The sequence below is a fragment of the Pelophylax lessonae genome (assembly GCF_965119305.1).
Source record: "Pelophylax lessonae genome assembly, chromosome: 2".
NCBI classification, from domain to species: domain Eukaryota; kingdom Metazoa; phylum Chordata; class Amphibia; order Anura; family Ranidae; genus Pelophylax; species Pelophylax lessonae.
This window is the reverse complement of record NC_138769.1, coordinates 701,284,883-701,356,971: the sequence shown is the minus strand read 5'-3', so window position 1 is coordinate 701,356,971 and position 72,089 is coordinate 701,284,883. Positions and strand designations below refer to the sequence as shown.

The window sequence follows — 72,089 nt, the reverse complement described above, 5'->3', positions numbered from 1 at the left end:
ATGTTTAATCTGGTTCAAGTCTGGGCTCTGGCTGGGCCACTCAGGGACATTCACAGAGTTGTCCCGTAGCCACTCCTTTGTTATCTTGGCTGTGTGCTTAGGGTTGTTGTCCTGTTGGACGATGAACCTTCGCCGCAGTCTGAGTTCTAGAGCGTTCTGGAGCAGGTTTTCATCAAGGATATCTCTGTACATTGCTGCATTCATCTTTTCCTCGATCCTGACTAGTCTCCCAGTTCCTGCCACTAAAAAACATCCCCACACCATGATGCTGCCACCACCATGCTTCACTGTAGGGATGGTATTGGCCAGATGATGAGTGGAGCCTGGTTTCTTCCAGACATGACGCTTGCTATTCAGGCCAAAGAGTTCAATATTTATTTCATCAGACCAGGGAATTTTGTTTCTCCTGGTCTGAGAGTCATTCAGGTGCCTTTTGGCAAACTCCAGGCGAGCTGTCGTGTGCCTTTTACTGAGGAGTGACTTCTATCTGGTCACTCTACCATACAGGCCTGATTGGTGGAGTGCTGCAGAGATGGTTGTTCTTCTGGAAGGTTCTCCTCTCTCCATAGAGAAATTGTGGAGCTCTGTCAGAGTGACCATTGGGTTCTTGGTCACCTCCCTGACTAAGGACCTTCTCCCCCGATCACTTAGTTTGGCTGGACAGCCCGCTCTAGGAAGAGTCCTGGTGGTTCCAAACTTCTTCCATTTATGGATGATGGAGGCCACTGTGCTCATTGGGAACTTCAATGATGCAGACATTTTTCTGTACCCTTCTCCAGATCTGTGCCTCAATACAATCCTGACTCAGAGGTCTACAGACAATTCCTTGGACTTCATGGCTTGGCCTGTGCTCTGACAAGCACTATTAACTGTGGGACCTTATATAGACAGGTGTGTCCCTTTCAAAATCACATTTAATCAACTGAATTTACCACAGGTGGACTCCAATCATGTTGTATAAATATCTCAAGGATGATCAGTGGAAACAGGATGCACCTGAGCTCAATTTTGAGTGTCATGACAAAGGCTGTAAATACTTATGTACGTGTGATTTTTTTCCTTTTTAATTTTTAATAAATTTGCAAAGATTTCAAACACACTTCTTTCACGTTGTCATTATGGAGTATTTTTTGTAGGAGTTTGAGGAAAATAATGAATTTAATCTATTTTGGAATAAGGCTGTAACATAACAAAATGTGGAAAAAGTGAAGCGCTGTGAATACTTTGCGGATGCACTGGTAAAATGAAATCTTTCTGAAAATAAGCACTAGTTGCCCTTTTAATAAAGAAGAAGTAATTTTTTAACAATGATACATCACTGACAGGTGGACTGTAATTTAATGATAAGTTTGCTGGCTGCCATAGATAATAGACAGAATCTAATAGCATTATACATTAGGCTGGTTTCCGATCTTAATTTAATTTATGTGATGAGTCATTGTAATCTGACAGTTTCCTGCTCTATTCTGGATACTGTCTGCCTTATGAATGTGATCTATCTATCTATCTATCTATCTATCTATCTATCTATCTATCTATCTATCTATCTATCTATCTATCTATCTACTATCTATCTATCTATCTATCTATCTATCTATCTATCTATCTATCTATCTATCTATCTATCTATCTATCTATCTATCTATTATAGTTTTTCTTTGAGCTCCTCTGTAATCAGTAGAGCAGTTGCTTGTTACTTTGGACTGATCAGGGTCCCACAGGCTGTAGGCTTGATTGCTTCTCTCTGCTTTCTGGAAAGCTCCAGAACATAGGATTGGAGCAGGTCAATGAGCCGCTCGAATATTTATGGAGTTCTCAGTCAATCCCTGGGGAGACATGCCTAGTAGATGGTTGCAGAGCACATAAGTCATCTGGGACTGAAACAGTCTGTATTCTTGTCCAGTGGGAGAAGCATCGAGCCTGAAGGAATGCCACCCTCTCAGGCATCCCAGCACCTCTAATAAGAGCTCAGCAAGGTCCTAGCTAAGCTAAGAGAAGCTACTGATTCTGCACTTGAGAAGTTGCTGTGCGGCTGATTGAAAATATATGTCTCCACTGATTCAGCCGCCACATTGGCTGTGCTGCCACTCCCAACAGGTCAGGGAAAACCCAAGTTAAACACTAAAACGAAAAAAACACAGAGGGCGCAGCAGCCTAGCACATTACCTTTACGAATATTTATTGTTAAAACGGTGTACACATTGTACTCACAAATGAGATGAAATATCAAGCGAGGTATATGTAAGAAGTCCACCAGATTCTCCACTCAGCATGGACTGCTGACTAGTGACAGTTGTGGAATAAGACATCCAAATAAACCTTACGTGTTTCGAGGGATGTCCCCTCTTCTTCAGAGCTGGATTTGGAGTGCGAGTAGCTGGTCTTGACAAAAATCCCATGTACATACAGTAAGTATTCACAGCCTTTGCTCAATACTTTGTTGAAGCACCTTTGGCACCAATTACAGCCTCAAGTCTTTTTGAGTATGATGCTACAAGTTTGGCACACCTATTTTGGGCAGTTTCTCCCATTCTTCTTTGCAGGACCTCTCAAGCTGCAACAGGTTGGATGGGGAGTGTTGATGCACAGCCATTTTCAGATCTCTCCAGAGATGTTCAATCGGGTTCAAGTTTGGGCTCTGGCTGGGCCACTCAGGGACATTCACAGAATAGTCCTGTAGCCACTCCTTTGTTATCTTGGCTGTATGCTTAGGGTTGTTGTCCTGTTGGAAGATGAACCTTTGCCTCAGTCTGAGTTCTAGAGCGTTCTGGAGCAGGTTTTCATCAAAGATATCTCCGTACATTGCTGCATTCATCTTTTCCTCGATCCCAGCTATTCTCCTTGACGCCAGCCGACGCTAGCCAACGCTTCCTGACGCTTGAACACTGTATATCACTGAAAACTGTGCTGGATCCTCGACTTTAGTCCAGAAGATCCAGGACTGTAGAACTGCTTGACTTGTAACACTGCTATAGTTCAAAGTCACTGAATGGTCCCCTCCAGCACTGCACTGGCTGAGAAAGCTCCTTGTAAGTTCCTGTACTGCCGCAACTCTCAACTGGCACACTTCACACTGTGCACTGACACTTTAGGGCCCAAACCGCAGGCGCCCCCTTTACACTTTAAGCTCTTCAGGGTCCACTGACTATGTACCCCCTCTGTCACTTCAGGGTCCTCAACCTAGGTACCCCCTTTCACCACTAGCTGGCACTGGATCCCCGAACCTCTTCCGGAGTGGTCCCCTCTAACTTCAGGCAGCCCCCCAGGGGCAATCCTCAGTACTCACGACCTGTGTAGGCTTTCCTGGGACTGGAGCCCTCTGACTCTCCGCAGGTTCTCGGCACACCGGATCCCCTCAGCTTAACTCAGCACTCTCTGGGCCTGCAGGCGACACCCTGAGATCCTCCTCCTCAGACAGGAGGAGAGACAGCCGTTCTCTGCCTCCTGGGACTCTGCTCCCACCAAAGACATTGTGTCATGCGCCACCAAAAACCTATACCCACTTCCAGAATCCTTTGCAGCACAATCTGCCTTCTGGGGTAGTTACAAGCCTGGGTGTGTCCCCTGATTGGGTTTCCTCCACCGCCCTATAAGAAGCCTCTCACTGGAGCCAGTGGGGAGACTCCCCCTTCAGCAGGCACACCTGGAAACCATGACACCCTGACTAATAAATCCCAGCCCCACTGTTAGGCAAATAAGGCCCACTATACCTTTACCTATCACCCACCTGTAGGGTGCTACATTCAGCTAGGCTGTCATGTGTTCCCAGGTGTGCCTGTTGAGCTTGGGGAGTCACCCCACTGTGTCCAATGGGGGCTCTCATTGGACAGTGGAGGAAACCTGACCAATAGCACACCAGGGCTTGTATCTATCCCAGAGGGCAGAATATGTCGCAATGCATCCTGGGATGGGGTATAAGTCTGAGGGGAGCACATGACAGAGTGTCTTTGGCGGGAAGCAGAGTCCCAGGAGGAGGTTGACGCCTGTCTCTCCTCCTGTCAGCGCCAGGAAAGGTGTCCTTGGCAGTCGGCCTAGAGGACAGAAGGTTGAGCTGAGGTGCAGAGAGGGATCCAGTGTGCTGTGGACCGAGTCAAGCTTCTGGGGCAGAAGTTTCCAGGAAAGCAGTGTCGTGAGTACTGTAAACTGCCCAGGTGTCTGCCTAGGAGCGGGCAGGGCCAGATTAACGTAGGGGCTATTGGAGCTGCAGCTCCAGGCCCCTACCTTTATATAGGCCCCGGGTTGGCCATATTCACTGTTACCGCTCTTCTGTCACTTGTAAACACAGAAGTCTGGCTTCTATGCTCGCTTCCCCAGGCAGCTCCCTCAGAACCTCCCCACACAGCACGAAGGCCGGACAAGGAGGGACAGTTGCCGATGCATGGATGTGTTTATGGGCTTCAGAGACAGCATCCCATGTGGAATTAGGCATGCATGGCTGCACCCTTCCTCCTCTGGGTGCATGCCAAGGCACGGCCCTTAAGGCCCTTCAAAATCCTCAGCACCAAGCCCATGATGCTCTTAATCCGGCCCTGGGAGTGGGGACCACTCTGGAAGGTCAGAGGGATCCAGGAGCCAGCTAACCAAGAGGAGGCTTAGAAAGGGGGTGCCAGAGTCTAAGCCCTGAAGAGAAGTGTGTGTGTGTAAAGAGGGTGCCAGTGCGGGCCCTGAAGTGTTAAGCATTGCAGCAGATGTACAAGTAGCTACCGCACAGGAAAGTGTTAAGGGAGCTTCTATAAGGATTTGTGCCACAAGAAAGGGTCAGAAGTCAGTTCAGTGTTAACGGACTGCAAGTCAGCGTTCATTAGCGCCAACCGACGTTGACCGGCATTCAGCCAGCGTCAAGTCAGCGTCAGCAAGCATTTTTTCAGTTGTCCCCCTAGAATTGTGCATAGTTGAGCCAGAAGAGTATCCCACTCATCCCTTCTCCCATCCAAGTTCTCAATAAACCTAAAAACCCAAAGATACTGGACTGATTCTTGTCTCAGTGCTCACACTTGGAGAGTATGCCTAATTGTGCTACTGTTGCTAGCGGTAACCCTGGCGGACCCATATCCAGCAAAACGGCTGGGAATCCTGCTACACTATACAATAGTGCCAATAGAATTTCTAGTAGAACATGCAACCTTTTATTGTATTTCTTTATATATTTTTTATACATTCATATATTTTTATGCTCTTTTATGTTCTTTTTATGGTGTGATATAGTAGTCTACTGTGTACTTTTAATATTCAACAGGTAGTTGGTCTTCTCCAGCAAGTATCAAGCACTGTATGTGGTATATAACAAGTATATATAATTTTTTTAGTACTGCCAGCCATCATGATTATTAAATATAAACAACTTTTCCTTTTTTTTTTTTTTGTCACAGCACAATAGGCATATAGTGGATTTGGGAAAGGCACTTTTTTCCCATCTACTGTACAATATATAGTTGGTGCTAATAAAATGAGACAGCCTATTGTGATGCCCTATGCATACTTTTCTGTCTCCAGCTTACATGGCTTCTCTTGTGGGTCTTGTACCCTTGGCTCTTGCAGGGATTGGATCCGTGCAGGGGGCGTAACTACAGGGGTTGCAGGGGTTGCGATTGCTACCGGGCCCCATGCTCCAGGGGGCCCAGTAGCAAACCAGTGGGTGAACTTCCAGGATTGCAAAAGTCACACTTACGACCGGGCCCTGGCATTGCACCACTGTGGGGAGGCCCCAAGATTGCAGGAAGGGAGCCCACTGCAGAACTTGTGAAAGGATCCTGATGCGGGACCGTAATAAAAGGCCATGCAACGAGAGTAAAGAGCCCCAGGATTAGTGGGAAGAGCCCTGGGCTTGAAGGGAAGGGCCCCGGCCAGGGATCTGGGGGGGGCCCTTCATGGTTTCTTGCATCGGGGCCCTGAAGGCTCTAGTTACGCCTCTGGATCCGTGCCTTGCTGACCCTCATATATATGTGGGGCTTGGCACCACAGTTCTTTGTTTGGGCTCTGACCGTTCAGTCAACATATGGTGAAAACTTCTTTATGACAGGTATGGGGTCCATACACCTGAGGGGTAGGAATAAGGACATTTTGAGATGGGAGTTCTGTTTTTTTTCCCTCCCTCTCTCCCCTGAAGGTTATATGGTAGATCTATATCCTCTTTTATATTTTTGTTTTTTCTAGATGGGCAAGATACAGTTAAAGCATTTGTAGATGCTCAAGCAATGTTGTGTATGCCTTTCCTTCTTTCATTCCTTCCTTCTCCTCTGGGGAGCTATATGGCCTCTATGTCTGCCTATAAAACACTAGGACAGTCAGCCATGGACTCAGCTGATATTATCGTAAGTCTTTTTTTTTCCTTTTTGGGATTTACCAAGTGAATACAATGAAAAAGAAATACATGCTTGGATAAAGAAAATTTGTTAGAGTCTATGTATATATTTAATATGTGTTTATTACAGTATATTCAGCAGAATAGGAATCCCTCTCACAAGTGGTCTTGTGGAAGTTACGCTTGTTAGCGAAACGCGTCGACCTGTGACCAGTGGAGTTGTCATGGTACAATACATGTACCCCCACATTTGGGGAATATTCCATCCCGGATGGGATTTAGGGATATATGTACTAGGACCCTATCCTATGTCCTACTGTTTTTACAGTGATTTTAAAATATCTATGTGTCGTTGTACTGTGTTGATGTGATATCAATCATGTGTTTTTCATTACATGTATCAATTAAAATTTTGATATTGTCATTTACTATTGTATCTGGTCTCATGCTTATGCCAAGAAAGTCCGCCTTTGGCAGAGCAGGCGTTCTGCATATTTTGGTTGTTTTCTACAATATACGGTAGTTGTTTATATCCCTGCATTATACAGATGCCCAGGCTGGATGTGCTGTGGGGCCACGGTGGTTTCGTTCGCAGTGTCACTTCCGGATGCTTCAGGGTCTGCAGAAGGCCGAGGGTGACATCTGCACTCCACCGCAGCCGATGTTCTGGCTCCCTGTTTCCTTGTGGAGCAGGGATGACGTGATTTGGGCGTCACCGGAAGAGAAATTTGCACATCATGGGGCTGGTGCTTGGAACACACAATGCGGACATAACCCCACTTTCTGGCCAGCGGGCATTCCTAAGGCTGCCTGTCAGACTTCCATCACTATTTCCATTAGTAGTTATTTTTTTAACTCTTTTTTGAACTCTTACATTCTGAAATAAACAGTCTGGCCCCATCTGTACCCAAGTTTATTGAACATCCTGGATGGGGAGTACACGTTAATCATTTGATGTTAATAAGTATTCCTTTTCACAGATTCATTCAATGTATACATGGTATGCCATACATTATATTGATACTTGAAGTCTAGAGCCAAAATATTTGCCTCTATTTTAGATTATGCTTTTTATCTTAGGAATAGACATATAAATGTAAATTTTTTATATATATAATGCCCTTTTGTGTGATGTAAGGACTGGTGCAGGAGATATACATATGTGCATTTGTTTATATACTGTATGTAGCACAATTCCCAGCCATTTTGCTGGATATGGGTCCCCCTGGGTTACTGCTAGCAACCAGAGACCAGGAACAGTCCAGTATCTCTGGGTTTTTGTATTTATTTTTGTAACTTGGATGGGAGAAGGGAATGAGTGGGATACTCCTTTGGCTTAACTATGCACAACTTGCTAGGGACAATTGAAAAATGCCGATTGACGCTGATTTGATGCTGGCTGGATGCCGGTCAACGCCGATTACCGCTGGTTAAAGCTGGCCTGCTGCCTGTTAACGCTGAACTGACTTCTGACTGCTTTCCTGAATATAGAAGTCCTCTTTAAGCTCCCTTAGGCACTCCTTGCTGAGGTAGCTACTTGTATACACTGCTGCACTGCTGAACACTTCAGGGCCCACACCGGCGCCCCCTTTCACTCTCTTTGGGCAGTTTCATGTACTCACAACACTGTTTTTCCTGGAAACTTCTGCCCAGCAGCTCCACTCGCTCCACAGCACTCCCTCTCTGCAGCCCAGCTCAACCTTCATCCTCAGGACACCTTCACTAGCACTGACAGGAGGAGAGACAGTCGTCACCCTCCTCCTGGGACTCTGCTTCTCGCCAAAGATGCTCTGTCATGTGCTCCCCTCAGACTTATACCCCATCCTAGGATGCATTGCGGCAGACTCTGTCCACTGAGATAGATATAAGCCCCATGGTGCTATTGGCCAGGTTTCCTCCACTGCCCAACAAGAGCCCTCATTGGACACAGTGGGGAGACTCCCCATACTCAACAAACACCCCTGGAAACACATGACAACCTAGCTAAATGATCAGGCCCCCCCCCCCCCTGTTAAGCAGACAGGGCCATATAAACGCTTTTTCCTAGCACCTACCTAGGAGGATGCTATATCTATATATCTTTATTTACCTACCCATATGACTTGATTCTATCAGGCTGCCCATTACAGGAGGGGTTTTCACTAGAGATCACATGGTTTTTGATTATATAAAGACCAGCTACCTGCACTGCAAATCCAGCTCTGAAGAAGAAGGGTGATCCCTCGAAACGTGTAAGCTTTATTTGGACATCTTATTCTACAACTGTCACTAGTTAGCAGTTCATGCTGCGTGGAGAATCTGGTGAACTTCTTACATATACCTCACTTGATATTTCATCTCATTTGTGAGTACAATGTGTACACAGTTTTAACAATAAATTGTCGCAAAGGTAATGTGCTAGGCTGGTGCGCCCTCTGTGTTTGTTTCCTGGCTAAGCTAAGGCTGGGGGCCCTACTTTCTGAGAAACTTCAAGCTAAAGAAGTGGGAATTTCACCTAGGATCCAGAGTCCACTAAGTGTGTAACTGTCTACCCGATTCTGAGGGAGGCATCCAAGTACCCAAGGGCTTGTGTATATAAACCCGAGGGCAGAATCTAGGTGATATCTGTTGATGTTAAACCCCTGTTGCACAAAGACTGAGGCTTGCCTGGCCTGGAACATTGTTTATGGTGAGGACGATGTCCCACATCACTCTTCCCAACAGGGACTTGTAAGCCTTTCTCAGCAGATGGCTCAGAAATATCAGGTCTGACAGAAGGCTGTTCAACTTATCCAGTGTCACAATCAGGATATGCACCTTCCTGCATACCAGGAGCATCCAAAACAAATGTAGCACATCCTTCTGGATCTCTATTGGAGATAGGAACCACTCCTATGGGGCTGATGGGAGGTAGGTCCATCAGTCCTCCTTGCCCATTTTTGCTTACAGAAGGTAAAGTCACAGAATCTGGACAAAAAGCACAAGGCCTCAGTAAATTCTGATGCAGACACCTCCTTGTATTTTCAGAATTTTCTGCAATGACATTGTAGCCCCTGGTCCTAAACTGGGGCTATTATGTAATTTTAGTTTTTGGCTGGGCTATAGGTAGCTCAGACTGAGTGTATAGTTTTTTATTTGTATTTGGCTTAGTAGGGTTGTGCATTTCTCACTATCGCCGGTAGGTGTCACTAATACCATGTCAGCTTAAAGGTTCTGACACTGTGAATCTGGACTTTGTTCTGGATCTGAAGAGTCTGTAAGTGATCTGTTGTGATATTTGGGACCCTAACCCCCCCCCCCCCCCCTCAACCTCCTTGACATTAAAATTCTGAAAAAGACAAAAAGTGACTGGTGCCCAATTTTGTTTCAAGATTCTGCTTTATAACCATGGACAAAGCCCTGGGGTAAATGCTGGCTTGCTCCCTGCCTCTGGAGGTGCTGTCCTGCTTTTAGGGTACCAGGGAAGGCACTACAATATCTTACACAGGTGACTGAGAAAAGTTGTTTTTCAGTCTGGTAAAGGGCATAAGGACAGAGCTCCTAGCGGGGTTCAAATTTCCTACCCTGATTGTACTTGGAATTCTTCAGGAATACTATATCCCCTTGCCCAGGTGCAGTAAGTCCACAGCTATGTCATTTGCTAGATGATGTCGTTAATCCAACACTACCAGTTTAGCTCTTCCCAAGTGTTTTCAGTACTTCTGTACCCACTTGTTAGGCATCCGTTGGGACACAGGTTCAGGCATTTCCAGCAGCAGGTCCAAAGGCTCACACTGCCCAGTCACTTTATGTATCATGCTATTGTAGGTCCACATTGCATCACCCAACCAACAATCCCAGTGTCCTTGTTCCAGAGTTTGGATCATGCCCAGTAGGGTTCAACTGAAGTGCTCGCATGCACCATTCTCTTGTGCGTGGTAGAGGGTAGTGTGATTTTCTGATCCCACTCAGCCAACACAACTCTGTGAAGACTTCTGGCTCAAAATGAGGGCCTTGGTATGACCGGATCAATTTCAAGCACCTGTGTAGTTTCACTCCTTGCCTCCAGAAAAGTTTAGCCATGGTGACAGCTGTTTGATTGTAGGTGGGGACCACAACAGCAAACTTTGAAAAATGATCCATGAATACTGAACCATTTTGACACTCTGGTCTTAAGTCAATAATCCAAATGGCTCAGCCACAGACCTCTCCAAAGGAATGATGTGCTGTACTTACCCTTTGTGGAGTCCACAGTTCTGACACTCCTGAAAGGCTCCATGTACCTAGCCGGCTAACCCCAGGTAGTATAAGTACAACACAGCATAAGCCTCCACATGATGTGCACAAAATGCCTATATGTGTTGTGTAGGATTTAACAGACCCCTAGAGCGGTGGACTGCAGTATCACCAATTGGTAGATGTCCCTCTCCTTCGTGGAAATGCGGGTTCAACAGTAAAACACTGCATCCCACACCCTGAGTCGGTTGCACTGTTGGAGCAGTTGTTACTCCCGCTGGCTTTGGAAACTTTGGGAAAGAAGATGGTGTAATGTGGAAGAGGCAAGCGGGCAGGGGTTAGCAACTGACAATTGACAAAAGACAAAGGGAGGGGGGGAATCCTGATACCTTTGAGAAACACATTTTTTATAGGGTAGGCAACCATCCTGGAAAGAATACGGGGGGGGGGGTGGCTGACAACTTGGCAAAAGAGACAGAGTAGAAAGGAAAAATTACCTCTTTTTGTGGCCTAAAACGTCTTGGTTCTTCAGCTTTCCACAAAATAGGGGTCTACCCAGTTAAGGGGGTCACTGGGCTTAGGTAGTCAGGTAGTCTATGGAAGAAATGAAGACAGTCCAAAGAGTGATATCACAAAGTCCATATAATCATGTAGCACCCTCCTAGGTAAGTGCTAGGACAAACTATAAAGGGGGCCCTGCCTGCTTATCAGGGGGATCTGATTGTTCAGCTAGGCTGTCATGTGTTTCCAGGTGTGCCTGTTAAGCTTGGGGAGTCTCCCCACTGTGTCCAACAAGGGCTCTTATTGGACAGTGGAGGAAACCTGACCAATAGCACACCAGGGCTTGTATCTATCCCAGAGGGCAGAATGTGCCGCAATGCATCCTGGGATGGGGTATAAGTCTGAGGGGAGCACATGACGGGATGTATTTGGCGGGAAGCAGAGTCCCAGGAGGAGAGTGACAGCTGTCTCTCCTCCTGTCAGCGTAAGGAAAGTGTCCTGGGCAGTCAGCCTGAGGACGGAAGGTTGAGATGGTCTGCAGAGAGGGATCCAGTGTGCTGAGGACCAAGCAGAGCTGCTGGGGCAGGAGTTTCCAGGAAAGCAGTGTCGTGAGTACTGTAAACTGCCCAGGGGTCTGCCTAGGATAGGGGACCACTCTGGAAGGTCAGAGGGATCCAGGAGAAGTCAGTGTAAAGAGGGTGCCTTGAAGCGTTGAGAGTTGCAGCAGTGTTCACAAGTACCTACCTCGGCCAGGAGGGACAAAGGAAGCAGTACAGAGGACTTTGTGTCACCTGGTAGTGTCAAAGTCAGTTCAGAGTTAACAGACGGCAAGTCAGTGTTAACCAGCGCCAACCGGCGTTGACCGGCATCCAGCCAGCATCAAGTCAGCGCCAGGAGGCTTTTTCGCAGTGTCCCATTCTTTTGTGAATAGTTGAGCCAGAGGAGTATCCCACTCATCCCTTCTCCCATCCAAGTTCCTTAATAAATATTAAAACCCAAGATGCTGGACTGTTTACTGTCTCAGTGCTCACATTTGGAGAACATGCCTAAATGTGCTGTTGTCACTAGCAGTAACCATGGCGGACCCACATCCAGCAAAACGGTGCACTCTTCATCCCCCGAATGATGTGTAATCCCACGTGACAAAAGGGCCTCCACCTCATAAATTGACTTCTTACCAAATATTATTGACCTCCTATCACGGAAGGTCTCTCTCACCTGTGACTATAGCCCAGCCTAGGGCACTCGTCCAGGACGACGGGAAATTGTGACAAAATGCGTCGGGAGGACTGGCGTGCTGATGTCACCGCTTTTGCGCAAATCCCGGAAGAATGGGCTGTTGTGTATAACCAACCGGCTTTTTATTCTATGTGTGTTTTCAAGTGTCTTATGTACTGAAAGTGCAATTTTAATGTACCCATTAAACGTTATAAAGGATTTAACCACTTAGCGCAAACTGACGTATATTTACGTCGGCAGACTTTGCAGGGTTATACCGGGATGATGCCTCTAGCTAGAGGCATCATCCCGGTACCGTGGTTTACAGCCAACGTTCGGCTTTCCGTCCGTTATGACCGATGGGGCCCGGGAGCCGCTCGATCGTTACCCGGGTGCGCTGGAGGGGACGACCCCCCCCCCCCCTCCTGCCGCCTTCCGTGACTTTCAACGGGCCTCCTGTCCCACCGGGAGACCCGAGCACCCAGCCGGCACATCCGCTGGATGGAGTCCCGATCAAAGCCGAAAACGGATTTGATCGGGCCTCCGATGACGTAACCCGGAGGCGGCGTCCACTTCCGGGTTACTGTGCTGCAAAAGGCGGCAAATTTTAAAAACGGCTGTATGCAAAAACGCAGTTTTTGGTGTTTTGCATACATGGAAGTGTAGTGGAGGGGTCGAGGGTCTTTTAGACCCTCGACCCCTCCATAAAGAGCACCTGTCACTGCATATTGGTGTCACAAGGGATGTTTACATTGCTTGTGACAGCAATAAAAGTGATCAGATTTTTTTTTTTTTTTAAAAAAACCTGTAATAAAGTAAAATAATAAATAAAATAAATAGGAAAAAAAATAAATTTTAGCCGCCGCCGTCACCGTTAGCTCGCGCACAAAAAAAACGTATACGGAAGTCGAGCCGCGAATGAAATCGCTGTTCAAACCACACATGTGAGGTATCGCCGCGATCGCCAGAGTGTGAGCAATAATTTAAAAAAAAGAGCTACACTATAACTCTAAACTGGTAACCGTTACAAAAATTTAAAGCGTCGCCTATTGAGATTTCTATTGACCGTAGTTTGTCGCCATTCCACCGGCAATTTTAAACCGTAACATGTTGGGTATCTATTTACTCGGCGTGACATCATCTTTCACAATATACAAAAATTGGCTAACTTTACTGTTTTTTAAATGCAGTGAAATGTGATTTCTCAAAATTTTTCCAAAAAAATGGCGTTTTAAAGACCGCTGCGCAAATACCGCGTGACAAAAAATATTGCAATGACCGTCATTTGATTCTCCAGAGTCTTTGCTAAAATAATATATATAATGTTTGGGGGTTCTAAGTAGTTTTCTAGGAAAAAATACTGATTTTAACTTGAACAAAAAGTTGGAAGCTTTTTTTCTTTTAGGGTTATCTATGACGAGTCTCCTCAAGAGTGGCGGGTATCGTTTTCTTCAACCTAAGTCCCCTTGATTGAACAGAGGCCTAGGCTGGTCTATAGCCACAGGCGAGAGAGACCTTCTGTGATAGGAGGTCAATAATATTTGGTAAGCAGCCAATTTATGAGGCGGAGGTCCATTTTTCAAGTAAGATCACAAATCATTCGGGTGATGAAGAGTTCACCTTGTGATTATATGAACTTTGTGATATCACTCTTTGGACTGTCTTCATTTCTTTCTATGTTTTAAGCGCAACTCTATTTGGATTACAATTTATATGCTGTGTGTGTCTCACAGAAGAGTTGCTGCTGTTGTTTGCACCCTGGACAACTGGGTAGACTTGGAAAAAAAGGCAGTATGGTCAAGGAGGACTTCACAGTGAGGTCTTGTTCACATTTGCAATTTTTAGATGCATTGCAATGTGCTACAAAAAGTCCCATTTGTTGCATCTTTGATACGGACTCCATTACACAGAGTTCAATGGTAAAACACACACCACACCTATAGCATGCAGATTTGAATGAGGCCTGAAGATTACCAGCACTCCAAATGTGAAAAGTCTCTGCTAATGGACAAGTGCTAGATATGCTCTCACATTGCCATCTAGTGGCTACTTTTGGATATGTGGCTACAAAACGGCAAATGTGCTCTAGTCTAGACGACCAATGTTTCTCAACCTTTTTTCCGTCAGGGCGCTCTTGAAAAGTATTTTTAGTCTTGAGGCACCCCTGTCCAAGGCTTGGTTCACGTTAATGTGTGTCGCGGAAAACGTGAGAAATTGCGCTCTTTTCTGACACACAGACAAATTCTTTGCTCTTTTAGGGTACCATTAATTCTTAATGGTACCCCACACGTTGGCAAACAGGGGGTGCTTTTGGTGCGGCCCAATTTAAAAAAAAAAGGGTCGTGGACTTCTTTCCCTGCATTTCTGCAGGTAGGGAATCCCGTTGAAATGAATGGGCTGCCCTACATGCAGCAAGCAGCCACACAGATGTGAACCAACCACATGGTTGAGCTGTTTTTACCACCCCAACTCCTCCCCCTTTAGCTGCAAAGGCAGCAGCTGGGGGTGTACACATGCTGTGGCTGCAGCTGGAGGTATACCCAGGGTGAATGGGGATGCATTGCAACCACCCCGCAACTGTGTGCATTGCACGGTTGCGGTGTGGTAATGCTGCATTTACAGGCTTAAAACAGGTGGTGAGGAGGCAACATCTTGCTTCTTTACCACCCGTTAAATGCTTCTAAAAAGCGATCTGAGTATGGATTGCTTTTCAGAGTAGCAGCAGTCCTTGCTGCTATCACCAACAAGCCCTACAAAAGCAGTTCTAATGGTACAGGAATAGGGGGGTCAGGATTAAAACACACACGTACCCCCAACACATGTTCAAACACACATACAGACGTTTGTACACACATATACGTACGCACATGTACATACGTACACACACACACACACACGCGAACACATGTACACATACATACACAGGTACACACACACACACACACACACACACATATATATATATACACAGACACACACACATACACATATATACACACACATATATATATACACACACACATACAGTATCTCTCTAAACAGCTAGCAACAAAAGTGAGTACACCCCTAAGTGACAATGTCCAAGTTGGGCCCAATTAGCCATTTTCCCTCCCCGGTGTCATGTGACTTGTTAGTGTTACAAGATCTCAGGTGTGAATGGGGAGCAGATTTGTTAAATTTGATGTTATCGCTCTCACTCTCTCATACTGGTTACTGGAAGTTCAACATGGCACCTCATGGCAAAGAACTCTCTGAGGATCTGAAAAAGGAATTTGCTCTACATAAAGATGACCTAGGCTATAAGAAGATTGCCAAGAACCTGAAACTGAGCTGCAGCACGATGGCCAAGACCATACAGTGGTTTAACAGGACAGGTTCCACTCAGAACAGACCTTGCCATGGTCAACCAAAGAAGTTGAGGTCACATGCTCAGCGTCATATCCAGAGGTTGTCTTTGGGAAATAGACGTATAAGTGTTGCCAGCATTGCTGCAGAGGTTGAAGAGGTGGGGGGTCAGCCTGTCAGTGCTCAGACCATACACTGTACACTGCATCAAATTGGTCTGCATGGCGGTCATCCCAGAAGAAAGCCTCTTCTAAAGATGATGCACAAGAAAGCCCGCAAACAGTTTGCTGAAGACAAACAGACTACGGACATGGATTACTGGAACCATGTCCTGTGGTCTGAGGAGACCAAGGTAAACTTATTTGGTTCAGATGGTGTCAGGCGTGTGGGGGCAACCAGGTGAGGAGTACAAAGACAAGTGTCTTGCCTACAGTCAAGCATGGTGGTGGGAGTGTCATGGTCTTGGGCTGCATGAGTGCTGCCAGCACTGGGGAGCTACAGTTCATTGAGGGAACCACGAATGCCAACATGTACTGTGACATACTGGAGCATGATCCCCTCCATTTTGAAGACTGGGCCACAGGGCAGTATTCCAACATGATAACGACCCCAAACACATCTCCAAGAAGACCACTGCCTTGCTAAAGAAGCTGAGGGTAAAGGTGATGGACTGGCCAAGCATGTCTCCAGACCTAAACCCTATTGAGCATCTGTGGGACATCCACCAGCTCTGTGATGTCATCATGGAGGAGTAGAATAGGACTCCAATGGCAACCTGTGAAGCTTTGGTGAACTCCATGCCCAAGAGGGTTAAGACAGTGCTGGAAAATAATAGTGGCCACACCAAATATTGACACTTTGGGCACAATTTGGACATGGTCACTTAGGGGTGTTTGCTGCCAGCGGTTTAGACATTAATGGCTGTGTGTTGAGTTATTTTGAGGGGACAGCAAATTTACACTGTTATACAAGCTGTACACTCACTACTTTACATTGTAGCAAAGTGTCATTTCTCCAGTATTGTCACATGAAAAGATATAATAAAATATTTACAAAAATGTGAGGGGTGTTCCCACTTTTGTGAGATACCGTATATGTGTTACACCATCGAATAATGGAACCCCCTGCAGAACTCAGATGGCACCCCAGTTGAGAAAGGCTTACATATGAATGTGTTTCATATCTTTGAAGATTATAATTTCCCCAAATGTAGGTTGGCCAAATCTGCACCCACAAATTCAGGCAAATCAGAAATGTGCAACTTTTTTAAAGAAAGATCTGATATTTACTTATCCTTGTCTACAAGGATTAGTTAAGGAGAAAGAACACTTTTTTTCTATCTTTTATTTCCAATGTTGAGCTTACAAATGACACAACACAGTCCTCTGCACAACAGGTTCTGCGCAGAGAACAATGTAACATACTAATAGACAACACTCAGGTTTACACTCCATAGTCCAGCCATGGCAGTGTCGAAAAGTAGAAAATATGGCACATTGATCCAAAAAGCACACAGTTAAGAAGTGTTCTACACATACATTAAAAAATAATAACACACATTATAAATTCATAATATAATAAAAAATACAACATTAAATTACAGACTGTAATGTTCTAAGTGCCTATAAGGATGAACATGTTAGGAGGGCATTTATAAAAAACCACTGCATATCATAAGAAAAAGTATCCTGGGAAAATACTGCAACTTATGGCGTCTATGTATAAAAATTAGTTGGACAAATGTCACAAGCATTCACAAAATTCTAGCCGTAATTTGTTAACCACTTATGGACCGCCCACCGCGTATTTACGTCGGTATTTTGATGGCTACCATAACCCCGGTATTTTTTTTAAACGGCGAGCGGTCCGCTTTAACATAAGAATTACATTTTGAGTGTCACCATAGGATGGACACTAAGGTACACCTGTGCCTCGACCTATTGTATAAGGAAACTAGAGTGGTATTCTTTTGAAGACGTCAGAATGATGAAACGCGTTGGGAGGAGCTAGACAAGCGTCATCTAGGTCACACCCGGAAGTCGATGGTTGGCCATACTCTTGGTGATCACCGAAGGAACGCTGTCCAGAGCTTGTATTAATGCTTTTACTTTTCCACATTTGGTGAGTGCATACCCTATTTTTTGAATAAAATTTATTGAACATACTGCACTATGGGCCTGTTCCCTTTTGGTGTCTCCCCTAATTTATGAGGTCGCTGGTCCATCGAGTCACCTTGAGAGGATCGAGCTCTCACATGAGCCATTAAAGAGCCTATTTTTTTCATCATGAAAAAAAAAATGACTTTTTTTTTTTTAGTGTAGATGTGAGATGTGAGGTCTTTTTGACCCCAGATCACACATTAAAGAGGTCCTGTCATGCTTTCTATTTCTATTATAAGGGATGTTTACATTCCTTGTAACAGAAATAAAAGTGATCAAAATTTAGTTTTTTTTAAAAAAACAGTGTATAAATAAATGATAAAATAAATAAGAAAAAAAAAAATTAAAGTGCCCCGTCCCCGTTAGCTCACACGCAGAAGGGAACGCATACGCAAGTCGCCCCCACATATGTAAACGGGGGTTCAAAACACACATGTGAGGTATCACCGCGATCGTTAGAATAACAGCAATAATTTGAGCCCTAGACCTCCTCTGTAACTCTAAACTGGTAACCTGTAGAAATGTTTAAAATGTCCCCTATGGGGATTTTTAAGTACCAATGTGTGTCACCATTCCATGAGTGTGCGCAATTTTGAAGCATGACATGTTGGGTATCTATTTACTTGGCGTTACAATATCTTTCACATTATAGAAAAAAAATGGGCAAAATTTACTGTTTTCTTATTTTTAAATTTAAAAAAATTAATTGTTTCCAAAGAAATTGCATTTGTAAGACCGCTGCGCAAATATGGTGTGAGAAAAAATATTGCAACGATCTCCATTTTATTCTCTAGGGTCTCTGCTAAAAAAAAATATATATATATATATATATACATATAATGTTTGGGGGTTCTAAGTAATTTTCGAGCAAGAAAAAATAAACTGATTTTAACTTGTAAACAAGTGTCAGAAAAAGGCCTGGTCCAGAAGTGGTTAAGTATTTTAAATTCCTTTGATCATCAGCTCCATCTAGTGGCCATAATATGGTATTTGCCTGATTAAGGTATTTCAGGAAATCAGGTTGGGGTGGGAAAAAGAATTCAGAGGGCATAGGATATAATAGGGAGGGATAGGATAGGGGATAGGATATAATAGGATATAATTGTTTCGTTTTCTTGTTTGGGAATCTTTATGTATATAAAAAAATGTATATGAATAATAAAATAAAGTTTAAATAAAAAAAAAAAAGATTACATGCAGCTTGTTCATTCTGTGGCTGACTCTCTTTTTAGGAACTTGAACAAAAATAAATAAAAAAGTGTGGAAAACCACCACTGTTTCTTTCAGAATTCCAATATACTTAATATCCACTCCTGGTGTTGCAATGACTCTCCTGGCTACTTATACAATAGTGGATTCAGCCTGTTAGAGTCTCTTCAATATTTGTTGTCATAGTACAGTTGCTTGATCCAATTCTTTGCCACTGGATCGCACAATTTTCTGGTTTTAATAAATGCCCAACCTTACAATGCGATAGACAATACCACACATCACAAATAATTTCTATATAAAATAATAGTACGACAAAAAGGTGTACATGAAACACCTGTCTATAATCTGCACATGAGTACATACCAAAATCGATGCACCTATCGGCTTATGAAACATTGACTATCAATGAAAATAAAATGTACAGTTTTAGTAAGTCCGTAAACCAGAGGTCACTGAGTTTTTGGCACGGGGGGGAGGCTTTTTTAGAGAACACGCTATGGTTCTGGTCTGTGTAAGATGGTAACACAGCCGTGATAGCTGGTACAGCGTTGTAGAGGGGGCTCCGCGGTAACTTGTCCCGATTTCGGGTCATACACAAAAGCTTTTTCAGTTCCTTCTCCGTTTTCATCCCGTCCACCCAGGATGTAAATCTTCCCACCGCAAACGGTCACTCCACAGCTCTCCTACAAATGAGGATTTTTGTTTTAATTACAGAATTTAAAATCTGATAACATCTGATTTTTGTTTACAAATGCTTAAAAACACCTTTTAGTCTAAGGAAAAATGCTGCTCCAGGCTCTCCTACTGCAGTGCTCTGTGTCTGCAGAGCTGAGTAATGGCCACACCCTTCATTAAAAGTATTCTATTGCAGAGGAAGATAGGTGGGTGAGTCTGACCTGGTCTGTTAAAGCGTAACTCCACTTTTGCTGAGAAAAAAAAGCATTCCTCTCTGGGTGATCCCTGTACATTGCAAGGATTATACCAAAGATTCCTACCTTTTGTTATTCTGAAGAAATCACTGTTTGTTCATCTGTGCTGAGTGGGTCTAATTCAGGGGAGGACTGGGGCAGGGGGCAGGGGGGCAATTGCCCCCTAGACTGCTCTGATGCCCCATAATAAGGCTGCACTGCTTCTGCCAAAGACATGCCTAAAGGATTCCTGGTGAAGAGAAGTGAAAAGTCCCTGCCACTGACCTACTTAGTGTGGGTTGAAGAGAAGAACAGAGCGCAGGCCTCCCCCCTCAGCATGGATGGTGTAAACGGTGTCTAAGCAGAGGCTGGTTCTATACCCTACTGGAGACTCTCCTCCCCCAGCCAGCCCCGACCAAGCTGTCCCAACTCCCTCCAACTACCCCCTTCTGGCCAGGTCAGGAACCCGATTTTGGCCGGTGAGTAGAGAGTACCTGGAGCGGAGCTTCAGCCTGGAATGGGGGTCAGGAGGAGGCCGGGAAGAGAGAGAGTTGGAGGGGGGCTGAGTCGCTGCACCATGGGCCTCTGGCTTGTACTTGCCCCCTGGGCTGAAAGTTGCCAGTCAGCCCCTGGTCAAATGGGAGTGGTTTCATAATTACAGTATCTATCAGCTGTGGCAGCTGCAAAGCTCTAATGAGAAAAGCTGCTGGGCCTGCATCCCTTTAGATGTGCTGCTATTGGGAGTATCTCACTAAAAATGACATTTTTGTTGCAGGGGATGCCAGAAATCTGACTTGTATCTTAGTGCAAACTTCTGGCAAAATTGGTGAGCCAATCACACAAGCAGGAAATTATGTTTCTGGGGGTGTGGCCAGTATACATTCTGTGTACAGAACACCTCCAGGTAGCCATATTGCATTGCAATTTCAGAAAATTACAACAGCTGCAGATTGAAAAGGAAAGGGAATTTTTAATAACATTCAATTACAATATGATTTGTGTTGCAATTGTATACGCTATATTGGTTTCTCTTTATTTGCAATTTTTTTTCCCCACGAAAGTGGAGTTACCTTTTAAGCCTGGTACACAATATAATTTTTTTTTTTTTTTTTTAAACCTAGCGGCCCTAACTGAAAAAAAAAAAAAAACGGACATATCGCTGTACTAACACAAACGATGTTAGTATAGCGATCTTCCCAGCTGTGGTATTGTGTTCTGACAGGGGAACTGCCATTGGCCTAAGCACTGATTGGCTGCTGTCTTTTCAAGCATGCTCTTTGACGACCTCACGACTGGCTTCAGTTTGGCAGGCAGCTGTGCACACGGGACGAAAGTCGTCCGGTTTCTACTGTAACGGCTGATTTTGGTGGATATTTGGCCTGTGTGTATGGGGATTTACTATGTGCTGATTACTGAGTACACTGGGTCTGCCTCTGGTACCTAATGAACTGTGCATTCATATTAAATATAAAAAATATAATAAAAATATAAAAACAAAACTACTGTAACAGGACGGGATAAGACTAAAAACATGGCATTTGCTAGTACAATGTCTACTTGACTGAATTTCCCTGTGCCTTCCTTAGTTTAGGGACCCCTCACTTCCTGTCACAGTGACCACTGATACTACTATGGAAAAGAGGAGAAATCTCCCTAAGGCTACGTTCACATGTGGGCGCAGCGGATCACGGGCAGAATCACCGCGATTCTGCCCGCGATACGGAAATCATTGCAGTGCGATGCCAGTGATTTGCAATGGCACCCCAAATGCTGTGCGATGTTGCCGCGATTCCCGCCTGCCGGTAAAATCGCGCAAACAGAATCGCAGGACGCATGACGCACAAAAGAAGCTTTTGTACCTTTTTTGGGCATCATGCGCCCGAGATTCTGTTTGCGCGATGTTACCGCGATTCGGTAGGCGAAAATCACGGCAACATCGCATAGCGTTTGGGGTGCCATTGCAAATCATGGGCATCGCACAGGCGTGCCGCGATTTGCAATGATTCTCAGTTCGCGGGCAGAATCGCGGTGATTCTGCCCTGATCCGCTGCGCCCATATGTGAACGAAGCCTTAAGGGGACACAGCAATGAAAATCTGATGGGGGCGCTAACCTTTCCCCCTCTATTTAAAATAGTGTTTTTATTGCTATGTGTGTCTACATCAGAGAGATTTCTCTTCAGTTCCTGTTTAAGTAATTCATTTTTTTGGGACAGGAAGTGAAGAGAAATTCCCCCAAAAGGGGTCAACAAACAACAATAAAACCTGACTTCATATCATAAAGTGAAAATATATCTCAACTAGCCGCGCACATCACCCGTCACTAAGTGATTAAATAAATATAATAAATAAATCCATAAACAACTCAAATAAATGAATCAATAAAAAGTGATGATGAATAAACAGGGATTGATCAAATGTGCACAAAAGCAAAAGTGCAATAAAAAGTCCACATTCAATCCACTGTAAGTGTCCATTCACACTACCACGACTTGTCAGGCGACTTGTCAGCCTGACAAGTCGCGGTTCGTCGCGGTCCATTGTGTGCTACAGGACCGGTTCTAATAGGAGCGACACAAGCCGCGCCGACTTAGAAAAAGGTTCCTGTACTACTTCGGGGCGACTTCAGAGCGACTTGCATAGACCCGTGCTGAATATTGGGTCACCGCAAAATCCACCACCTCCGTGATTCCACTCCCATCAGCTGGCAACTCACCCCATAATGTTGCCCCCCATTTTCATGGCTAGGGCTAAATGCGCAATTCGAACCACCGTTGTATTCAGGGGAATCCTCCTTGGATTATTTACTTAGGTCAACTCTTCCTCTCCCATCTCTCAGACTGTATGCATTGTAGAGAAATTCATTCTGAACAGAGGCACCAATCAATGCCTCAATCCCTGTTTATTCATCATCACTTTTTATTGATTCATTTATTTGAGTTGTTTATGGATTTATTTATTTTATTTATTTAATCACTTATTGATGGGTGATGTGCGCGGCTAGTTGAGATATATTTTCACTTTATGATATTTGGTTAATTTGTTAAGCTGCAGCATAAACATATATATTTTATTGTGACTATTTATTTAATCACACTTATACACAGTTTGTTTATTCCCTTTAAGCGCGAGAGATTCTTCTATCTTAATTAAATCCTGACTGTTTCAGTTTCTAGTTATTCTGTTTTTTTTTTTTTTGGGGGGGGGGGGGGGTTGGTTTTTTTATTACTCTTTTACAATTTTATTTATTTTTTATTATTTTTTAAAAAATTATTATTTTTTTTTTTTCAATGTTTTTAGGAGCCCCATTGGGGTCTTTGGTGAAATAGCAGACCCCTGATGTCTCACTTTTGAAACAGAGAAAGAGATTAAGGACAGCTGCACTGGACAGTGAATGAATGGGAAGTGCTCTGTGCTGAGTGGCATTAACTGCATAAACATCTACTATGCTTCAGTTCACTATGCTTCATCGGTACCGATCATTCTCTGTGTTCATTCAGAAAAGGAAGGGGCCAGTAAATTACAAATTTATTGCCCCTTTCCCTGTTTTCCATCCTGAAACGACCCCCCCCCCTTTCCCCGTAGAAGCTGGCGCAGGAGGAGGGAAGCCGGCACCGGGGGGGCACTGTGGGCTTAAACAGCAGGGGGAATCTGCGCTGCACACCCCGATACACCTGGCACACCACTTGTGCATGCCTATGTATGTATAACATGCTGATGCCTGAAATTATTCATTAAATAAATGACAGATGGTACACTTACCAGAGGGCCGGGCAGAGAGGCAGCTTCACTCCATTCATCTGTTTTTGGGTTGTATCTGAAAATTGTGCTCAACAGACCGCCAACAACGTAAATCATTCCATCCAACTCAGCAGCACTGATACACCTCTGGGAGAAGGGCGATGGAGACTTGTAAGTCCACTTGTCTTCTTCTGGATCATAGCACTGGACCTGGAAGGAAATAAAGAGTACAACTTGGTTAAAAAATATTTCCAAGTATATATTACAAGGATCCAGGGCTGCCATCAGGGGGGGACAGCCCATACACATGTAGGGGGCCCGGGCATCCTGAGGGGCCCAGCTATCCGGCAGGGTCAGGAGATGGCAGGGGTGGGAGGAGCACCTGCTCTTGGTGCATTCTTTTCATGTGGGTGCAGAGGCGCTGCGAGGCCCTGGGGGAATGTTGGTGGTAAAGCCTGGGGGGGCCCAGGCCTAAAGCTTTGTAAGGGGCCCCAAACTTTCTGATGGCTGCCCTGCAAGGATCTGACTACATTTTTCTAAATTCCTACATGGTGTTGATCTGGAGGAAAGGACACCAAGCTAAGGAAGAGCAGCTGCTCGCATGTTTTAAGCATTCCCTTGGGAAACATATGCATGTAATGAAGGTTTGTCTTGGTCACGGGACCAAAAGTGACAAGAAATCCAAAATTTTACAACTGTTCTCAGAAGAGTTGAGGGAATCTCTTCCAATGGGAATACCTGCCATGTTGGAGAGGATTGACCTCATTGATATATGTGAGCTTACTATCCAAGTCCATACAAAACTGGTTTTATCTGGACATTGTCAACCAATGTTTGCTCATGCTTGGAGTGGTGAACCTGGTCTCCTTTGCACTGATCTTCGTACCTTGTCTGTGTTCCCATAGTCCTCTACTGCTCCTCCAATGACATAGAGCTTGTTCATGCAAGTCACCACCCCTGCGGAGCTCACAGCCTCCAACATGGGAGTTCCTTGGATCCAGGTGTTAGTGAACATGTTGTAGCGTTCAACCGTAGACAACCTTTTCGTTCCATCAAAGCCACCAGCAGCGTAGATCTAGGAAATGAAAGTGGTATACATTCATTGGTTGCTACATAGAAAATATATTTGTCCTTTTGGGCAAGCAACACATTTAGAAAGCAATTGCTAAATATACATTTTTATCTCTCCAGAAGTGTTTCTAAGCTGTTCTGTGTCAAGTTTCCTGTTATCTGAATGACAGTTTAAAGTGCCTATTTCTACACACTGAAAACTTTATCTGCATCCTAATCTCTAGAGACGTCTTCTTCCCTTGCTTGTGCAACACAGATGATCATCCGAGAGGGAAAGAGACTTGTGAAAGTTTGCTATTTGCTGTGGAGGTTTTCTTTTCTTTTATAAACTAAAGAGTTTTATCTATGGTTTTTTTTTTTTTTTTTTTACCCAATTTTCTTTTTTTTTTTTACCACGTCTGTCTTGGGTGACCTACATCAACATGAGGACATCAGGGGTCTATTTATAAAACATTTGTTGAACGAATGTCACAAGCATTCGTATAGGCTGCATAAAAAAGGGCACTTTCAGACATGAGAGGGAGGTAAAAACTGGCATCTGAGCCACGGTCTTGCCACCCACCCAAATTGTAACAATACTGGCCGCAGCATTTTTAACTTGGGGTGGATGGTTTGACAGATAGCCCACCCTGTCAAACGCGCCCATTGAGTTCAATGCAACTGCAGACCAGATGCTTCCATATACTATGTCTTGTAGTGTATTGAGTATATAACTCCTTCCTGCTTGCCCTGGTGTCCCTTTAACCACTTTACGACCGCCCACCGCAGACGTACTGCAGCAGGCAGCCGCTCCCAGGCAAATCGCTGTACATGTACGGCGCTCGCTCTCGGGAGGCTAGGGGGTGAGCGTGTGCTGCCGCCGGCCCGCTCCCGCCCCCGCTCCTCAGCGGGGAAGCCGATGCACGGGTCAGGCGGCTCCCATTCCCATTCCTATTGTAAACACAGCCGACCGTTCTTCTCCCAGCAATGTTCATAGAGCCCATGTGATCCTTCTATATAGGATCACAGGTCTCTATGGTCATTTCAGAAGCCACGCCCCCCCCCCAAGTTAGAATCATTCCCCTGGGCTCACATTTAACCCCTTGATCACCCACAGTGTTAACCCCTTTCCTGCCAGTGTCATTATTACAGTAACAGTGCATATTTATAGCACTGATTACTGTAGTAATGTCACTGGTACCCCCAAAAGTGTCAAAAATGTCAGTCAGGAGTCCGATCTGTCCGCCGCAATGTCGCAGTCCCGCAAAAAAATCGCAGATCACCGCCATTACTCGTAAAAAAAAAAAAAAAACAATAAAAATGACATAAATCTTTCCCGTAGTTAGTAGACGCAAAAACTTTTGCGCAAACCAATCAAAATACGCTTATTTACCAAAAATATGTAGCAGAAAACAAATTGGCCTTTAAAAATTCAGATTTTTAAATTTTTTTTTTTTTTGGGGAATGTTATATAGCAGAATGTGAAAAACATTGATTTTTTTTTAGAATTGTTGCTCTTTTTTTGTTTATAGTATATAGTATATAAAAATCGCACAGGTGATCAAATACCACCAAAAGAAAGCTCTATGTGTGGGAAAAAAAGGACATACATTTAATTGGGTACAGCTTCGCATGACCGTGCAGTTGTCAGTTAAATTCACGCAGTGCCAAGTTGAAAAAATTGGCCTGGTCATTAATGGGGCAAATCTTAAAGTGGTTAAGTATGAATGGGCCCTTGCGGAGATTTCATAGGAAGCAGTGATGCTAAATTTGCTAATTGTTGGTAGTCCATGTGTGTGGTGAATAGGGAAGGCTATCATAGTCAATGCCTTGTGCTTCCTCACCCCTGCATGGTAGAGTTCTTACTATCTAAAAACATTTTTAAAACATTACCTACCTCTCCATTCAGAATGGCCATTTTGTGCCTCCATCGGCCCTTTGCTAAGGAGGCAATTCTGATCCATGCATTAAGCTGAGTGTTAAACATCCAAACATCACTGCTGTTAATATGTCCACCTGAAGAAGGACAAGGATGGAGATCACATGATTTGGAACAACATTATTTCTTATTTTCTACCTATGATAGGGAAGGGTTTTCAGCCCCTGTTGGGGTATTACTGCTGTCTGTGTCCCTGCTGGGATTTGTGACCAATATGATGGGAAATTCTAAATTGTGCATATGTAAAAATGAGAATGAGCACTTACCTGAGATGTATATATTATTCTTCAATGTACAGGCAGCAAATTCAGACTTGGTATATCCTGGCATGCTGGCAAGAAGTTTCCACTGCCCACTCCTTGGATAGTAACATTCAGTAAAGGGTAATTTTAAAAGTCCCTTTTTATCACAACCACCGATAATGACGATGGCTTCCGACAAGTCTGCAAATCTGCAAGAAAAAATAGTATGCTTGTATTGCTCCTCTATTATTTACAAATTGCTCCTCTAACTAAACACTAGGGGATGAGCAAAATGAAGAGATTTCATTTCCTCCATGATTATGGTGAAAATCAATAAATTTCAACAACAACATTCCCCCCCCCCGCCACTTTCCCGGGTCTCCTGTCTCACTTGGAAACTCGAGCGACCAGCCGGCAAATAAAGCTGAATTTGGCGGGAAGGGATTAAATGGTTTCTGTGGTTTTAAAAACCTCCTCTTAACTACCCTAAATCTGTTCTTATTAGCCTCAAAAGTATTTGTTTTTTTATTTGCAGATGTAGAACCCTCCTAGGTAGGTGCTAGGTTGGTAAAAGCTTAGCACTTCTATCTGCTTATCAGGGGAGCCTGATTGATAGTTCTGCCTCTTGCATGTGTCCAGGGTGTGATTCATCTGTGCTGAGGGAGTGTCCCCACTAAATCCAATGGCAGAGCCTGTTGGACAGTGGAGGAAACCCAACCAGTGACACACAGGCTTTTGTGGCTGTCCCAGTGGATTGGCACAACAGTGGTGCATTCTGGGATAGGTCATAAAAGCCGGGGGGACACATGACAGGGTGTCTTTGGGCAGGAAGCCATGTCCCAGGAGGAGGGTGACGGCTGTTTCTCCTCCTGTCAGCAAGGAAGGTGGTCACAGGCGGTCGGCCTAGTGGACCAAGTGTGTGATGCTGAGCCAGGAGGTCCAGGATACTGACGGGTGGAGCTGAAGGAAGAGCAACCCAGGGAAAAACAGTGTCCGTGAGTACCGGGAAGCTTGCCAGGGGTCTGCCCAGGAAGGGGACCACTCCAGTGGAGAGTCAGTGGACAAGGGCTAACATGCAAGGGAAGTGAGAAAGGGGATGCAAGGTTAGGACCCTGAAGAGGAATTAATTCAGGATCATATGTATCTTCTACTTCACTTCGTGGCAGGGTGAAGCAGCAGCCTTGCCGCACACACTACAGTCAGTTGTCCTCAGAAATTGTGCATAGTTAAAGTTGGAGTATCCCACTCATCCCTTGTCCCTTGTCCCATCCAAGTTCTAAAATAAAAACACAAAAAGCCAAATCCCCTAGACAGTTCATTGTCTGAGCCAAGTCTTAATAGTGATACGTTTTATAGACTGTTGCTATGGGTAACCCAGGGGAATCCACACTCAGAAGCTCCCTAGGGGGCAGTGCTACACAGAAAAAAAACATAAGTGGAAAAAAGTAGCAAGCAAATTTACAAAAAAAAAGGAAAAAAAATACAAATTCCTCTACCACCTTCCTAAGAAAAACAGCCTCTAAATGAAATAGAAATGTATAGTTTTTTGTTTGTTTTTCTGGAAATGTTGCAATCTGAACAATTGAAGGTTTATTCTTGATAATATCACAGTGAAATCACTCATCCATACTGAGCATACTGGTCAGAGTTACCAATAACTGTAGTTCTGTGCAACCTGTTCAGCAATGACATTAGACTAAGCACAAGATACCACAGGAGCTCTGACTCGGGAGCACAGCTCTCCTCTGTATCATGTGAAGTGGTATGTATATCCTTGTAACCAGCAGTGCTGTATTTTGGCCTAGGCCAACAAGGCCCAGGCCTAGGGCGGCACTATACAGGGGGGCAGCAGAAAAGCCGCCCCCTTCGACCTGAGACACTATTGGCCACTGGTTGCTCTCTCACGCCCCCTCTCTTTCTCTCTCTCACTCACCGCCTCTCACCCACCCCCCTCTCTCTCTCCCTCTCTCACCCCTCCTCTCTCTCACCTCTTTCTTTCTTTCTCTCTCATCCCCCCTCTCATCCCTATCTCTCACTCCCTCCTCTCGCTCTCATCCCCCCCTCTCTCTCATCCCTCTCTCATCCCCCCTCCTCTCTCTCTCACCTCTCTCTTTCTCTCTCATCCTCCTCTCTCTCTCTCCTATCCCCCCTCTCTCTCTCTCTCTCCTATCCCCCTCTCTCTCTCTCATCCCCCCTCTCTCTCTCATCCCCCACACTCTCGCTCTCTCTCTCACCTCCCCTCTCTCTCCCCCCTCCTCTCTCTCTCCCCCCTCTCTCTCTCTCATCCTCCTCTGTCACCCCCCCATCCCCCTACTCTCTCTCACCCCCTCTCTGTCTTTCATCCCCCCCTCTCTCTCAGCCCCCCTCTCTCTCTCTCACCCCCCTCTCTCTCATCCCCCCTCTCTTTGGTGTCCCCCTCTCTCTCTTTCATCCCCCCCTGTCTCTCCCTCCCTCACCCACCCACCCCCCCTCTCTCTCTCTCAACCCCCCTCTCATGAGATCTCAGGGGTTCATGCTGGGACTTGTAGTCCTTCAATTTTGAAGGGAGTCACATCCGTTAAAAAAGGAGTGGGGCAAATTTACATAGGAGGGGGCACCCAATTTTAGTCTTGCCTAGGGCAGCACAAAACCAAAATACACTCCTGGTAACCAGCAGTGCTTTTGGGTAACGTTAGTGCCAGCCACCAGCTTCGTAATAAAGTGCTGGTGGTAAAAGCCCAGTTACCATAGAGTATTTCAGGGCTCCCTGTAAGCAGAAATGACAATAATGTTGAGGAAGCCTCAAAAACATTTACATCTATGGAGCCTAGTTTGGGTTTCAGTAACCTAAAGACAGGTTGAAAGGCAAATGGCAAAAAGCAAAGTTCTATATTTCTCTACCTTCTTGGCCTTGCTCTGAATGAGGTGACTGGATTCCCAAGGATGTGGAACATCCGAGCCTCGTGCAACAAAGGAAAGCACTCTGGACAGCTCTGGATGACCTTATCTGTTTCCACCTTCTCCATGAAATAAGCAGGGTCCAGCAATGGCAGTCTCACATGTTCCAGAAGATCCTTCAAAGCTTTAGTTCCGGTGGTTTTATTTTCTTTGACCCATCTCATGACAGCTTCAAAGACAATTTCCTCTTTGCCCACCACCAGGTCCTCGTTGGACAAATACTCAATCAATTCCTCTTTGCTCAGTTGCAGGAACTCCTCGTGACAGGAGACCTCCTCGAAACCTTCCAGCACCAGTTTTTTGCTTTTCTCAGAGAGAGAAGGGATTGAGAACAAGTCTGCAAACTTCATTATGCCAACACAGTTAGAAGGGTCCAGTTGGCTGTCCAAAAATTTTACACACTCATCTTTTAAACTAGAGATGTGGAGGAGATCTGAGGCCTGCAAGAGGTCTTCCACGTTGTCTTCTTGTATCGTTGGGTTCCCACCATACATGAAGTCCAACAAGAAGCCCATAATTCTTGCTGATATTTTTTGAATGTTGATAACACTGAGATTGCTCTCCTTGAGGCTTCCTCCAAACATGGCTCTGAAATAAGAACTGTTGGCTGACAAGATGCCTCGATGGCAGGGAAATGTCTGATCTTCTATTTGGAGAACCACATCCGTAAAAATTCCGCATTGTCTGTAAATGTTTAGACTCTGTAAGATCTCCCTGGCATGGCATGTCCCGCCACAAGGCCATGTCTGTTGTCTCACCATTCTCAGCTCCGGGAAGGAGTTTTCAAGACTGATTGATTCTGATTCTGGTTCCTCTTTTGAAGTCTTTTCCATCCTGCATTAAACAAGACAATGATTAAAGATAAGTCATAACATTTTAAAAAACATTGTTAAAAAAATTACTAGATCCAGGGGACAGGTTCCCATGTACTGCATATAAATCCAAAAAGAAAGGAAGAGGCACGGGTAAAATTGTGAACTTGAGAAAAAGTGTGAATGCCCAAAATGGGTTCAATCTATTTTCCCTGTGCCTGCGTGGGTTTCCTCCGAGTACTCCAGTTTCCTCCCACACTCCAAAGACATACTGGTAGGTTAATTGGCTCCTGTCTAAATCTGCCCTAGTATGTGTATGTATGAATGTGAGTAAGGGACCTTAGATTGTAAGCTCCTTGAGGGTAGGGACTGATGTGAATGTACAATATATATGTAAAGAGCTGCGTGAGGCCCCGTTCACATAGGGGCGATCCGACTTGGGGTGGCGACCTCCGAGGTCTATGGCGGTCGCCTCCGGGTCGCCCCAAAGAAGCTCCGGACCCTTTTTCTAAGTCGGAGCGACTTGTGTCGCTCCTATTCGAACGGGTCCGCAGCTTCCCTATGGAAGGCGACCTACGACGACCTGTGAGGCGACCAGGTCGCCTCACAGGTCGCCTTAGTGTGAACGGGGACTAAATTGACGGCGCTATATAAGTACCTGAAAATAAATAAATAAAAATAAATAAATAAAACATAAAGCCCCCATTCACACTGGGGCGACGCTACTTCGCACCGCGACCTCCGAGGTCGCGGTGCGAGCAGCGCGCCGCTACCTCGGAGCGGCCGCCACGGACTTCGTAACATTGAAGTCTATGGCGGTCGCCTCCTGGTCGCCCCAAAGAAGCTCCGGACCCTTTTTCTGAGTCGGAGCGACTTGTGTCGCTCCTATCAGAACGGGTCCGCAGCTTCCCTATGGGAGGCGACCTGCGGCGACCTGTGAGGCGACCAGGTTGCCTCACAGGTCGCCCCAGTGTGAACGGGGGCAAAAGCTAGAGTATCAATTCCTCATGGTTTCTTTTTGGACTTGTATGCAGTACATGAGCCTGCCCACTGGATATAGTTACATTTTTACAATTTAAGAAATCTTTTTTTTTTTACTTTTTTCCTGCAATGGAATAAAGCAATAGCAGGGTGAACTACAGAATGAACGGAGCCCATTTGTCGATACAAAAGTGTTCACCCCATCCTCTCATGCTATTAGAATCTGGATCGGACACTTGTCGGTGACTTGTGTTTTTTTTTTCTTACATTGTATTTCTTACAACTAGCTTGGTGGGCATGTCAATTGGATATCAAACAATCTTTTGGTTTTAAGCCCCGTACACACGAGTAGAAATTCGGCCGGGAAATTTCGTCCGACGACCGATCTGCCGATTTTCGGCTTGTTAGTATGGTGCTTCCGACAACCGACTCCGACTTTTCGGCCGAAAAAATACTGGTGTGCAGTCTATATAATTTTTGTCGACCGTCAAAAAACGTCCGATTTTCATCTCATTAGTACAGATTTCGATGGGGAAAAATCTTATGAGCAAGACTATGCATGCTCAGAGATGAAAGAACACAAAGAAAGCAATCCAACACATGACATCACTTCTGAAGTAGAATTCTGTCGTGTGGGAAAATTAGTGTGCAGTCTAGAGCACATTCCAACCAACAAAACACCACTCTGGACAAAAGACGGACGACCGGTCGGCGGAAATTCGTTGCATGTGTACGAGGCTTTACTTTTTTGCCATTTGCTTTACAAACCCATCCTAAAAGGATAATTTTGCACCATCATTTTTTGTGGCTCATGACTGTCCCCTTCCCCCCACCTTCCTTAAAACCGCAGGGCTTTGTTAATTCATGTGCAGCACATCTGCAGAGGCGATCAGGACCTTGGCTCGGCGAAGATGGAGAAATTGTACGTTAGTAAGCCAACTCACATCTGCACACCGGCTCTACAAATTGTATTCACCACATGACATGAAAATATTTACTTTCAGATAAGCAGCCACTTAGACGGCTGGCTAATTTTAGGCTCTAGTAGCCTACCCACAATCCCCTACAAGGCCCATGTGCTGACAAATTGCAGTGGGCATGTATCAGCAGCAATTAGGGTAGCACAGACTGTGGCAGGGGGAATGCTTGATGTTCATTTTTAATGCGCCTTCTCAATTTATGAGCAATACCACCATCAAAATAGTGGATCTCCATAAAGGGACTCTGGGTCGCTCTGCTCAATATTTTAATTTGTGCCCACTTTTAGAACGCACATTAAAGAGTAAAAGTGGCCATTGATGATTTGTTTTTGTTTTTTTGATCAACCAGTGAGTGGGTTTATCATATTCAGATGGTGATGCCTTGTGTTCTCATTAGAAACGCTGCAATGTCAGCATCCCTTTAGAACAATGGTCCCCAAAGTGGGGTCTGTGGGCTGCATGCGGCCCTTTGCTAGCCGTTATGTGGACATTTGGGCACTATTCTTCCCCCTGAGACAGGGCACTATTCCTCCAACTGAAAACATTACTGGGACAGAAATCACCCTGAGGAAGACACGTGGCCCTGTGTCGACACGTGTAGGGGAGGGGCTAGGATGGTGAAGGCAGTCGGCTCATACACGGTTTAGGAGTCTGATCACTCCAACGGCTGTGCAGCTTTGGAGACTTTGATTTTAACATTGTTGGATAAAGTTTGGTATGCTGAAAGCACCTTAAATATGGGAGTACTCATTGGCATATGTGTGAGCAGAGCATCTGTGAGATCTACATCGTACTAATTGAACCCAGGATGGTACAAAGGCGCATTCTGACCTAACGTAATTGTGGGGTCACATCTTATGGGGTAAGCCTTCAATCAGGAGGGGGGAGTACGAGTAAGCTGGCAGATCACTGTTTGCTATTGGAGCACCTAATTGGATTAAGGACATTGATCACAATTATATCGAAATAATCACTGCATATGGGAATTTATGAACTATGGACTACACAATACCTGTATTACATGTTTGAAACATTTAACATAAGACACTGTACACAATATATTTTATTTTAATGTTTTGTTGTTTATGCCTACACATTAATGGGAATGAAGCGCGACACCTATATGTTTTGAATTAATGGGACTATTCCTCCCACTGACACAAAAGGAAAGGCATAATTTTTTACCACTGATACCAAGGATAAGGCACTATTCCTCCCATTGTTACCAATGATGGGGCACTATTCCTCTTATTGTTACTAATGATGGGGCACTATTCTTTTCCTCCCACTGACACCAATGATGGAGCACTATTCCTTCCACTGATACCAATGACAGGGCACTATACCCCCCACTGATACCAATGATGGGGCACTATTCCTGCCGCTGTTACAAATAATGGGGCACTATTCCTCCCATTGATACCAAGGATGAGGCCCGATTCCTCCCATTGATTTGAATGATGAGCACTATTCCTCCCATTGATACCAATGATGTGGCACTATTCCTTCCACTGATACCAATGATGGGGCACTATTCCTCCAAATGAAACCAATGACAGGGCACTATACATCCCACTGATATCAATGATGGGGCACTATTCTTCCCACTGATACCAATATTGAGACACTATTCCTCCAACTAATACCAATGATGGGACACTATTCCTCCAACTAATACCAATGATGGGGCACTATTCCTTCCACTGATACCAATGACAGATCACTATACCTCCCACTGATATCAATGACGGGGCACTATTCCTCCCACTGATTCCAAAGACGAGGCACTATTCTTCCCACTAATTCCAATGATGGGGCTCTATTCCTCCTACTGATACCAAATGATGGGGCACTATTCCTCTCTCTGATACCATTGATTGAGTACTATCACTTCCACTGATACCAATGAAGGTACACTATTCCACCAACTGATTCCAATGATGGGGCACTATTCCTCCCATTGATACCAATGATGGGACACTATTCATCCCACTGATACCAATGATGATACACTATTCTTCCCACTGTTTCCAATGATAGGGCACTATACCTCCTGCTGATACCATTGATGCAGTACTATTACTTCCATTGATTCCAGTGATAGTGTACTATTCTTCCCACTGATAGCAACGATGGGGCACTACATTGTACCTACAACTGACACCTATAATGAGGCCTTAAACCTCCCACTGATACCAATGATGGGACATTATTCCTCTTCCTATTGACCACAGACACTGGGTCATTTGTTCACTACTACTGACCACGAAAGCCTGAGGCATTGTTACTCCCTCTGATGCTGGGACATTTTCTTCCCCCACTGTCTAAAATCCAGCCCCCAAGTCCGAAGCTAGTTTTCACCAGGGGGAGCGTGTGACAGGGTGACAACACAGGAGCACAACTGGGAGAAAGCTGTGGAGCTTTGTCAACTTTTTCATCCTTTTTTCCATTTCAGTGCTGCTGATTTCCTGCAGCCTTTTTCAGCCACTTCAGAGCAGCTTCCTGAGAGGGACTATGGTGGGCCATGTAATGTCTGTTGGCAGGGCCACTTGTTGTCCCCACCAGGGGGGTGTGTGACAACTGCCGCTCAGTTTAGAGACAGTTGTCACCCTATACCAAGAAGTGCCTGAACCTTCATTGTAGGCACAATGAATTCATGTTCCTGCTGCTCATATTTTATTTTTACTGCCTACAAAAAAAAAAGAGATAGGTTGTCAGTCAATGGTAGACAGACAGGAAATGAATTTCCAGGTGTTTTCCTATTACATGATATTTCCCAGTTTCCTGCTTCTCTGTAAAATAGATTTGGACCTCACCGTTCTCATATTGTTTGTCCATTTTGCTGTAACATGTGGGCCCCATTTATTTAAGTCTGAGGGGATCCAGCAAAATTGACTGCCTGCGTTTGGATACGCCACACATTTAGTGACTGGCAGATGTGTAGCTGGTAAATGTCAACCAATATTAAAGTGAGCAAGAAATCTCCCCAACAGGGACACGGCAATGAAGAGCACTGCCAGCAAGGTTCCAATTCTTCCTCACTATATCTAAAATAAAATAAAAAATGGGGTTGACGTTTTACTTGCTTTCAATGTCTTTAACCACTTCTGGACCAGAAGGATTTGCCCCCTTAATGACCAGGCCATATTTTGCGATTCAGCACTGCGTTACTTTAACGGACATTTGCGCGGTCGTGCGACGCTGTACTCAAATAAAATTGATGTCCTTTTTTTCCAACAAATAGAGATGTATTTTGGTGGTATTTGATCACCAGTGCGATTTTTATTTTTTTGCACTATAAACAAAAAAAAGTGACAATTCTAAAAAAAATATATATCTTTTTTCACATTCTATTCTATACTGTAATATTCCCCCAAAAAATGTAAAAATCTAAATTTTTTAACATTTTAGGCCAATTTGTTTTCTGCTACATGTTTGTGGTAAAAAAATATCGCAAAAAGCCTATTTTGATTGGTTTGCGCAAAAGTTATCGCCTCTACTAACTACGGGAAAGATTTATGTAATTTTTATTGTTTTTTTATTTTTTTTACAAGTAATGGCAACGATCTGCGATTTTTAGCAGGACTATGACATTGCGGCGGACAGATCGGACCCCTAACTGACATTTTTTACACTTTTGGGGGGACCAGTGACATTACTACAGTAATCAGTGCTAAAAATATGCACTGTTACTGTAATAATGACACTGGCCGGGAAGGGGTTAACCCTGTGGGTGATCAAGGGGTTAAATGTGAGCCTAGGGGAGTGATTTTAATTGTGGGTGGTTGTGGCTTGTGAAATGATCACAGAGACCTGTGTTCCTATATAGAAGGATCACAGGAGCTCTATGATCATTCCAGGGAGAAGAACGATCAGCTGTGTTTACAACAGCCGACCGTCCTTCTCTCTCAGCGGGGAGCGATCGGGGGTGTCAGGCAGCAATCGGAGCCGCCTGCCCCGTGCATCAGAGTCCCCACTGCTGAGTGGGGGGGGCGGGAGCGCGCCGCCGGCAGGGCGCGCTCGCCCCCTAGCTGCAGGCGCGCGACCGACATAGGTCTACATCGGTTCGCACAGGAGGGGCTGCACTGCCGCAGTAAATAGCAAAAAATAAAAATTCCTACTATGTGCTATGTGATCCTGCCATATGACATTTTCAGATAGGCATTACCCTGTGAACACGTGTATGTACACGAAACGCATCAGAGGCCTACACACTGTCATCTTAGCCGTCTTGTCCTTATGCTGTAGGAACGGCGGTCTTCATATGTGAATAATTTTTTATCATTTTACATGTACATGTAGTTTTAACCACCTTGGCGGTAATCCTGAGCGTGACTCGGGGTGGATTTTTCATTGCAGGATCGGTAACCCCGAGTCACGCACGGGTGGATTTGCAGAGAGCGCAGCGGTGTTCTCTTACCTTCTCCTGGCGATCCAGCGATGATCTCTCATTGCTGAGATCGCCAGCCGAGAGTCCCGCCGCTCCTCCGTCCTCCGTCGGTCTGATCACTTCCTAGTTCCGTTCCCTGCAGCAGCAATGCTGCATGGGAGCGGAACTAGGGAGGGAAATTAAAAAAAAAAAAAAAACGTTGCACAAAACACAAAACACATTTTATATTATATATATATATATATATATGAATGCATATATATATATATATATATATATATATATATATATATATATATATATATATATATATATATATGCATATATATATGCATATATATATATATATATGCGCATATATATATATATATATATATATAGATAGATATATATATATATATATATATATATATATATATATATATATTTATATATACCGGTATATATATATATATATATATGCATACACACACGTATATATATATATATATATAAAATTATATTATTGATTCAATTATAATTCATGCGTTTTATATATATATATATATATATATATACACACACACATATATCTATATATAATATATAATGCATGAATTATAATCTAATCAATAATATAATTTTATTATATATATTAAATAATAAAATAATATTATTGATTCGATTATAATTCACGCGTTTGTGTTTCAAATTTATCACATCTGGGATGTCTACTAGAGTCTTGTTTTGGTCAGGTTTGAGTCAGTAATTACTAAGAATAGTAGGCCTATAATACATAACGCCAAATTTCCATGAAAAGAATTGTACCGCTTTTGGTATGTAATTCCTGACAGAATCATACCGCCAGGGAGGTTAACCTTTACAATAAATACTACACTATATTAGCACCTTTTTTTGAGCGTTCCATGCAGCCTGTTTTGAACTCTGGGAATGATCTAGTAGTAGTGGATGGGAGAGCGTTAAGGACTCAAGGTTCTGACTGTGGGAACGATCCCGGGTGTGATAACAACAGTTCCTGTTGAATAGAACTCAAGGTGTATATACACCAGACATCTGGTGAGTGCATAGGCACGGTGGAGGGGAGAACTATTTGAGTTGACTTTATATATAAGAAGTGCACTGGTGGCTTTTCATTTTTAACCTATATAACAAGAAGATCTTCTCCCCCTATTCACTATAGCTTTTGAATGACACACTTCTTCAAGCACTTATATTTTCTTTGACTGGATCCTTAGCAGATGGACCAGCCTCATTATAGTTTGATATGGGACTATTGGTTTTGTGTATCTGCTTCCCGACCGCCCGCTGCAGTTATACTGCGGCACGGCGGCCCTCCTGCGCGAACCGACGTAGGTATACTTCGGTCATGCGCCTGCAGCTAGGGAGCGAGCACGTGCCACCGCCGGCGCGCTCCCGCCCCTACTCGTTAGCGGGGACTCCGATGCACAGGGCAGGTGGCTCTGATTGCCGCATGACACCCGCGATCGTTCCCCACTGAGCGAGAAGGACGGTCAGCTGTTACACAGCTGGTCGTTCTTGTCTCTGGAATGATCACAGAGCGCCTGTGATCCTTCTATATAGGAACACAGGTCTCTGTGATCGTTTCACAAGCCACGCCCGCATACAGTTAGAAACATGCCCCTAGGTACACATTTAACCCCTTGATCACTTACTGTGTTAACCCCTTCCCTGCCAGTGTCATTATTACAGTAACAATGCATATTTTTAGCACTGATTACTGCAGTAATGTCACTGGTCCCCCCAAAAGTGTAAAAAATGTCAGTCAGAGGTCCGATCTGTCCGCCGCAATGTTGCAGTCCCGCAAAAAATTGCAGATCGCTGCCTTTAATAGGCAATTATTACAGGGTGACAACTGTTCCCCACTTGGTTTCCTGTGTTGCCGCTCAGTCAGTTGGGCCCCTGTTGGAAACTATGGAAGTTTCAAAAAGTTTGGGAATTGCAAATGTCAATGTGAAGCCCATTAAAGTCAATGGGAGCCGAATCCTAGAATAAACTTCTCTCTATTTTCAAAGCTTTTAGATATTAGGTGGCTGTGCCAATGCGCATAGGGGTGGATTTACTAAAGGCAAACAGATTGTGAACTTTAGAAGTGCAGTTGCACTCATTTTCCCCAGAGCTTATGGTATGTGGTGAAGCTCTGAGATTTCCATCATCCAGTCATGTGCAAACAAAAATGCTGTTTTTCCTTACTTATTCCTTGCACCTGATTTGGTATTTTTTCACAAAATGAAGTTTCACCGCATTCACTACGCTCTGGGGAAATTGAGTACAACTGCACTTGCAAAGTGCACCATCAATTTGCCTTTAATTACGCGCCGACCGCGCTATAACCGAATGATGGCTACAGTGCGGCCGGCTGCCATATGATGTGCCATCTATCAGTGCCCATCAGTGCTGCCCAATAATGTTGCCTATCAGTGTCCATCAGTGCCGCCTATCAGTGCTCATCAGTACTGCCTATCAGTTCCCCCTTTTAATGCTGCCTATCAGTGCCCATCAGTGCCGCCCATCAGTGCCCATCAGTGCCCCCTATCAATGCCCATCAGTGCCACCCATCAGTGCCGCATATCAATGTAACCTCACCAGTGCCCATCAGTGCCACCTCATCAGTGCCCATCAGTTGAGCCTATCCGTGCCCATCTATGTCCATCAGTGCCACCTCATCAGTGCCAATCAGTTGAGCCTATCCGTGCCCATCTATGTCCATCAGTGCCGCCTCATTAGTGCCCATCAGTTAGGCCTATCCGTGCCAATCTATGTCCATCAGTGCCGCCTCATCAGTGCCAATCAGTTGAGCCTATCCGTGCCCATCAATATCCATCAGTGCGGCCTCATCAGTGCCCATCAGTTGAGCCTATCCGTGCCCATCAATGTCCATCAGTGCGGCCTCATCAGTGCCCATCAGTTGAGCCTATCCGTGCCCATCATTGTCCATCAGTGCCGCCTCATCAGTGCAGCTTCATCAGCACACATCAGTGAAGGAGATAAATTACCTGTTTGCAAAATTTTATAACAATCTATGAAAAAGTTTATTTATTTTTTATTTACTTTATTTTTATTTATTTAGCAAAGAAAATTAAAAACCCAGTGGTGATTAAATACCACCAAAAGAAAGCTCTATTTGTGTAAAAAAAAATGATAAAAATGTAGTTTGGGTACAGCATTGCATGACTGCTCAATTGTCATTCAAAGTGTGACAGCGCTGAAAGCTGAATATTGGCCTGGGCAGGAAGGGGGTAAAAGTGCCCAGTAGGCAATTGCTTAATCAGTCAACCCCAATTATTGCAAGAAAGATAGATGAACAATTGTTCAAATGAAAATCTGTATGGCAGGCTCTACTGATGTGCCTGCTATCAACAGACTGCTTATCTCAGCGAATATTTCTATTTTCTCAGCCATATCTTGTCATTGTTTGTGTCTCAGACACATGTCACCATTTCTGTCTGACGCCTGGCTCACACACGTGGCGTGTATTGCAGACAGATGTGGTTAGACGTGTTTGTGTGACCGGAGAGAGTCTGAGTCCTCTGAGGTTAGAAGACGGGCCAACTCGCTGTCTGTCCTGAAGAAAAAGGGAAATGACTTTAGGTGAAATAGCAGATATTTTCCGTGTCCTGTAGAGTTCACACAGAGGGGATTTCTACAAATTTCAGACACGAGACATTGCACAAACCGTGTCTTTCCAAATGACCAGCCCGCCGTACCAGGTACAAGATCCGAGCCCTTGCACATCGCTGCAGGTTAAAGTATATGTGACTATGTCAACCTCTACCTTGCAAAACAAAGAATTCAATTTACAATAGAAAAATAGAAATAATACACAGATAGAAAAAAAGAAATGTGGCTTTATACATATATATATATATATAAACCCACATTTCTTTTTTTCTGTCTGTGTATTATTTCTATTTTTCTATTGTAAATTGAATTCTTTGTTTTGCAAGGTAGAGGTTCACACGGTTCACATAGTCACCCCCCCCCGCTGCATTCTGTGGCTCGCCCGGGTCTCCCGTCCCAATGAGATACCCGGGCATCCTACCTCCATGACTGCTGAAGAGAAGACCTGATCAAAGCCGCATTCGGCTCTGATAGGGTCTCCATGTAAAAACCCGGAAGTGCTGTCATGACATCACTTCCGGAAGTTCTGGGTACTCGGCGGCAAATTCAAAATAATGCGAGCATTCAAAACAGCCAAACTTCGGCCAATCAGTATCGGTATCGTCACTAAAAAAACGATACCGGTCGATCACTATTACATAGTTAGTGAGATTGAAAAAATAAACCAGTCCATCCAGTTTAACCTATAAAGTTACATTGTAAATATTTTTATTTGACTGATATTTGGATGACTGCCTGCGACATAAAAAAAAAAAAAAAAAAGGGCTGGCAGCTTTCATAAATTGACTTAAATTTTTTTTTTTTTTTTTTATAAAGCCCGTAGCGTGTGCAACACACTCAAAAGACTCCACCCGGTGCATAAAAAAGTGCACACACACAAGGTGAGAACACAAAAAAGCACAGGGTGTGCGAAATCGTATGGTCTTCCCTCCGAAGAGGTAGGACCCGAAACCTCAATCCCCCGGGGCGCAAGACTCCTGACAGGGACATAAGGTACTCATGGTCTGTCCGGGCGAAACCAGACCGACCCCGTTCTTCAGGGGGACTGCCGAAACAGCCCCCACCGAGTACTAAGTGGGGCTCCCCCGAAGGGAGACCCCATGGGAGAGGGCGAACTAAGCCAAAAGGCCATATCCACCCCCTCCCAAGACTTAAGGCTGGGCCCAAGGACCCACACACTCCAGTCTGTGCAAATAAAGAAAAAAGGTGAAAGTGCAGTGACAAACTCCAAAGAAAAAGACAAACAAACAAAAAGGTGGGGAAAGGGAAGTGGGGAAAGTGCTTTGGTGCCATGTGAAGAACCAAGGCAGGCCTTCCAGCCGGAATAAAAAATTCCTCTGGTGCAAGCCAAAAGGCCTGTCCCAAGAGGCAGGTGTGAAAAAGGTGTGCATAGTGCAGTGACCAAGGTGCCGAAAAAACTCACAGCGAGCTGCCCCTCACCAGTGAGAAATTAAGGCACCCCTGGGCTGCCACCCCAGGGGCACTTACACTACGGGCTCTTTCAATCTCAGCCCCCGGCCAGACCGAATGTAGCCTATCCCCACCAGCAGACATCAGAACCTGGACAGCTTAGAGAGAGCTTACCTACCACTGGGGACAGGCCTTTTACAAGGCCAGATCAAAACCCAGGAGAGAAAGCCCTCCCCTCGCCGTCCCGTTCCTCAGCCCATTACATCCAGGAGCAGTTCCACCGGTCACCCAACGGCTTTCCTGCTCCCTTCAAACTGGTTAGGACAGTTCAACCCATTCAAATCAGGAGGCGGCGGGCCCCACATGCTTTCCCAGATGACCTACTCCCCATACCTCAATACTCTGAGCGCTCCGGGTTTCGGTCATACTGGTACTAGCTAAGGCCCATACCAACTGATAAGAACAGATACTACACTTGATCTTAGCCAAAAGGCCGACTTTAAGTCCCGGTTCACACTGGTGCGATGCGGGAACTGGCACAGAATCCCAGGGATTCCCGCATCGCACCAGTGTGAACCGGGACTTAAAGTCAACTTATGAGATCTGCCAGCCTTTTTTTTTTTTTTTAAGTCGCAGGCAGCCATCCAAATATCAGTCAAAACAGAATATTTACAATGTAACTTTATAGGGTGAACTGGAAGGACTGGCTGTCTTTTTTCAATCTCACTAACTATGTAACTCCCTGCCTAATGTATTCATCTCGTTGTTCTTACATTGTAACCATTAGCACAGTTACACCCAAATCCCTGGTGTCCAACCTGCTGCCTGAGAACAGCATGCGGCCCTTTGGTATGTGATATGTGGCCCTTGGACCTCAGCAGTCTGTAGTGGGAACATTGATTAGGGTAATAGCATTGATCCCTACTAGCCACATGTAACGTTCCCAATTTCCTATTGTATTTGAGCTCATAAATTGACAACCACTGCTTTCAATTCTCTAGAGCAGCGTTTCTCAACCTTTTTTCAGTGGAGGCACCCTTTAAAATTATAGACAATCTCAAGGCACCCTTAAAAAGGATGGACAGTCTCAATGAACCCCATTCTTAAATGTAAAAAAAATATTCTAATAGTTTTACATAATGCAGCAACATCCACACGTAGGACATCCAACATTAGAGGTGATTTATTCTTCCAAGGCAAATATACGTTTGCACACTGGTAGTGACTAGTAGTCCAATGTTTCTCTTCTCCCTCAATTTCTCTCCATCAGTCAGCTAATGTGACCCCAATGCTGGGGGGGGGGGAGGGGCACAGGGGGGTCAAACAAGGATGCTGTGGCGGCAATAGACACCCTCCTTATCAACTGGTGACGTCGTTGGTTGTTAGGATGCCGGTGTCTAGAAAGTCGTAATGGTGCATAATGAAAACCTGTAGCTTTGGGGTTGATTTACTAAAGGCAAATAGACTGTGCACTTTTCAAAATGCAGTTGCACTCTGCAAGACCAGTTGCTCCAGAGCTTAGTAAATGAGCAGAAGGTCTGCTGACTTCCATCATCCAATCAGGTGGAAGCAAAAATGCTGTTTTTTTTATTTTTATTTTCCTTGCACGTGATTGGTTATTCTTTGCTTGTTCCCCGCTGTCCATGGAGACACACTACTCTTTGACTTTGGATCATATCCTTAGGGTTTGCGCTCTCCTTTGACCCCAGCATTCAGGACGATCCGGTTGCCGATTTTACAGTCTATCTGTATACTTCAGTATTTTTATAGAACATCTTTATACTCGATGGACAGAATATATTGACATACTCCTCTGGGACCTTGGTGTTTTGTCTTTATATTGCTTTTATTATGACATGGACTTTGCTTATACATCATTTCTTGATATAGGTTGTTAACTTCAGTTATTTCCCTGATGAAGGAGCGGTCCACCCCTGAAACACGTTGGGTGATTGATGTCAACCCATTGTATCTCATGGTGCTATTTTTAGATTTTTCCATGTCTGTTTGTATTTTATTGTATATGCTGCTATACATTTCATGTATTAGTGCTTTTATATATCTATATTAATAAAAATTGTTTTTACCTATACACTATCTATTACTTTTTTGGTGCCATTAAAGTCCCACCCATAGGGAATTTTCCATATTTTGCCTTTAATAAATTAACCACTTTGTGTAACTAAAAGGCAGGCTTCATCCACCTGCCGGCTTGTATAAAATGTTTGATAAATTTTTAGGCATTTTGCCAAGGGACCCCTGTAAAACCTTCAAGGCACCCCAGTGTGTCTGGGCGCTCTGGTTGAAAAAGGCTGCTCTAGAGGCATGGAGCCGACTATTATTGATCCATGGCTGTGATCTACAACTGCTGTTACCAAAGTGACATCAGGGACACATAGACCCTGCTCTGACCTTCGCCACAACATAAATCAACATTGCCATGTCAGAATGGCGCGGTCCACTGTTCTCATACAAGGGTTGATTTACTAAGTTGCTCCAGAGCTTGGTAAATTAAGGAAAGCTTCACTTTGCAAAGAATATCCAATCACATGCAAGCAAAAATAAAAAAAAAAACATATAAAAATAGTGAAGTATATAGATAGACTGTAAAATCGCGAACTAGATCATCTTGAATGATGGGGTCAAAGGAGAGCGCGAACCCAAAGGATATGATCCAAAGTCAAAGAGTAGTTTGTCTCCATGGACAGCGGGGAAACTATCACTTGCAAGGAAAATCTAAAAAATAAAAATAGAATTTTTGCTTGCACATGATTGGATAATAGAAGTCAGCAGAGCTTCTGTTCATTTACAAAGCTCTGGAGCAACTGCTCTTGAAGAGTGCAACTGCACTTTGCAATGTGCACAGACCATTTGCCTTTGGTAAATCAACCCACTGTAGCTGTTCAATAGTAATATGGACTTTACTAAGGGACAAATGTCCACATTGGCAAAGCAAACCATCGTCACTGACACTATTCAAGGCAAAATAAACTGAACAAATACTCAAAGGCAAAAGACGACATGGACATACAATATCTCACAAAAGTGAGTACACCCCTCACATTTTTGTAAATATTTTATTATATATTTTCATGTGACAACACTGAAGAAATGACACTTTGCTACAATGTAAAGTAGTGAGTGTACAGCTTGTATAACAGTGTAAATTTGCTGTCCCCTCAAAATAACTCACAGCCATTAATGTCTAAAACGCTGGCAACAAAAGTGAGTACACCCAGGGGAGGGCTGGCAGCCTTTGGCCTGGGGGTCAAGTCCAGTCAAGTGGCCCATTGAACCATGGAATCAGCTCACCATCCATGCCCACCTGGTTTTGGACTGACAGCCGTATACAGTGTCTGGCCCCTACATTAATCCAGCCCTGAGTTTGGCCTTTTTACCGGTTTTTACCACTTTTCAGAGTGGCCTGGGGGGCAATTGCCACCTTGCCCCCCTTGCCAGTCCTCCCCTGAGTACACCCCTAAGTGAAAATGTCCAAATTGGGCCCAATTAGCCATTTTCCCTCCCTGGTGTCATGTGACTCGTTAGTGTTAAAAGCACAACCCCAAACACACCTCCAAGACACCCACTGCCTTGCTAAAGAAGCTGGCAGTAAAGGTGATGGACCGGCCAAGCATGTCTTCAGACCTAAACCCTATTAAGCATCTGTGGGGCATCCTCAAACAAAAGGTGGAGGAGCGCAAGGTCTCTAATATCCACCAGCCCCGTGATGTCATCATGGAGGGGTGGAAGAGGACTCCAGTGGCAACCTGTGAAGCTCTGGTGAACTCCATGCCCAAGAGGGTTAAGGCAGTGCTGGAAAATAATGGTGGCCACACAAAATATTGACACTTTGGGCCCAATTTTGACATTTTTTGCTAGGGGTGTACTCACTTTTGTTGCCAACGGTTTAGACATTAATGGCTGTGTGTTGAGTTATTTTGAGGGGACAGCAAATTTACACTGTTATACAAGCTGTACACTCACTACTTTACATTGTAGCAAAGTGTCATTTCTTCAGTGTTGTCACATGAAATGATTTAATAAAATATTTACATAAATGTGAGGGGTGAGAGATACTGTAAATTTGGTAAAACAGGTAAATTTATCAATTGATTTGTAATATATTCCACTACCCGCAGACAAGAGGTGATTTGATCAAGCCTGACTAATTATAGTCTATGAGAATATTGGGACTTGTGGGGACAACCCCTGAGCCAACAGAATTCTGGGAAAAATAAATTGTATAGCATTGGATTTCTTTTTTTTTTTTTTTTTTTTAGCACAAAGGGGTCTTCTCAGCACGTAAGTATTCAACTGTATGTATGCCCCAGCAATAAACCTCCTTTATTTGCTCTCTTTTGGTCTATTAAATGCATTATTTGTTACATCTGTTCAATAAGTGCAAACAAATACCTGTTGATCCTGTCAGAAATCTTATGAGCTGTGCCCTCCAGTGCTGTCTGCCTCTGCTGACTGTTATCAGTTTATATTGTTCCCAGCTATCCCTGTTAACTACAAAGCACCTCTACCCAATGTTAAGGAGAGGAGGAGGGGGTGTCCTTTGGTCCTGTCCTAGGGTGACAACACTTCTCCTCCATTCAGTACTGTATGAGTGAGCGTTGTCACCATAGAACATGAAGTGTGTTACTGGCAGGATCTCCAGATGAAAATAAAGATGAGTTAAGAATAGATCTCCAAATGAAAATAAAGCCTTAAAGATAGCCACAAACATAAGAAGAGCAGAGCCTAATCCAACTAAAACCAAGCGTTCATGTTTATAGAAGTGCTGCCAAGACAGTCAGATGCTGAAAGGAAGATTGCATCTCTCTGCAAATGCAACTGGTTTCTTATCTACTCTCAGACATGAAGTGACAATCTGAAAACTGCCAGACACTCGAGGGGCAATCAGAAGTCTATAGGTCCTCCTCAATGCTGCCAACTGGCCACCAAAGGGAAGAGAAACTGTCGGGACTGGTAAGAGGACATGTACCAACCACTATCGTTATACTGTTTATGATTCTGGCAGCAACTGGCTGCACAAGGAATTAGAAAGACTGTAGAATTGTATAATATATTATCATAAAATGAATAGAAAAGAAAGAAAGAGAGAGAAAGAAAGAAAGAAAGAAAAGAAAGAAAGAAAGAAAAAAAAGAAAGAAAGAAAGAAAAAAAAGAAAGAAAGGAAAAAAAAGAAAGAAAGAAAGAAAAAAAAGAAAGAAAGGAAAAAAAAGAAAGAAAGGAAAAAAAAGAAAGAAAGGAAAAAAAAGAAAGAAAGAAAGAAAAAAAAAAAAGAAAGAAAGAAAGAAAGAAGAAAAGAAAGTGAATAAAATTGTAATGTAATACTAACAGCAAGGAGCGAAGAAAGAAAGAGAGAAAGGATAGATGAGAGAAAGAAAAGATAAGAGAAAAAAGAAAGAAAGAAAGAAAGAAAGAGAAATATGTCAATATATTATCATAAAGTGAAAAATATTGTAATGCAATATTTAAAGAAAAAGAAAGAAAGAAAGAAAGAAAGAAAGAAAGAAAGAAAGAAAGAAAGAAAGAAAGAAAGAAAGAAAGGAAGAAAGGAAGAAAGGAAGAAAGAAAGAAAGGAAGAAAGGAAGAAAGAAAGGAAAAAAAAGAAAGAAAGAAAGAAAAAAAAAAAGAAAGAAAGAAAGAAAGAAGAAAAGAAAGTGAATAAAATTGTAATGTAATACTAACAGCAAGGAGCGAAGAAAGAAAGAGAGAAAGGATAGATGAGAGAAAGAAAAGATAAGAGAAAAAAGAAAGAAAGAAAGAAAGAAAGAGAAATATGTCAATATATTATCATAAAGTGAAAAATATTGTAATGCAATATTTAAAGAAAAAGAAAGAAAGAAAGAAAGAGAAAAAAAATTGTAATATAATAATAAAAGCAAGGAGCAAAGAAAGAAAGAGAGAAAAAATAGATGAGAGAAAGAAGAGATAAGAGAAAAAAAGAAAGAAAGAAAGAAAGAAAGAAAGAAAGAAAGAAAGAAAGAAAGAAAGAAAGAAAGAAAGAAAGAAAGAGAAAGAAGAAAAGAAAGTGAATAAAATTGTAATGTAATACTAAAAGCAAGGAGTGAAGAAAGAAAGAGAGAAAGGATAGATGAGAGAAAGAAGAGGTAAGAGAAAAAATAAAGAAAGAAAGAGAAATATGTGAATATATTATCATAAAATGAAAAATATTGTAATGCAATATTTAAAGAAAAAGAAAGAAAGAAAGTTGATTTACAAAGTGAGATGACAGATGACCGCATTGCAAACTGTATGGCTGAAATCGCATTGCATTCGCACCAAAGTGGTGCAAGACCCTTTTTTTGGTCCGCACTGGAATTGGATCGCATGGGGATTCACACCTATGTAATCCCATTCCTGCACCATTTGACAGTTCCCACTGCGATCTGCTAACCGATTTGGGGGTGTCATTACCTTTACATTGATTCACAGATGTCATTGATTCAGATGCGGTGCGGGAACAGGCACTGAATCGTAGGGTTTCCCGCATCACACCAGTGTGAACCAGGATGGAAAGTGCCAAATCTGGTGCAGTTCTGCAAAGAAACCAATCAGCTTTCAGGTTTTTTTGTCAAAGCTTAATTGAACAAACTGAAGTTAGAAGCTGATTGGCTACCATGCACAGCTGCACCAAATTTTGCACTCTTCGGTTTTAGTAAATCAACCCCATTGGGGTTATTTATCACATTAATTTATCACATTAATTTATCACATAATATCACAATAAAACTAAATGTCTTTCACGTAAAATTACAAGACATAAAATAAGAATGAAAAAAAAAAAAAAAGTAACAAACAAACAAACAAACACAAGAAAGAAACGTAAGGAAAGGAAAAAGGAAGAAAAAGTGTACTGTAAAACGTCAATATATAAGTAAATAAATAATATTATTGTAATAATACAATATATAAAATATAGATGAATGACTATAACTAACTAACAAACATAATGCGATAGATAGATAGATAGATAGATAGATAGATAGATAGATAGATAGATAGATAGATAGATAGATAGATAGATAGATAGATAGATAGATAGATAGATAGATAGATAGATAGATAGATAGATAGATAGATAGATAGATAGATAGATAGATAGATAGATAGATAGATAGATAGATAGATAGATAGATAGATAGATAGATAGATAGATAGATAGATAGATAGATAGATAGATAGATAGATAGATAGATAGATAGATAGATAGATACTGTAGGTAGATTAAAAATCCAGATAGATAAAACAAGAAACAAAGAAAATGAATACTAGATCTCACATAATCAATATAAAAATAAATAACAATGTAATATAAATATGTAATAATATATGACATAAAAATATAATAGATAGATAGATAGATAGATAGATAGAGATAACCCGAACCCTGACACAAAGCCCAGGAATAATAGCTGTATGCCCCCGGTGTGATGCACAAAGACAGACAAGGGGGGGGGGGGGTCGGTGACACGTCCCATTACCTGGGTTGGGGGTGTCGGGGTGGTTCGGCGTCTCTCATGCTGTGTCGGTGTAGTCAGGTAAGTACCATGCACCTGTATTTGTAGTGGATGTACAGGGCGGTCCAGGGAGGTGACACTTCCAGAGAAAATGATTATGTGTTCTTCCTGCTGAGGATAATGTATTCTGTCTCAGCTGTGTACAGTGTATGTAATGTGTGCGGGGGAGGAGGAGGAGGAGTTCGCCCAGTCCTACACAAAGAAGGGGGGGGGGGTTCCCCTCCCCGGGGCTAAGGCTGCTTTACATACACGTGATTGTGGGGGAACCCTAACTCTGTCCCCACACAGATAAATCCAGATCAGAGTACATTGTGGGGGGTTATTTTCTAAAACTGGAGGGTGCAAAATCTGGTGCACTCTGCATAGAAACCAATCAGCTTCCTGGTTTTATTGTCAAAGCTTAATTTAACTAGCTGAGATTAGAAGCTGATTGGCTGCTATGCACAGCTGCAGCAGATTCTGAGTGCTCCAGTTTTAGTAAATCTTCCCCTGTATGTACTGAACAAAGTCCATCTACTAAAGGAATGGGTTTTTTTGCACATGTTTAAATCTGCATTTTTGGCTAGACAATGACGTATGAAATGATGGCAAGTTTTCAGTTCTGTTATATTTGTGCAACTGTTTATCAAATCCATATTTATAGACAAAATACACAAAAATGAGGGGGGGGGGGGGTCTGGGGTGTGGTCAGAGTGGAAGGATCTGCTGGGGAAAACTGGGGATGTAATCAGAGTGGGGGAAATCTAGGGGGGGGAGGTATCTGGTGTGTGGGATCAGGATGGGGGTATCGGGGGGGGGGGGGTTAAAGTGAGGGTATCTGGGGGGTGTAATCAAGGTGGGAGTATCTGGGGGGTGTGATCAGGGTGGGGGTATCTGGCGTGTGATCAGATTGGAGAGGTATCTTGGGGTGTAATCAGGGTGGGGGGTATCTGGGGGTGTGATCAGAGTGGTGAGAAGGTTCTGGGGGTGTGATCAGATTGGAGAGGTATCTTGGGGTGTGATCAGGGTGGGAGGTATCTGGGAGTGTTATCAGAGTGGGAGGGGTATCTGAGGTGTGATCAGAGTGGGAGTTATCTGGGGGTGTAATTAACCAAGGGGGTATCTGGGGGTGTGATCAGAGTGGGGAGATGTATCTGGGGGTGTGATCAGGTATGGGGGTATAAGGGGGGGCTGTAAACAGATTTGGGTATCTGGGGTGTGTTATCAGAGTGGGGATAAGTATCTGGGGGTGTGATCAGAGTGGGGAGAAGTATTTGGGGGTGTGATCAGAGTGGGGTTATCTGGGGGGTGTAATCAGATTGGGGTATGTGGGGGTGTGATCAGAGGGGTGAGAAGGTTCTGGGGGTTTGATCAGAGTGGGGGTATCTGGGGGTGTGATCAGGGTGTGAGTATCTGGTGTGTGATCAGATTGGAGAGGTATCTTGGGGTGTGATCAGGGTGGGGGGTATCTGGGAGTGTGATCAGAGTGGGAGGGGTATCTGAGGTGTGATCAGAGTGGGAGTTATCTGGGGGTGTAATCAACGTGGGGGTATCTGGGGGTGTGATCAGAGTGGGGAGACATATCTGGGGGTGTGATCAGGTATAGGGTATAGGCGGGGGTGTAAACAGATTGGGGTATCTGGGGTGTGATATCAGAGTGGGGATAAGTATCTGGGGGTGTGATCAAAGTGGGGAAAAGTATTTGGGGGTGTGATCAGAGTGGGGTTATCTGGGGGGTGTAATCAGATTGGGGTATCTGGGGGTGTGATCAGAGTGGTGATAAGGTTCTGGGGGTGTGATCAGATTGGAGAGGTATCTTAGGGTGTGATCAGGGTGGGGGTATCTGGGAGTGTGATCAGAGTGGGAGGGGTATCTGAGGTGTGATCAGAGTGGGAGTTATCTGGGGGTGTGACCAACGTGGGGGTATCTGGGGGTGTGATCTGAGTGGGGGTATGGGGGGGTGTAGTCAGATTGGGGTATCTGTGGTGTGTGATCAGAGTGGGAAAAAGTATCTGGGGGTGTGATCAGAGTGGGGAGAAGTATCTGGGGGTGTGATTAGAGTGGGGTTATCTGGGGGGTGTAATCAGATTGGGGTATCTGGGGGATGTGATCAGGGAGGGGGGAAGAATTATAGGGTGAGATCTGGGTGGGGGTATCTGGGGGATGTGATCAGGGGGGGTATCTGAGGGATGTAATCAGATTGGGGTATCCAGGGGGTGTAATCAGATTGGGGTATCTGGGGTGTGTGATCAGAGTGGGGAGAAGTATTTGGGGTATGCGATCAGAGTGGGGGTATCTAGGGGATGCGATCAGGGTGGGGGTATCTAGGGGTGTGATCAGGGTGGTGGTATCTAGGGGGTGTAATCAGCCTTGGGTATCTGGGGTGTGTGATCACAGTGGGGAGAAGTATCCGGGGGTGTGATCAGGCTGGGGGTATCTAGGGGGTGTGATCAGGGTTGGGGTATCTGGGGGGTGTGATCAGGGTGAGGTATCTGGGGAGTGTGATCAGAGTGGGGAGAAGTATCTGGGGGTGTGATCAGGGTAGGAGTATCTAGGGGGTGTAATCAGATTGGTGTGTGATCAGGGTGGGGGTATCTGGGGGGTGTAAGCAGATTGGGGTATCTGGGGTGTGTGATCAGAGTGAGGAGAGGTATTTGGGGGTGTAATCATTATGGGGGTATCTAAAAGTCAATGGGTTAGATATGTAAAGGACTTTCCTTCCCCCGGGAGCTGACAAACCACTGAGCCGTAGAATGGCGTGTGCCCGCAAAAAAGCCGAAAATGACATTACCCACAATTATCAATAGGTGACGCTTTAAATTTTACAGCTCATCAGTTTGGAATTACCTGTAAATCACAGACCTGGGATCATTGCTCTCATTCTGCCATGCGCCGTGATACCCAATATGTGCTGCCTGTTCATGTACTTACATGTAATTATCAAAATACTAAATTGTTGCGCTTTTAAGCGGCATTGAGGTATATTTACTTTTCTTTTTTGAAAATCTGTTTATTAAGGTGATAAGCATAAAACAAAACAATATACAGATGAAAAAGACAACAGTGGTGCATGTCTTGGTGATGCAACTCAGATGGGTAAACAATCAAATGAATACAGAAATTAAGTCAGAGAGATAAAGGATTCACCTTGTACTAGGGGGGTGCTGCTTGTATTAATAGACATTACTACCTTAGGAAATTAAAAAACAAGGTAGATAAAGAGACAATAGACATTGGCATGCAAACTGGCAGGAGAGCCACTCAGGACATTAGAGTCAACTGTGTTTAACCGCTTACGTCGGCAGTCAGCCCCTCACAGGCAAAGCGATGTAGGGCTACGTCGCTAGACTGTGAGGGTCCAGGGAGCTCCCGCGCGCCGCTGGAGGCGCGCTCCCGCGCGGTCACGGACCCCCCCCCCCCCCGCGTGTGTGACCGGCGGACCCGATGTCCGCCGGTCACTAGCGATCGTCCATTAGAGCGGGAGAAAGGCAGGCGGCTAATGTAAACAAAGCCGCCTGTCATTCTCCCTGGTGTATGAATGGTGATCATACGGTTCTACTATGTAGGACCATTGATCTCTGTTCATACACCTCAAGCCACAGCCAATCACAGTTAGAATCACGCCCCTAGAGACACACATAACTCCTCCCTCTCAAAAAAGTTAACACCTTCACTGCCAGTGTAATTTTACAGTAACAGTGCATATGTATAGCACTGATTACTGCAGTAATGTCACTGGTAACCCCAAAAGTGTCAAAAATGTCAGTCAAGGGTCCGATCTGTCCGCCGCAATGTCGCAGTACCGCAAAAAAAATCGCAGATCGCCGCCATTACGCGTTAAAAAAAAACAACAAAAATTACAAAAATCTTTCCCTTAGTTAGTAAACGCAATAACTTTTGCGCAAACCAATCAAAATACGATTTTTGCAATTTTTTTTTTACATATGTAGCAGAAAACAAATTGGCCTAAAATGTTAAAAAATTTTGATTTTTACATTTTTTTGGGGGGGGGGGGGAATTTCATATAAAAAAATTTGAAAAATATTGTTGTTTTTGCAAAATTGACGCTCTTTTTTTGTTTAAAAAGTAAAAATTGCACAGGTGATCAAATACCACCAAAAGAAAGCTCTGTTTGTGGGAAAAAAAAGGATGTCAAATTTGTTTAGGTACAGCATCGCACGACCGCGCTATTGTCCGTTAAAGTCACGCAGTTCCGAATCGCAAAATAGGGCCTGGTCAGGAAGGGTGTAAAATCTTCCGGGGCTTAAGTGGTTAAGGCATAACTGAAGCGGCCGAGGGCTCCGCTATCCATTTACGCCACACCTTATCATATTTTTTAAGGCAACCCCTATGCAGGTATGTGTCTTTGTACAGGGGTAGGCTATTGTTTACAAGTTGTTTCCAGAAAGAGAGGGATGGAGGAGAGGGCTTTTTCCACTGCATCGTAATAGACTTCCAGGCTGATCAGAGTTCCTTCCCCTACAGTTGGTGCTAGAGATTCAACTCGACCCAGCAAGCCAACTCCCACGGAGGGTTGTATGGGAAGAGACGTAACTAGGTTAACTAAGGCTAGCACTTCTTCCGAGTAACCTACAATGCTAGGACAGGACCAGAAAATGTGGGAAAAATTTCCCGGAGAGCTTCCACATCTCCAACACACCGACAAACTATTTGGGTTCATCTTATGGAGTCTATAGGGGGTAAGTAGGCTCTATGTACTATCTTGAACTGTACGAGGCGATCACGTAGTGAGACTAAAGTCCGGGAGTGGAGATCCCAAACATCGTCCCAGTCATCATTGTCAAATTCTGGAATGTAAAACAAGGGGATAAAAAATCAGGGCAGATACTCTAAAATTGGTGAACCAGAATAAATGTTAAATTAGATGGAAAAAGATGCTAAATGGTAATAAATGCTTATGAATTCTTCATCAATCTCCAAACAATAAATAACAAAGTATTCATGTGCAAGATAGAGTATCAAAAAATATACTAATAAAGTGCTAAGAGTGATCTGAAAGGTGATCAGAATATTACTAAATCGATTGCAACTCAGTGAATATCCTCTGCGGAGTGAAACGAGGGGGTAAAAATCAGTGCAGATACTCTAAAACAGGTGAACCATAAGTAAAATATAGATAATAAAAAATGCTAAATAGTGTTGAATACTATAAAATCTTCATCATATATGTATAAATAAATAATAAAGATGCTGGATAGTAATAAATACTATACAATTTTCATTAATCTTCAAACAGTAAATGATCAAGTGCTCCTGTGCAAGAATTAAGTATCCCAAAGAAATAACGTGCTTAAGTGATCTAGAAGGTGATCAAAGATTAGCTGAATAGATGGAGTGAATATCCTGTGCAAGGGTGAGCAACTGTAAGGGAATCTGTTGCATGTAAAACTGATCTGAAGATCAATAAGAAAATAAGAAAATGAAAAAGTGCCCTATGAAGAGTAAACCACTGTAGCTCTGCTAATAAGGCAAAATAAATCAATAAATACTGACAAAAATGGTAGTCATACCAAGAAATATACCGTGCTAGAAATTTGTGAGAAAAAGTGGGAAATGAAAGAAAAAATGTGTAAAGTGCCCTATGAACTAACGACTCTTCAGTTTGCACAAAAATAAGGCAATAAACATGTGATGGGAAACAATATAAAAAAGTGACAAATGCACTTTGATTAATCTACAAAGAATGTGTAGTATTCCGGGAATTAGTTAAAATCAATAGAATCAGTGCTGATAGATAATGAAATAAAGTTCATATAAGGTGAAGTGATCAGATGCTTCCGGTGACTCCCAGTGCGAACTTTGGTGAGCTAAAGTTCCAAAAATAGGTGTAATGGCTGCTCACCTCCATTAACACTCATAAGAGCGTTTCAGGTATCACACATCAACCTGCAGACCTTGGGGGATGTCTCCTCAGGTATTTTCTCAGAGATGTGGGTGCAATATGTGCATCACGATCCAGGTCATCTAAGGTGGCTTCAGATGGGGGTGACTGTTGTAAAGAATTATGCAGACAATCAAACGCATTCAAATAGATGGCGCCGATGCGGTTTACAATGATCACTCCAAGGCTTACGGTCTAGACACGGAAGTGACGTCACCACTAGGGATGATCGAACTTTTGAAAAGAACACCCGAACTTCCCAAAAGTTCGGCCCGGATATCAGAACCCCATTGAAATCAATGGGACCCGAACTTCGGTAATCAAAAAACACAATTTTGAAGCCCTAAAACCCAATAAATGCCCGTAAAAAGTGCCTAGGGTTCTGGGTCATGCCCCAGGGACTATTAATCACACAAAAAAAGTTCTTAAAAATTGTCATTTTTGATAGAGAGCCAATTATTGAAAAAAAAAAATGAGATTTTTGTGATCAGAGGGGTGAGAAGGTTCTGGGGGTTTGATCAGAGTGGGGGTATCTGGGGGTGTGATCAGGGTGTGAGTATCTGGTGTGTGATCAGATTGGAGAGGTATCTTGGGGTGTGATCAGGGTGGGGGGTATCTGGGAGTGTGATCAGAGTGGGAGGGGTATCTGAGGTGTGATCAGAGTGGGAGTTATCTGGGGGTGTAATCAACGTGGGGGTATCTGGGGGGTGTGATCAGAGTGGGGAGACATATCTGGGGGTGTGATCAGGTATAGGGTATAGGCGGGGGTGTAAACAGATTGGGGTATCTGGGGTGTGTTATCAGAGTGGGGATAAGTATCTGGGGGTGTGATCAGAGTGGGGAGAAGTATTTGGGGGTGTGATCAGAGTGGGGTTATCTGGGGGGTGTAATCAGATTGGGGTATCTGGGGGTGTGATCAGAGGGGTGAGAAGGTTCTGGGGGTTTGATCAGAGTGGGGGTATCTGGGGGGGGGGGGTGATCAGGGTGGGGGTATCTGGTGTGTGATCAGATTGGAGAGGTATCTTGGGGTGTGATCAGGGTGGGGGTTATCTGGGAGTGTGATCAGAGTGGGAGGGGTATCTGAGGTGTGATCAGAGTGGGAGTTATCTGGGGGTGTAATCAACGTGGGGGTATCTGGGGGGTGTGATCAGAGTGGGGAGACATATCTGGGGGTGTGATCAGGTATAGGGTATAGGCGGGGGTGTAAACAGATTGGGGTATCTGGGGTGTGTTATCAGAGTGGGGATAAGTATCTGGGGGTGTAATCAGAGTGGGGAGAAGTATTTGGGGGTGTGATCAGAGTGGGGTTATCTGGGGGGTGTAATCAGATTGGGGTATCTGGGGGTGTGATCAGAGGGGTGAGAAGATTCTGGGGGTTTGATCAGAGTGGGGGTATCTGGGGGTGTGATCAGGGTGTGAGTATCTGGTGTGTGATCAGATTGGAGAGGTATCTTGGGGTGTGATCAGGGTGGGGGGTATCTGGGAGTGTGATCAGAGTGGGAGGGGTATCTGAGGTGTGATCAGAGTGGGAGTTATCTGGGGGTGTAATCAACGTGGGGGTATCTGGGGGTGTGATCAGAGTGGGGAGACATATCTGGGGGTGTGATCAGGTATAGGGTATAGGCGGGGGTGTAAACAGATTGGGGTATCTGGGGTGTGTTATCAGAGTGGGGATAAGTATCTGGGGGTGTGATCAAAGTGGGGAAAAGTATTTGGGGGTGTGATCAGAGTGGGGTTATCTGGGGGTGTAATCAGATTGGGGTATCTGGGGGTGTGATCAGAGGGGTGAGAAGGTTCTGGGGGTGTGATCAGATTGGATAGGTATCTTAGGGTGTGATCAGGGTGGGGGGTATCTGGGAGTGTGATCAGAGTGGTGAGAAGGTTCTGGGGGTGTGATCAGATTGGAGAGGTATCTTAGGGTGTGATCAGGGTGGGGGGTATCTGGGAGTGTGATCAGAGTGGGAGGGGTATCTGAGGTGTGATCAGAGTGGGAGTTATCTGGGGGTGTGACCAACGTGGGGGTATCTGGGGGTGTGATCTGAGTGGGGGTATGGGGGGGTGTAGTCAGATTGGGGTATCTGTGGTGTGTGATCAGAGTGGGAAAAAGTATCTGGGAGTGTGATCAGAGTGGGGAGAAGTATCTGGGGGTGTGATTAGAGTGGGGTTATCTGGGGGGTGTAATCAGATTGGGGTATCTGGGGGATGTGATCAGGGAGGGGGGAAGAATTATAGGGTGAGATCTGGGTGGGGGTATCTGGGGGATGTGATCAGGGGGGGGTATCTGAGGGGTGTAATCAGATTGGGGTATCCAGGGGGTGTAATCAGATTGGGGTATCTGGGGTGTGTGATCAGAGTGGGGAGAAGTATTTGGGGTATGCGATCAGAGTGGGGGTATCTAGGGGATGCGATCAGGGTGGGGGTATCTAGGGGGTGTAATCAGCCTTGGGTATCTGGGGTGTGTGATCACAGTGGGGAGAAGTATCCGGGGGTGTGATCAGGCTGGGGGTATCTAGGGGGTGTGATCAGGGTTGGGGTATCTGGGGGGTGTGATCAGGGTGAGGTATCTGGGGAGTGTGATCAGAGTGGGGAGAAGTATCTGGGGGTGTGATCAGGGTAGGAGTATCTAGGGGGTGTAATCAGATTGGTGTGTGATCAGGGTGGGGGTATCTGGGGGGTGTAAGCAGATTGGGGTATCTGGGGTGTGTGATCAGAGTGAGGAGAGGTATTTGGGGGTGTAATCATTATGGGGGTATCTAAAAGTCAATGGGTTAGATATGTAAAGGACTTTCCTTCCCCCGGGAGCTGACAAACCACTGAGCCGTAGAATGGCGTGTGCCCGCAAAAAAGCCGAAAATGACATTACCCACAATTATCAATAGGTGACGCTTTAAATTTTACAGCTCATCAGTTTGGAATTACCTGTAAATCACAGACCTGGGATCATTGCTCTCATTCTGCCATGCGCCGTGATACCCAATATGTGCTGCCTGTTCATGTACTTACATGTAATTATCAAAATACTAAATTGTTGCGCTTTTAAGCGGCATTGAGGTATATTTACTTTTCTTTTTTGAAAATCTGTTTATTAAGGTGATAAGCATAAAACAAAACAATATACAGATGAAAAAGACAACAGTGGTGCATGTCTTGGTGATGCAACTCAGATGGGTAAACAATCAAATGAATACAGAAATTAAGTCAGAGAGATAAAGGATTCACCTTGTACTAGGGGGGTGCTGCTTGTATTAATAGACATTACTACCTTAGGAAATTAAAAAACAAGGTAGATAAAGAGACAATAGACATTGGCATGCAAACTGGCAGGAGAGCCACTCAGGACATTAGAGTCAACTGTGTTTAACCGCTTACGTCGGCAGTCAGCCCCTCACAGGCAAAGCGATGTAGGGCTACGTCGCTAGACTGTGAGGGTCCAGGGAGCTCCCGCGCGCCGCTGGAGGCGCGCTCCCGCGCGGTCACGGACCCCCCCCCCCCGCGCGTGTGTGACCGGCGGACCCGATGTCCGCCGGTCACTAGCGATCGTCCATTAGAGCGGGAGAAAGGCAGGCGGCTAATGTAAACAAAGCCGCCTGTCATTCTCCCTGGTGTATGAATGGTGATCATACGGTTCTACTATGTAGGACCATTGATCTCTGTTCATACACCTCAAGCCACAGCCAATCACAGTTAGAATCACGCCCCTAGGGACACACATAACTCCTCCCTCTCAAAAAAGTTAACACCTTCACTGCCAGTGTAATTTTACAGTAACAGTGCATATGTATAGCACTGATTACTGCAGTAATGTCACTGGTAACCCCAAAAGTGTCAAAAATGTCAGTCAAGGGTCCGATCTGTCCGCCGCAATGTCGCAGTACCGCAAAAAAAATCGCAGATCGCCGCCATTACGCGTTAAAAAAAAACAACAAAAATTACAAAAATCTTTCCCTTAGTTAGTAAACGCAATAACTTTTGCGCAAACCAATCAAAATACGATTTTTGCAATTTTTTTTTTACATATGTAGCAGAAAACAAATTGGCCTAAAATGTTAAAAAATTTTGATTTTTACATTTTTTTGGGGGGGGGGGAATTTCATATAAAAAAATTTGAAAAATATTGTTGTTTTTGCAAAATTGACGCTCTTTTTTTGTTTAAAAAGTAAAAATTGCACAGGTGATCAAATACCACCAAAAGAAAGCTCTGTTTGTGGGAAAAAAAAGGACGTCAAATTTGTTTAGGTACAGCATCGCACGACCGCGCTATTGTCCGTTAAAGTCACGCAGTTCCGAATCGCAAAATAGGGCCTGGTCAGGAAGGGTGTAAAATCTTCCGGGGCTTAAGTGGTTAAGGCATAACTGAAGCGGCCGAGGGCTCCGCTATCCATTTACGCCACACCTTATCATATTTTTTAAGGCAACCCCTATGCAGGTATGTGTCTTTGTACAGGGGTAGGCTATTGTTTACAAGTTGTTTCCAGAAAGAGAGGGATGGAGGAGAGGGCTTTTTCCACTGCATCGTAATAGACTTCCAGGCTGATCAGAGTTCCTTCCCCTACAGTTGGTGCTAGAGATTCAACTCGACCCAGCAAGCAAACTCCCACGGAGGGTTGTATGGGAAGAGACGTAACTAGGTTAACTAAGGCTAGCACTTTTTCCGAGTAACCTACAATGCTAGGACAGGACCAGAAAATGTGGGAAAAATTTCCCGGAGAGCTTCCACATCTCCAACACACCGACAAACTATCTGGGTTCATCTTATGGAGTCTATAGGGGGTAAGTAGGCTCTATGTACTATCTTGAACTGTACGAGGCGATCACGTAGTGAGACTAAAGTCCGGGAGTGGAGATCCCAAACATCGTCCCAGTCATCATTGTCAAATTCTGGAATGTAAAACAAGGGGATAAAAAATCAGGGCAGATACTCTAAAATTGGTGAACCAGAATAAATGTTAAATTAGATGGAAAAAGATGCTAAATGGTAATAAATGCTTATGAATTCTTCATCAATCTCCAAACAATAAATAACAAAGTATTCATGTGCAAGATAGAGTATCAAAAAATATACTAATAAAGTGCTAAGAGTGATCTGAAAGGTGATCAGAATATTACTAAATCGATTGCAACTCAGTGAATATCCTCTGCGGAGTGAAACGAGGGGGTAAAAATCAGTGCAGATACTCTAAAACAGGTGAACCATAAGTAAAATATAGATAATAAAAAATGCTAAATAGTGTTGAATACTATAAAATCTTCATCATATATGTATAAATAAATAATAAAGATGCTGGATAGTAATAAATACTATACAATTTTCATTAATCTTCAAACAGTAAATGATCAAGTGCTCCTGTGCAAGAATTAAGTATCCCAAAGAAATAATGTGCTTAAGTGATCTAGAAGGTGATCAAAGATTAGCTGAATAGATGGAGTGAATATCCTGTGCAAGGGTGAGCAACTGTAAGGGAATCTGTTGCATGTAAAACTGATCTGAAGATCAATAAGAAAATAAGAAAATGAAAAAGTGCCCTATGAAGAGTAAACCACTGTAGCTCTGCTAATAAGGCAAAATAAATCAATAAATACTGACAAAAATGGTAGTCATACCAAGAAATATACCGTGCTAGAAATTTGTGAGAAAAAGTGGGAAATGAAAGAAAAAATGTGTAAAGTGCCCTATGAACTAACGACTCTTCAGTTTGCACAAAAATAAGGCAATAAACATGTGATGGGAAACAATATAAAAAAGTGACAAATGCACTTTGATTAATCTACAAAGAATGTGTAGTATTCCGGGAATGAGTTAAAATCAATAGAATCAGTGCTGATAGATAATGAAATAAAGTTCATATAAGGTGAAGTGATCAGATGCTTCCGGTGACTCCCAGTGCGAACTTTGGTGAGCTAAAGTTCCAAAAATAGGTGTAATGGCTGCTCACCTCCATTAACACTCATAAGAGCGTTTCAGGTATCACACATCAACCTGCAGACCTTGGGGGATGTCTCCTCAGGTATTTTCTCAGAGATGTGGGTGCAATATGTGCATCACGATCCAGGTCATCTAAGGTGGCTTCAGATGGGGGTGACTGTTGTAAAGAATTATGCAGACAATCAAACGCATTCAAATAGATGGCGCCGATGCGGTTTACAATGATCACTCCAAGGCTTACGGTCTAGACACGGAAGTGACGTCACCACTAGGGATGATCGAACTTTTGAAAAGAACACCCGAACTTCCCAAAAGTTCGGCCCGGATATCAGAACCCCATTGAAATCAATGGGACCCGAACTTCGGTAATCAAAAAACACAATTTTGAAGCCCTAAAACCCAATAAATGCCCGTAAAAAGTGCCTAGGGTTCTGGGTCATGCCCCAGGGACTATTAATCACACAAAAAAAGTTCTTAAAAATTGTCATTTTTGATAGAGAGCCAATTATTGAAAAAAAAAATGAGATTTTTTGATTTTGACTTTGGATTTAGTGTCTGGGGGGTCTAATAGTGTACCTGTGAAGTTTCAGCTCTGTAGCATGTCCAGAACCATAAAAAAAAAAATTGTTTCTATTAGGTCACTTACAGAACAGGGATATGGCTTCGCTATTTTCACACCTTGCCGGTTTTGTAGCAAGCGATTTTTTGGGCATTTTTGGGGGGTTATTGGAGGCAGGCATAACATCAGAACTTCTGTGTAGGGGTATATATACACACATACTTATATGTATATATACCCATACACATATATAGGTGTGAAAGTAGCAGAACACTATGCTTGCGCTAATGAAATAATTAACACCAATATGGTTACGCTCCTATCACACCTATATATGTGTATGTGTAAAATATATATAAGTATGTGTGTATATATATACCCCTATACAGAAGTTCAGATGTTTTGCCTGCCTCCAAAGAACCCAAAAAAATGCCCAAAAAAACGCCAGCGCCAAAAAAAAAAACGCCCAGGTGTGTTTTTGCAGCCGGCGTTTTTTTTTGGGCATTTTTTGGGGGTCTTTGGAGGCAGGCAAAACATCTGAACTTCTGTATAGGGGTATATATGCACACAAACTTATATGTATTTTACACATATATAGGTGTGATAGGAGCAAAACCATATTGGTGTTAATTATTTCATTAGCGCGAGTATAGTATTCTGCTACTTTCACACCTATATATGTGTATGGGTATATACATATAAGTGTGTGTGTATATATACCCTTATACAGAAGTTCAGATGTTTTGCCTGCCTTCAAAAAAATGCCCAAAAAAACGCCTGCGCCAAAAAAAAAAAAATGCCCAGGTGTGTTATTGCAGGGGTTTTTTTGGGCATTTTTTTGGGTTCTTTGGAGGCAGGCATGACATCTCAACTTCTGTATAGGCGTATATATACACACACACTTATATGTATATATACCCATACACATATATAGGTGTGAAAGTAACAGAACACTATTCTTGCGCTAATGAAATAATTAACACCAATATGGTTACGCTCCTATCACACCTATATATGTGTATGTGTAAAATACATATAAGTGTGTGTGTATATATACCCCTATACAGAAGTTCAGATGTTTTGCCTGCCTCCAAAGACCCCAAAAAAATGCCCAAAAAAACGCCTGCTGCAAAAACACACCTGGGTGTTTTTTTTTTTTTTTTTTGGCGCTGGCGTTTTTTTGGGCATTTTTTAGGGTTCTTTGGAGGCAGGCAAACATCTGAACTTCTGTATAGGGGTATATATATACACACACTTATATGTATTTTACACATACACATATATAGGTGTGATAGGAGCGTAACCATATTGGTGTTAATTATTTCATCCTGGTTATTTATTGTTTGGAGATTGATGAAGAATTCATAAGCATTTATTACCATTTAGCATCTTTTTCCATCTAATTTTACATTTATTCTGGTTCACCAATTTTAGAGTATCTGCGCTGATTTTTTATCCCCTTGTTTTAGGCTGTTGTATGTGGTGACACTACAGAATTAGCTGCAGATTTCTGGTGCTCCATTGACTCTCCTCTGCTTCCTCCTCATTTCCGTCTCTTTCTCTCTATTTGGTAGCGCATAGGTTTATCTTTATATAAATTCTGGAATGTCATGCTACCAGTGGGACCAAAGCCCTTCTAAGGGGGACAAGGACACAGATATAAAATGGGAGTAAAGATGAGAGGTGGGCTTTTCATCACACTCTGAACGAAGCACCCATTCCAACTCTGATTGGACAATCATACAGAAGAGCTGCAAAAACTGGGCGGCGAAGGCATGAGAGAGTTGTAAATAGCGAAAAAAGTAATGTGTTGGAATATTGTTAGTGGAGAAAAGTTGAGACAGGGGAATTAAAGAGTGTTGTGAAACCACCTGGGAAATGGTTTTAATGCCACGTTTGGTCCATACATAGGGATCTGCGATTATTTAAATTGGACAGGGTAGGGTTATGCCATATCAGGGCGTTTGGGGACACAGCTAATTTCTGGTAACCCTCGCAGGCTAGTCCCATTTTCCAGGCTCGCCAAGTTGTAAGGATGGAAGGGGTCGGTTCGTAGGGGGCCTGTGGGCCTCTAAAAATTAGAAATTAAAGGGCTTTGAGGGAGCGAACCACTGCAGCCTCTAGGAGCATGGATGGATTAGACAAATCAGGATTTAGCCACCATGCGGTGGTTACCAGTTCAGTAGCCAAAAAATACTTATGACATTCGGTAAAAGCTAGGCCACCATCCGTGCATGGGCGCATTAAAATGCTTAGTTTTTAGCATGGCAATTGGGGGCCCCAGAGGATGGATGAGAACAGCTGGTTCAGTTTTACAAAAAGGGACTTTGGTATTCGCTCTGTGAAGTTCTGAAATAGGTATGTACATTTTGGAATAATCTTCATTTTTATTAAATTTATGCGACCCAAAAGAGATAAAGGCAGACTCTCCCATGCCTTCAGTTTGGTCCTTACCTGCTGCATAACCGGCAGCAGATTCAAGGGGAGGAAATCCGAGGCCTGGCAGGAGACCACTACCCCCAGATATTTGAAGGTGTCAACCCACTGCAAGGGAATGTTTGGGGAGACTGTAGATCTAGCTGCCTGATCAATTGGAAATAGCAGTGACTTTGCCCAGTTTACCTTGAGCCCAGTGATCGTGGAAAATGAATTTAGGACCTGCAGGGCTCTCTGCAATGACGGACCTGCATTATTTAAAAAGAGTAACATGTCGTCAGCATAAAGGACAACCCTCTCCTCCAGCTAGCCAATGCATAGTCCTCTAATATGTGGGGAGGTGCATAATGCCTCCGTTACCAGTTCAATGGCTATGGCAAAGAGTGCCGGATAGAGAGGGCAGCCCTGCCTAGTTCCCCTGTGCATTTCCAAGGGGGCAGAAAGTTCAACCCCCAACCGAACAGAATAAGTAGGATTATGATATAAAACTTTAAGCCACTCTATGAAAACCAGGGGGGAACCCATCCTACGAAGTGTCTCCCACAGAAAAGACCACTCGACGGTGTCAAAGGCCTTTTCTATATCGAGTGAGGCCACTACTCGTGAGTCCGTGTTAAGATGTGGAGCATGTATGTTCGTATGTAGTCTACGAAGATTAGCATCCGTAGCTCTTTGGGGCATAAAACCCGTTTGATCTGGGGCTATAACAGAAGATAATAAGGGATGTAGTCTAAGGGCGAGCAGTTTTGTCAGAATTTTGAAGTCATTGTTGATTAAGGCGATGGGTCTATAGGAAGCACAGAATTTAGGATCTTTGGGTGATTTGTGTATAAGAATTAAGTGGGCATGATATATAGAGGCAGGCAGCACACCGTCCGCCAGCCACTGAGTATAGAGGGAGGTCAGTAACGGAGCTAGCAACTTGCCATGGACCTTATAGAAGTCCATAGGGAGGCCATCCGGGCCTGGTGCTTTCCCTGGAGGGAAAGACTGTATCTCGTTAAGGACTTTCAAAGTGGTGAAGGGTTGTACCAACAACTCTTGTTCCTCATCAGAGAGCCACCCAAGTGCTAGGGGATCCAGGAGATCATGCAAGTCCCTCGGGTGAAAGTCGGGGGGAAGAGCGGAGTGTACAGGGACTCATAGAAATGTTTAAAGGTTTCTAAGACTTCTGAGGGGGATGATACAGTCTCTGCGATAGGCTTGGTAATCTCAGGAATTAATGTGAGAGGTTGGTCGGGATGAGCCATCATAGCCAGCAATCGGTCATTTCTGTCCCCCTGCTCAAAGAATCGTTGTTTGTTCTTATGTATATCCAGAGATGTATAGTAACTAAGTAGAACTACTTCACTACTGTACTTAAGTACCGAAAGGCGGTATCTGTACTTTCCTGGAGTAGAATTTTTTTCTCCTACTTCCACTTTTACTTCACTACATTTTTTCGATGATTTCAATACTTCTACTCCAATATTTTTTGTGCTGCATAGTTACTCGTTACAATTATAAAAATTACCACTGCCAGAACAGTAGATGGCAGGTTTCATGAAGTTCAAAAAAATGCGTATAATGTCATGTGTAAATCAGCGCATACGAAAATAAATGCTACTGTATGTATAAATAAAATGGTCTACATATCTGCTGTTAAGGGGAAAGAGAAGCTCCCCCAACCAAGGAGAGTCACAGGCGTACATAGACCTTTTTTCTGGTAAGAGGCTGATTTCGCTTTTTTCACTGGAAGTTGAGAGCACAGGTTTTGCAGTTTTGTTTCACTGGAAGAGTCTATTTGGATATTATTTTGCACGCCACTTACCTTCATCCGCCGGGTAAGGGGGAAATCCACAAGGTGGTGGGACTCGGAGTCTGCACCTATTATTTGGAATAGCACCTGTTTGATTCCTGCACCTTTGAAAATATATTTATCTTGTTTTGTCACATATATATGGTATTATGGCATTATGACATTATATATATGGACTTTTTATTGACTTTGATTTCATACACTCTTCCTTTATTTCATTATTGGAATATATTGTTGTATATCACATTGGTTTAAATATGATTTTGCGCACCAATAAGCGGTGGAGAAAAAAAAGCATGCAGGGAAGAGAAGGAGGGATGCTTTAAAGGGGGAAGGGTGGGACATACTTTATCTGTTTTTGTTTACAAAAAGTTACAGCCAAAGGAATTGTGATTGTCCTGTAGGTTAATCATTTGAAATAAAAAAAAACAATATGATGTTCAAACTTTTGATTTCTTTCTTTAATAACTGCATAACACAGTACTTGTACTTTTACTTTCAGTACTTGAGTAGCAAAATTTTAAAAAAAAAACTACTTGCAATACTTAAGTACAAAAAATGTTGAATACTTTAGTACTTCTACTCAAGTCACTTTTTGATAGAGCACTTCCACTTCTACTCAAGTCACTTTTTGATCGAGCACTTGTACTTTTACTCAAGTATGGGTTTCGAGTACTTTATACAAGTGTGTGTATATCAAGCCTAGTCATTTTCGCTAAATTAAGTCGTAATTCCCTCTGAGAAGCTGGTAATAAATTGAAATTGCTGACTGCAGGATCAGTATTGAAATTGTAAATTTCAGTAGATGCATTATCGATTGTTGGAGGGAGTGGGTGGTAACCCTATGGTCTTTTTTGACAGCAGCATTGGAGGATATATATTGGCCTCTTGTATGAGCCTTAAAGGCGTCCCAGGTTATTTCTGGAGAAGAGGACCCCGCATTGTGTTTTCTAAAATTCAGTCAGTAAAGGTGGAATCTTGTCCGCTAGATCAGGGTGGGTAACCCAAAGGGGACTGAGGCGCCAAAAAGATGCATTGAGGGAAGCAGGGGAGCGGAGTTTTAGGCCCAGGTGACTGTAATCCGACAGGACAGTACACTGGGTAGAATGGACGCTTCCAGCACATCCGCTAGGAGTGAGGGGTTGGCAAAACCAAGGTCAATGTGAGAGGTGGTCTTATAGGAGGCAGAGAAGCAGGAGTAGGATCTAGTATCTGGGGTTTTCCATCTCCAAACCTCCGTCAACTCTGCCGCCTGTGCACATGCAGATAAATCAGTGGAAAAGTAGTTAGGGGGAACAGGTCTATCTAGGTCTGGTGACAATATGGCATTAAAGTCCCCCCATAAATAATACCTTGGTTTGACAGTAAGGAGTGATCTTCTCCAGAACTGTGTACAATAAAGCAGGGCAGATAGGGGCGGGAACATACAATGCAACAAGTACATATGTTTGGGAGCATAGGTTGAGGACCAATACCATGTATTTACCCAGAGGATCTGTGTGGATCGCTTCAACCACACATGGAAATACCTTGAAAATCAGGACTGACACTCCTCTTGCAAATGTAGAGTAAGTGGCATGGAATGCCTTTTGTATCCTCAGTTTTTTGGGAGCTAGGAGTTTGCTGCTCATGAGATGAGTCTCAAGTAGTAGGATTATCTGAGAGGACTGTGATTTCAGGTATTGGATGAACAGAGCTCTTTTAAATTTTGAGTTGAGCCCTCGAATATTCCAAGAAAGAATCGTAAAGGAAGTGGCATCATGGGTGGCCATAATGAGGATTCAATAAAAGGAAAATAAGCAGGATCGTGTGGAACTTGGACAGATATATCATGAGCAGCAAAATCTGTACAAGGCAGCACCAAAAAGCAAAAGCATACACCTTAACAAAAAACAAGAACCCAAATAGCACCGAGGTGCATACCCTGCCCATAACTGACACCATCCCAAACACAAGGAAGGGTGCGGCAGTTAGGGGCCTAATACCCATAATAATTAACACAACTGGTAATAGCAACCAAACTATGTCCAGGTAGGTACTAGAGAGATCTCTAGCGTGACATAAGAGACCTCAATGCCGAGGCCTGTATGGCAAAGGGGGGGGGGGGCTGTAGCATTAGCTGTCAATTGGATTCCAGTCAAAGGTTTGCAGGGTTTAAACAGGGAGCCACAAGCAATCAGGCACCGGTAGCTATAAAATCAAAAAGGAAAAAAAAAAAGGAAAAATAAAAAGGGGTATTTTTGTGGAAAAGCAACTGGAGCTCTTGTGGCGCGTTCATCAGCCAGTCCGTGGCAGGGAAGTGTAATGGATCAGAGGTGATGACCCAGAAAGCAAGCAAAAGAGGGTAATATCAAATCCACTCTCGTAATGAAGAAGGCACAAGTTTAGAATCCCACAGAGAGGAAAAAAGTAAAAAAGAAAAAAACAAACAGTCAGAAAAGGAAAAAAGAAAATAAAAAGCACTGACGGCGACCATTTAGAAGATGGTACACAGGTAACATGGAAGAGATGATCCCAAGAATGGAACAGGGTGGTAGACAGGGCTCAGAGTTGTATAAAGTACTCGAAACCCATACTTGAGTAAAAGTACAAGTGCTCGATCAAAAAGTGACTTGAGTAGAAGTGGAAGTGCTCGATCAAAAAGTGACTTGAGTAGAAATACTAAAGTATTCAACATTTTTTGTACTTGGGTATTGCAAGTAGTTTTTTAAAAAATTTTGCTACTCAAGTACTGAAAGTAAAAGTACCAGTAGTTTTTAAAAATAAATTTGCTACTCAAGTACTGAAAGTAAAAGTAAAAGTACTGTGTGATGTAGTTATTAAAGAAAGAAGTCAAAAGTTTATTAAAGTTAAAGTTATTAAAGTTAAAGTTATTAAAGAAAGAAGTCAAAAGAAGTCAAAAGTACACATGACATTATACACATGTTTTGAGCTTCATGAAACCTGCCATCTATTGTTCTGGCAATGGTAATTTTTATAATAGTAACGAGTAACTATGCAGCACCAAAAAAAATATTGGAGTAGAAGTATTGAAATCATCGAAAAAATGTAGTGAAGTAAAAGTGGAAGTAGGAGAAAAAAAATTCTACTCCAGGAAAGTACAGATACCTCCTTTCGGTACTTAAGTACAGTAGTGAAGTAGTTCTACTTTGTTACTATACATCACTGACAGGGCTTAGCGTGCATCCAGCCACTCAGAGGCCACCTCAGGTGTGTCAAAGAACTGAGCCCGGTCTCCATTGATGATCCTCAGCCCGCTAGGATATAGCAAACTAAATCTAATACCCTTTTCGCGAATCCTCCTGCGGACATCCGTGACAGATCTGCACGATTGGTGTACCTCTTGCGAATAGTCTGGAACAAATAGGAGTTTGGAATTTTCATGCTGCACTTCAGGGGCTGCTCGGGCAGCAGCTAGTATGCCGTCCTGGTCTCTGTAGTTCAACAGATGCAGGAGAAAAAGTCGCGGGGGGCTCCTGGAGCAGGAGCTGTAGGTGGAACCCTGTGTGCCCGCTCGACCACGAAAGTAGGTTGAATATGGAGGTCAGCAGCTGCTCTGCAAACTCTGCAGGTTTGTTACCCTCCATGCGATCCGGCAGCCCCAGGATCCAGATGTTATTTCTCCGGAGGAGGTTTTCAGTGTCAATAGCCCTCTCCTTCAGAGCCTTGACTTGTAGCTAGGGGGCAGGCAGTTCCCTGGAATCTGACCGAACCATATCTTCCACCACCGATATGCTGTCCTCTGCCTCAATCACTCTGGAACAGAATCTGTCCAGGTCATTTCAGATTAGACTAATGTCTGAAGCCAGAAAGTCAATCTTTGCCATTAGGGTCTCTGTGCTGGTGGTAATAGCTGCCAGGATGTCGGCACCAGATGGAGAGGCAATCACCTCTGCTCCTAAGGAGGTCTGCATGCTGACATGGTGGAGTGTGGAGACCTCGTGGGCAAGATGGCACCTGAAGAGGAAGGGCAGGGAGTACTCGGATTGGACCGGATGTTGTGTGGCATATTCTGGGCCATCAAAGCCGTGCCGAGGGATGCAGGAAGATGTCAGAGGTGCACCCGGACCTTGAGAGAGCTGTTTGGTCCAGAGGTATGTCATAGTATGCTGGCGGAGAATTGTCAGGATCGGAGCTCCAGTGACATTCGTCCACACTTACTCACATCCTAGCCACTGCTGGATTTCACACTTACGGGTCCCCCTTGGTTACTGGTAGCAACCTTAACATTAACAGTCTCTTACTTTTCTTCTTGGCTCATTCAATAAACAGTCCAGGGGTATGTATTTGTTTTTGTGTTTTATTGATAAATTAGGGATGGGAGAAGGGAATAGTGGGATACTCCAAATTAACTATGCACAAGATTTGAGGACTTCTATCACTTGGTACAGCCAGGCTGTTGATCCACCTTGCCACAAAGATGAATTTAGTTTTAAGTCTCTTTCCAAGATGACTTAATGAACTGACTTAATCTTCAGGACACTCTCCTTAGTATCCTCCTTCTTACGCCTGCTGACACCTGTCCACTGACTATCCTACACCTGAGGTGGCCCCCCTCAGGTCAGGCCCCTAGACACGATCTCTCTTACTCACGATACTGTTTTTCTAGGGTCTCCAGTGTCTCCCCCTCAGTCAGCTTCTCCTGGACCTCTGGGTTCAGCTCCACTCCTCTGGCCCTCAGGACGACCTCCTGAGGCCATGTGCCACTGCTACAGAGGAGGAGGCAGCCGCCACCCTCCCTCCAGGACTCTGCCCTCCAGGCAAAGACCTTGCAGCGCATGTGCTCCTGGCTTTTATACAGTATCCCAGAATGCACCAAGGTGTCCTGCCCCTGCCAATCATCAGGACTGTACCAAAGCCTATGCATCCATTTGTCAGGTTTCCTCCCACTGTCCAACATGCCACCCTACTGGACCAGTGTGAAACACTCTCTAGACATAATGGATCGCATCTGAGCACACTGAGGAGACTTTACTAACCGATCCTGCTCTCTGGTAGGCAGAAAGCAATATAGATTTACCTGCAGCTCTTCTGATAGGCAGACAGAGCCAAAAACTATACTCTCTCACCAGCACCTACCTAGGACGGTGCTACACGGGTATTCAGTCGACCCAAACCTCCAGGTATAGTAGGAAGGGAAACATTTAGCAGCAGTATTACTAAAACTTTTAAATGACCGCTTCCTGCTGAGGGTTCCAGCTTGTTAGGGGGCTGAAGGTTTGGCTTGGCTGAATACTCATTCGTTCGTCTGTGCCCCAAACCTCCCAAAACAGCAGACGAACCTGCAGCTCATCCCTAGAAGGCCCAGGAATCTGCATGCCCAGTGCAGACTTCTCCCTTATGATGTTTTTTCTTCTGGTCAATAAAGTCTATAATTTCAGACTAATTTTTATGTTGGTCAAAAACTCTTCTGGTTGAATGTTCCTAAGGCCCCTTTCACACTTATAGGGCCTGAAAGTCATGCGACTTTGACACACGACTTTGACGTGACTTGAAACTATGCCTGTGCAATCTTGAGGTCTATGGACCTCAAGTCGCATCAAAGTCAGACCAAAGTAGTGCAGGGACTACTTTGAAGTCACACATATATGAATGGTACTCCTAGTGACCCACCAATACCGGTATCAGTACTCACGCAAATGCTCCCAATACCGAAACCGATACTTTGTGGTGCAATTTGCGTCAATACAAAATGAATAGGCGCAAATCACATTGCAAAGAATCACATGTGATTTGAACTAGAGATCGACCGATTATCGGCAAAGCCGATATATCGAGGGCTGATCTGCACTTTCCCCGATATATTGGAATCGGCCCCCCGGAGGTTACCGATATTGCCGATATTTCGGGAAAGTGCTGTACCGGAGTGATTCCTGCAGCTAGAGGAATCACCCCGGTACCGGCGTCCATAGCCGACGGTCAGCTGTCTTGTAATGACAACCGATGCGGCTGAGAAGCCGCTCGGCTGTCATTACAAGGAGCTGGAGGGGACGTTCCCCCCCT

At 43.8% G+C, this 72,089-nt stretch overlaps 1 protein-coding gene across 1 annotated transcript; it reads right to left on the bottom strand.

The window, feature by feature from the left end:
* Positions 1-19,003: 19,003 nt before the first annotated feature.
* LOC309547776 (kelch-like protein 35) lies at positions 19,004-49,639 on the bottom strand. Its single transcript, XM_082247765.1, has 7 exons — positions 49,454-49,639; positions 29,689-30,579; positions 26,833-27,017; positions 26,525-26,643; positions 24,464-24,652; positions 23,599-23,787; positions 19,004-19,613 (listed from the first exon to the last, which is right to left on the bottom strand). Exons 1-7 carry the CDS (start codon positions 49,489-49,491, stop codon positions 19,425-19,427), a joined length of 1,800 nt encoding a protein of 599 aa, XP_082103891.1. The 5' UTR covers positions 49,492-49,639; the 3' UTR covers positions 19,004-19,424.
* Positions 49,640-72,089: the final 22,450 nt, after the last annotated feature.

Excerpts from the sequence above, each read along its gene's own strand:
- LOC309547776 (XM_082247765.1), bottom strand. The coding sequence starts at position 49,491 with ATGAGAGACGCCGAACCACCCCGACACCCCCAACCCAG. Across the intron at positions 27,018-29,688 it reads TTCAGAGCAAGGCCAAGAAG|ATTTGCAGACTTGTCGGAAG; the intron begins GTAGAGAAATAT and ends TTTTTCTTGCAG. Across the intron at positions 19,614-23,598 it reads CCTCTCTGCCCGGCCCTCTG|GAGAGCTGTGGAGTGACCGT; the intron begins GTAAGTGTACCA and ends CCTCATTTGTAG.